The sequence below is a fragment of the Balaenoptera physalus genome (assembly GCF_965194825.1).
Source record: "Balaenoptera physalus genome assembly, chromosome: 16".
NCBI lineage: Eukaryota > Metazoa > Chordata > Mammalia > Artiodactyla > Balaenopteridae > Balaenoptera > Balaenoptera physalus.
In genome coordinates, this window is record NC_138898.1 from 15,324,698 (window position 1) to 15,393,504 (window position 68,807).

At 50.2% G+C, this 68,807-nt stretch overlaps 4 protein-coding genes across 6 annotated transcripts in view; 3 read left to right on the forward strand and 1 right to left on the reverse strand.

Annotated features, from left to right (window-relative positions):
• Positions 1-1,046: 1,046 nt before the first annotated feature.
• On the forward strand, positions 1,047-20,406 carry SDC4 (syndecan 4). The gene is made up of 5 exons (XM_082430382.1): positions 1,047-1,149; positions 13,684-13,822; positions 14,952-14,998; positions 15,826-16,024; positions 18,326-20,406. Exons 1-5 carry the CDS (start codon positions 1,081-1,083, stop codon positions 18,475-18,477), a joined length of 606 nt encoding a protein of 201 aa, XP_082286508.1. The 5' UTR covers positions 1,047-1,080; the 3' UTR covers positions 18,478-20,406.
• Positions 20,407-24,957: 4,551 nt separating this feature from the next.
• RBPJL (recombination signal binding protein for immunoglobulin kappa J region like) lies at positions 24,958-35,641 on the reverse strand. Its single transcript, XM_082430276.1, has 11 exons — positions 35,459-35,641; positions 34,504-34,629; positions 33,234-33,304; positions 32,952-33,067; positions 32,508-32,682; positions 30,048-30,185; positions 29,521-29,630; positions 29,089-29,241; positions 28,183-28,338; positions 27,937-28,040; positions 24,958-27,824 (listed from the first exon to the last, which is right to left on the reverse strand). The coding sequence occupies exons 1-11, from the start codon at positions 35,629-35,631 to the stop codon at positions 27,551-27,553; spliced, it is 1,596 nt and encodes a 531-aa protein (XP_082286402.1). The 5' UTR covers positions 35,632-35,641; the 3' UTR covers positions 24,958-27,550.
• On the forward strand, positions 33,060-47,773 carry MATN4 (matrilin 4). 3 transcript variants are annotated; one of them, XM_082430180.1, is made up of 11 exons: positions 33,060-33,316; positions 38,398-38,480; positions 39,207-39,776; positions 40,509-40,631; positions 42,453-42,575; positions 42,665-42,787; positions 42,881-43,003; positions 44,602-45,015; positions 45,116-45,268; positions 47,224-47,330; positions 47,411-47,773. In XM_082430180.1, coding segments are annotated over exons 1-11 (1,881 nt in total). In that variant the 5' UTR covers positions 33,060-33,314; the 3' UTR covers positions 47,471-47,773. The 3 variants fall into 3 exon arrangements, with proteins under 3 accessions (XP_082286306.1, XP_082286305.1, XP_082286307.1); XM_082430179.1 differs by lacking the exon at positions 33,060-33,316 and adding an exon at positions 35,650-35,984; XM_082430181.1 differs by lacking the exon at positions 33,060-33,316 and adding an exon at positions 35,857-35,984 and having other exon boundaries at positions 38,367-38,480.
• Positions 47,774-52,546: 4,773 nt separating this feature from the next.
• SLPI (secretory leukocyte peptidase inhibitor) overlaps positions 52,547-68,807 on the forward strand; it is a 16,264-nt gene continuing 3 nt past the window's right edge. The window contains exons 1-4 of the mRNA XM_082430407.1: positions 52,547-66,771; positions 67,452-67,610; positions 67,861-68,010; positions 68,597-68,807. The exon at positions 68,597-68,807 is cut by the window's right edge and continues 3 nt beyond it. Of these exons, the coding sequence (XP_082286533.1) occupies positions 66,690-66,771; positions 67,452-67,610; positions 67,861-68,010; positions 68,597-68,601 (396 nt within the window). The 5' untranslated portion in view covers positions 52,547-66,689 and the 3' untranslated portion in view covers positions 68,602-68,807. The remainder of the gene's footprint in view (positions 66,772-67,451; positions 67,611-67,860; positions 68,011-68,596) is intronic.

Consider the following 68,807-nt stretch of genomic DNA (forward strand, 5'->3'; position numbering starts at 1 on the left):
AGGGATGGAAGAGGGCTTTGGGCACTTTGATTGATTGTCATAGGATACTCCCCCCTAATAGTTCCAACAGTACTTGTACTTGGGGCCTCAGAGAATTTTACCAAACCTCTCCCCCACCCACAAACACATACACGCTGTAAGGAGGATATTCAGGGGATAAGGAGAACATGAAACTATCTTTTACAAAGGGTGGGAGCAGATCTCAGAATTAAGATAAATTTGTCCACCAGTTCTCAAAGAGATCAAACTTTTTAAGAAGTTCAAAATCTGGAAAACAAATCCCTTAAAACAGAGGTCGGCCACCCTAAGACCAAAAAGTCTGCTCTGCGGCTTGTTTGTGTTCAGCCCACTAAGAATAGTTTTACATCTTTAAATGGTTGGGGAAAAAAAAAAATCAAAAGAAGAATGCTATCTCGTGACACGTGAAAATTATATGAAATTCAAATTTCAGAGTCCATAATAGTGTTTTATCAGGACACAGCCACTGTCCTTCTTTTAAGTATTAATATTTAAGGCTGCCTTTGAGCTGCAGCGCTAGAGTTTGAATAATCGTGACAGAGACCATCTGGCTCGCAAAGCCTAAAATATTTCACTCTTTACAGAAAATGATTGCTGACCCCTGTCTTAAAACAACCCGCAGTCACTGCCGATTTGGGAAGTCTTCTGTCCCTCAGAGGGCAGCGTACCCGGTTGGAAGGGCGCTGATCTAAATTCACGACCCTGGACAAGTCCTTCCTGTCCGTGGGCCTCAGTTTCCCCAGCTGCCCAGCTGTAAAATGGGGTTAGGCACAGTGATCTCCGGTCACCTGCCTAGCAGGGGATCGGGGATCCGGGTTGCTGGAGGCCAGGGATTCGGGTGGACTGCGCGGCCCGGTCCACGGGGCGGGTCCCTCGGGTTTCCAGCTGGGCCGGCAGGCGTAGCGCCCCGGAGGCCCAGCTTTCGCTGGGGAATTCCGGGCGGGGTGCCGGCGACGGGGGCGGGCCGGGGCGGGGCCGGGGCGGGACCGATCACCGCCTATAAGAGGGAACGCGCGCCAGCCCTGGCCACCAGCCTTCGCGCTCTCTCCGGACAGTGGTACGATGGCCCCCGCCCGCCTGCTCGCGCTACTGTGGCCCCTCGTGGGCGCCCTTGCCGTCGCCGCCGAGTCGGTGGGTCCTGGGAGATCCCCGGGGGGGCGGACTGGTGCCTCCTTTGTTCCTGGGATCCTGCGATGCGGGGGCAATGGGGAGGGGGATGCGCCGCCCCCAGCTAGACGCAGAGGCCAGGGACACTTTGTTGGAAACTTGGCTCCAGGGTCCCAGGGAGGCTCCGGGGAGAGGGGGGTGGGTGGCCCCCCCGCGCGCCGTGCGCCCCCAGCCTGTTGCGCTTCCCGCCTCCCTCTGGCCTCAGCCCCGCCGCGGGCTCAAGGCTCGGACGTGACTAAGCTGGTGTCACCTCGTTTCCCCTCACCCTCTCGCCCCTTCCCTGGTGATCCTGGGGCAGGCTCGGAGCCCTGACGCCCCTTCTCGCCCTCTAGAATCCGAGATGGCCTGGGAGTGAAGGGGGCTGCCTGTACTAGGAAGGCGGAGGGGTTTAGGGTTCTGCAGGGCCTTGTTTCACACACCGGGGCAAGGAGTGAGCCCTGACCTCAGTTCTGGCCGCAGTCCTGCCGCTGGCCTGTGGCTCCGGGCAAGGCCCTGCCCCTTCTGAGTCTCGATTTTCCCATCGGCACAAAGCGTGTGGGAGACCGGGACAGGAGGTGACCAGTGCTTCTTTAGGGTCGCTACAAAGTTGGGACTCTGATTTTTCAAGGGCGGACTGGAGGGGACGGTTTAGGCTCAGCACTTCGCCAGGAGTCAAGCCTCTGCTCTCCGCCAGAAGAGCGTTTAGCGCTGGGGAAACCTAAAGCTCCCACTTTGGGGTGGGGTGAAGGGGGGCTGGGGGAAGAGAAGGTCTCAGGGAGCCCCCAGGAGCCTCCTTCTCACCGCTTACTGGTCCCTGCTGTAGTTTACAAAGCCTGGGGCCCACCAGAAGCTCCATTCGTCCCAGCAGCCAGCTGGGAAGGAGTGAGCCAATCACATCTGGGAAGTTGGGGTGCAGGAATTGCTGAGACGCAATCTGACCCCCGCCCGCCAAAAAAGCCTGAGCTTTGTGCTTCCTTGGTGCGCTTAAACCTCGGTTTTGGAGAGAGTAAGTCCAGTGGCGTTTAATCATTAATGTCAATTCTTTATGGGGCTCCTATTCCTCTGGGATTACTTAGGGGAGCTCGTTTCTGCCTGGCAGGCTTCATCTGAGGTATGGGTGAGACCCTGAGCTATACCCCACCCCCGACCCCAGCCCCGCTTCCTCCCCGCCCCCACGTACAACTGCAGCCCTGAGTGATGACAGCAAACATTTAGTGCTTATGGTACTGTTCTAATAGCTTTCTAATAGCTATTGTAATGGCTCTATCGACTAGTTTAATTTAGCCCTTCTGTTTACTGTTTTAAACTGGTCCTGAGGCTACAGAGGTCGACTAACCTGCCCAAGGTCAGACCGCTGATAAGAGGCTGAGTCAGATGCAAATGAAGCAGACAGGCTTCCAGGTCCCTTTTTTTTCCTCTTTCGCATGTATCTTGACGTGTAGTCTGATGCTACTCTGAGGGGCTGCTGTGATGTCTCATCCCTGGGTCACTCTTTAGAATCCATAAAAGATTTGGGGTGGGCCGGCCACAAGGAATTCTGGAGTAGAAGGAAACCGAGGCCCAGAGTGAGGTGATGGCTTCCCCAAACTAAGAAGGGCAACCTTGCCAAAAGGTGAGTGGCTGAGTTAGGACTCGAACCCAAGCCTGCTGCTCCCCGTGCAGTGCTCTAAACTAGGTCCCTGAAGGATGTGTTGGCGTCACAGTTGTGGAGGCATCCGAAGGAATGGCATGGCATTGTCCCATCGGCCTGGGTGGTGTGGGGAAAAGGGGAAAGAGCCCGGTGGTTGAGAGGTAACATGCCAGTCTTGGTTCAGGGGCTGCCAAGACTGCAGGTGCTTGGGGGGGGGGCGGGGGAGGAGCAGGCAGCTGTGCCTGGGGGCAGTCAGAAGGATGTGGTTTGGGGGAGGGTAGGTGGTGACCCATCAGCTGGAGAAGTGAGCCCTAGGCAGCTGCTTCCTGAGAAGAGGTGTCCGTCTCTCTCATCCTGACCTCAGTGCTCCCTTCCTGGCTAATGTTACGAGATCTTCCACCTTGAACTGGGTCACAGGGCTTCCCCCCTTTCCCCCGCACCCTGCTCCCAGCACTTTCCCTCCCAAGGTTGTGGCCGGAAAAATCAGACCTAGTCACAGTTGGATTAGACCACAGAGATGATCTGGTCGACCCTTTTCTTTTTGCAGGTGGAGAAAATTGAGGCCCAGAGAGAAGGGTTTTGGTAATAACAGTTGTCGTTTATGAAGTGCTTTCCATATACCAGGTCTGGTGCATTTTATTCTCATAAAAACCCTAGCATGTGGGGATTATATTATGCCCACTTTACAGATGAGGTAAAATGGTACCATCTTGGGGTAGCAGAGAGCTCCCAGGCCATCAGAATCTCTGTCCTGTAGTCCCCCTCCAATAATGAATGCTATTGGGGCCACTCCCCAGATTTTAGGTTTAAGCCAAAGGCCTGTCCTCCCCGTGGGTAGTGCCCTCCTTTCTGCCCCCTCAGTGCCACAGGTTTTGGGAAGGGAACCCAGGCTGAGCCAGACTCTTCTCTGTTTGGTGGGGCTTGCCGTCCCAAACCAGTTCTTCCTGCCCAGCTGGAAGCATTCCCCTGATCTGCCTTCCTGCCACTCCCTCCCTGGCCTATTAAAGGCAGCCTTGTTTTGGGAGCTGGACCCCCGCCCCGTGGTATTGCTGCCCAGGGGCACAGACGTGGCACCAGGCCCAGTCAGTTCTGGGGAAGTGTCCCCCACGCACCCCGTATACTTTAGCTAAGAGATGTTTCTGGTCTTCTTGAGAATTCTCTCCTTGATTGCACAGAAGTAGCGGTGGGGACGGAAGCCCAGGGGGTCTAGGACCCTTGAGTGGCCAGAGAGAGCTCTTTGGAATTCTTAGAAGCCCAGAGAGCTACCAAAGGAAAACATTTGAGCCATGCTTTGGAGGGCTCTGTGAGGTTGGGTCCCTTTCTCTCTCTGGGTTGACATCCCCCATCTGTAAAATGGAGTTTGAACTCAATAGAGAGCCCCTTCCAGCTCGGATATTCTATTAATAATTAAGTAACTACTCTTTGAAAGGGTTGTGGAAACCATAAAGACACCTAAGGCATTCCCTCCCTTGAAGAAACTTATGGTTCATGAGGGCATTAACATACCCCATCAAATTCTGAGCCCTTCCTCCTCCACCCCTCTTCCACCCCGACACACCCAGGCCCGGAACTCTGCTCTATTCACTTTCAGTGAAATACCTGGCCTGTAGTTAGTACTCAGGAAATGTTTGTATGAATGAACAAATAAATGTATGCATGTAACTTCATTCTAAAAGGTGCACTGAGGTTATTTATTACTAACATGATTGCCTCCTGGTGATACTGTGAGGTAGGTATTATTATCTCCATTTTTACAGGAAAGTGACACTCAGAGGACTGTAAGGGCTTGCCAAGGTCAGAACCAGGTCTGTCAGGTAACACAAGGTGTCTGATTTGCAGGTCCTCGGAGAACATTCCAGATGAGGAAGTTGGCTGGGTTTGATAGTAGATGCCTTGGGTCCTCCTTCTGAATCGCTGGGTGACCTTGAGCAAACATGCCCTCTGGGTCTCAGTGTCCCCAACTCTGAAATGAGAAGGTTGGACCAAAGCCCTCTAAAGGGTCCTTTCTGGCGGGGGGAGAGGAGCTTTCTTGGCATCCTTGGTTAAGAGCCTACGCAAGAAGCAACACTGGGGAGGCGGGTGGTGGAGACATTCAGATCCTGCCATCCCCAGCTCCTGGAAACAGGGCTTTTCCAAGTACTTGGAGTGCTGAGCTGGCCTGAATGAGGGGGCGGGAAGCCTGGCCTGGCTCTCCTGCCCCAGGTCCCTCTTGGGAGGAATTGGCTCCTAGCTGTCCTCAGCCTCCTAGACTGGTGGGTGTGATTTCCAAGTGATGACCTAAAATTGGGGGAAGGGGCTGGACAGGGCTCTGTGAGTCACTGGAGGAGAGTGGTAGCTGGCCTGCCTGAGTCACCCATTTCCTTTCAACCTCTTGGCTAATAGGATGGCTCTGCAGTGGGCACGTTGGCATGGGCTCCAGAGTTTTATCTTGTCCTTTGGGGGCCTATTAGGGATAGTCAACTAGTGTCCAGGGCCTTGAAGGGACATACAGGAAATACTAGTACTAGGCCCCAGACCTTCCCAGTGCCTTGCCTGTGTGTGGCCTTTGACGGAATAGAGTTCAGCCAGTCCTCAAAACTGACCTCTGCAACTGACTTGTGGTTGCCAAGGGGGAAAGGGGGTGGGGAAGGGATGGAGTGGGAGTTTGGGGTTAGCAGATGCAAACTATTACACATAGAATGGATAAACAACAAGGTCCTACTCTATAGCACAGGGAACTATAGTCAATATCCTCTGATAAACCATAATGGAAAAGAGTATAAAAAAGATTGTATATATATGTATAACTGAATCACTTTGCTGTACAGCAGAAATTAACATTGTAAATCAACTGTACTTCAATTAAAAAAAAAGATTACTTAGAGCAAAAGAGAAAAAAATAACTGACCTCTGCAGTGCAGGTAGCGCTTTTCCCCCCCCCCTCCCTTAAAGCAAAACTGAGGCTGCAATTGGTCTGAGTTTACAGAGCAAAGCTGGTACAGTCCAGATTTGATCCCAGGATTCTGATTTTTCTGACGCTCTCTCTTGCTTCTTGGGATTGGAACATTGATTTGGATTTAGGCAGACCTGACTCCAGAGGTGCGAAGCCCCCCTCTTACTAGCTCCATGGCTTGGGACAGGCCACTGGACCGCTCCAAGCCTCTGCTTTCTGGTCTATAAGAAGATGGGGATTGTGGGGAGGCTTGTAGGAGATGACAAGGCCTCAAGTGAAGCTCTTAAGATCCCGCCTGGTAGGGAGGAGGCCTTCTTAGTGAAGGTTCCCAGCTTTGCCCAGGCTGCCTTGATGCCAGGTGGTCCTTTCCTTTTGAGGATACCACCCTCAGCGGCCCCAGGAGAGCTCTCTCCCCTCCCCCCAACAGCTGCAAGGTGGGAAGGGAGGAGTCTAGGGTAGGGCTGACAGAGCCCAAATCTTCTATTTGTTTGTCTTAGAAGTTTGTTAATTATCGGATGGGTTGATATTTAAACAAGAACCAGTTCCTGGCAGCCCCACCCCTCCTGCGGGGGATTGGTAGGAATCCCCCTGCTGAGCAATTTTCAGCCTGGAGAGAGACAGGGCAGGGGAATCGGACAGCCAGGACACTGCCCAGGCCTCAGGGGTTGGCCTCCCATGCTGGAGGAGCCTTGTGCAGTAGGGGGAGGGCCGGTGTTTCCAGTCCAGAGGCCGAGGGAATTGCAAAAAAAACGCCCTGGGCTCTGGGGGAGGGAGTGTGATGGTGGACAGAAAAGGTACAGTGTTCTGGAATGCCAGTTTTCAGATGTTTTCATCGTGTGATGCCTGGGGAGAGAGGAGAAGGCTTGTGTCAACAGTTGGGGCCTGATTTAACCCTAAGAGTTCAAGCAACCTGACTTGGGCGGGTTTGTTATTAACTCACTGGTGATCTCTGGGCGTGGTCCCCTCTGGCCCTGTCCCCGGGAGGCTGGGTGACTGGAAAATGGGTACGTTTCACAGTCAGAAAAACCTGAGTTCTGCTGCTCAGCCAGGGACGCGCAGTTAGTTCATAAGTCATTTGGCCGGTGTGAGCCCCAGCGTCCTCTATAAAACACCTGTGTCACTCCGGGGTCGTCATCAGTGTTTGGCAAACTTGTGAAGTTCTGGTTTAAGTTTAGTTTATTATTAGTGGCTAGACAAGGGTTCTTAACCTGGCCAGAGGTTGGCGTGGGGAGGTTGCTGTCTGTGCGCGCTGAGAAACGTAAACCAGCAGTTATGGTTCTTGGGGTTCAGAACTTTTTATCCCTCTCACAGGGCTCCAGGAGTCCCCAAAAAGCTCACTGTGATCTTAACAGCTCTTTCCAGCTTCAGCCTTCTGTGGTCCCCCCTACGCACCCCTGTGACTCCCTAACTCCCACCCCACCCCCAGGCCCTCCTACTCAGCCCCCTCCCCCCTGCTTTACTCTGCATCCCCCCTCCCCCTCCTTCAGGCTTGGAGCTCGGCTGCCCCAGTTTTCTCTGGCACAGTAGCAGAGGCTGCTAGTCAGGTGACACCTGGGGTAATGGAAAGGGGAGGCAGGGAGAGGCTGGTATGTGTGGAAACAGTGACTTGGTGGGGCCCGGCCGGTCGTGGCCAGGCCTGCGGGGACTGGCTGTACTGTCCAACCTCAGGGCATGGGGGCAGTGGTGACCAATGGCTGGGACACTCCTTGCCCTGGGGAAGCCCGGCCAAGAGACGTCTGTGGGACAGACTGACCCGATCTGGAGCTGTGGCTTCCCCGAGCGGCGGGGGAGGCTGGGAAGGGGCAGGAAGCCAGCACCCAGGGCTGATCTAATCGGCCGAGACAAGGCTATATCAACTCTGCTCTAGAGAACACGGGAGGCTTGTTTATACCCCGCCCTCAGATCCAGCAGGGACCTCGGATCCGCTGCCTAGATTACCAGCCCAGCTTCAATGCACCTCTGTCTCTGCGGCCCTGAGGGAACCAGCCCCCTCCCGGCTGTCTCCACCGTTAATCGGTAATCGGAGCAGTCCCCAGCTTTGTTACCAGGCCTCCAGACAGAGGAAGGCTTGTCTCTTTGAGAATCGCCTTTCAGAGGTGGGGAAACCGAGGCCCAGAGAGAGAATCTCCCACCATCATCCGGGGTGTTAGTGACAACGATGCCGCATCAGCTTCGGCCAGGGGGATGTCCAGAGGCTCCAGAAGCTCCCCCGACCCTTCCCCTTCCAGCCTCTATTACTAGCTGGCACCCCTGGGTCCTGGAGCTGCCCTGGATGGGCAGGGGGGAATTGGTGAAAAGCTGCTGGCAATGCCAGGCCTGGCTTCTCTCCTGAGCGATTGTGTTCCTAGTAACCCGACCTTGGAGTGGGCAGGGCTGACATTCGAACCCCCATCCCCAGACCTGGCTTAACCCTTCCCATACCAGCACACCAGGTCCTGGATTGGTGTGGGATTTCTTCTGGCCTTCTAGATATTGTTTTCATCCCCAAGGCAGGTCAGGAAATACTCTGGGGATACAGGTCCCCAAGTAGAGTTTCAAGTGTCTCCGGTCACTGCCGTTTGCTCTTTTTGGAAAAATGCAGTTGGTCTCTCCTCTGCCTCTATCTGCTTAGGACATGTGCTCCAAGCTGTGTGACCTTGCGCAGATCTCTGTCCATCTCTGGGCCTTTCTCTCTTCTATCAGGGGGCCTGATTGGTTGTTGAAGAGTCTCTGGTCTCGGAAGCAAAATAAATACAAGTTATAGGGTATGTCCCTGCGCAGTTTGCAAAGCACCTCCCCACCCACCAACCACTTTTCTAGCAATGCAACTGCTTCTACAACTTTTCTCAGGTCTCTCTGACCCTTTGAGCACTAAAATCCCCTTAGCCAGAAGGAAGGCAGATGGGGATTAATAATAGCTGCTACTCATTGAGCACCTGCTGTGTACCAGGCTACGTGCTGGGTCCCTTGCACACCCCAATGCGTTTCACTTAATTCTCATCCTTCAGCAAGGTGCTACTAGCCCTGGTTACAAAAAGAGGAAACTGAGGCTTTAAGATGTGAAATCAATGCCCAGGCTCGTATAGGTAGGGAGTGATGGGACTGTGGTTTGCTGGTGAAACTGCCTTTACAGGTCACCACTCTGGTGGTGGATCCTTCCATTTCTGCCAACATGTAGAGTCCTGATTGTGGTACCCAGGTTTTGCTCATTCTAGGGGGTATCTGACCCTTCAGAAGGAGGATGGGGGAGGACCATGCCTGTATCAATGGCCGCTTCTGGGGATCTCCTGCCAGGACCACTGTGCTGGGTTCAGCCGTTAGGGCCCAGGGCACTCAGCGTCCCCGCTTCCCCCCAAATTTGGCTTGCCTAATTGACCTTCTGGTCTCACCCCCGAAAGAAGGGTCGAGTGTGTCCCTGACCCCTGGGGGTGGCTTCCTCCCCTGTGGAAGGGCCAGGTGGGGGAAGACTCGCCTCTCTTTTCCTCCCACCAGTTCACAGTTAAGCAAGCTCTGACCCTGAACTTCTCCCCGGTGTCCCAGCCAAGTTTCTGTTCTTTTGTTTAAGCAATATCACTTTTACCTTTGTTTACTCCCTGACCAGTGGAAGGGGTGCCCTGGAGCCCTGGCCTGGAAGTTGTATGCTCTGCGCTGTGGCACTGGGGTGGAGAGGTAAATTGTGGGTGGCAGTGAGAAGTCTGGTTGTGGCTAAGATATGGTCTTGAGAAAGATCTAGGTTTGAATCCCAGCTCTGTCGCTTTCTAGCTCTGTGACTTTACATGAATGACTGAACTGAAGCTCTCTTTCCGACAACATGGGTAGAGCACCTTACAAGGCTGTTGTGCGAATAAAAAGAGCTCATACGGAGAAGAACCCAGCGTGGTGCCCAGCATATCGTGGATACTAGTGCCTGGCCCCATGATTTTCCTGGGTGACTGAAGCTGTAGGACTTTGCAGTAGGGTTGGTGACTTTTCCTAGCTTCATGCCAATCGCCTAAGGACTGGATGTGGGTTATATCTGGAGTGACAGCTGCTGCCCGTGGATTTGCTGAGACCTTTAGGGGCAGCCCAGACCCTAGAAGTGGGAAAGGAAGACAAGTCCAGCCCAGAGACCTAGGTTCTTTTTTTTTTTTTTTGAATTTTTGAATTTTTATTTATTTTTTATACAGCAGGTTCTTACTAGTTATCCGTTTTATACATATTAGTGTATATATGTCAGTCCCAATCTCCCAATTCATCCCACCACCACCACCCCCCGCCACTTTCCCCCCTTGGTGTCCATACGTTTGTTCTCTACATCCGTGTCTCTATTTCTGCCCTAGGTTCTTTTTTTTCTTTTAGGGACCTAGGTTCTAAGTCCAGTTCTGCTTGGGCGACCTTGGCAAAGGCCCTTATCTTTTAATCTGGGTAATAAAATGAGATGGTTGGGCCTCAGACACCTTCTGTAGGTAGGCATTAGTCTTTACAGCACAAAATAGCGCCTACCCCTCTTCTCTTCTATGGAGAGTCTGGGGAAGCATCCAGAATCTCTAAACCTCCAGGCAGCAACCCCAGGTGCCCACCAGGGTCTGCTTATTCAGCTGCTGGTTTCTGTTGTGTGTCTATGAGTAGGACAAAGATATAGAGAGACCTGAGGGCCCAGAGAGGGTGCCTGTGCGTGCACACACGTGTGAACACACGCTCCCCGGGCAGGGATGGGGTGAGCCAGAAGCAGGGTGGAGCCCCTCTCTGGTCAGGGCTCGGCCTGGCTGCTGGGTGGCCTGGTTCTTCAAAGCCACCTCAGACTGAATGGGCCTTGTCTGAAAAGAAGGTGGGGGAAGGGAGGGCTGTTGGCATCCCCCCATCCACACACACACACAAAGGGATACTTGCCCACGATCCCAGGGAGCCTGGTTGAGTCTTGCTGGCCTAGTCTTAGGGATTCTGCCCACTTAGGAATTTCCCTCTTGTCAGGGGTCTTGGGCAGAGAAGGGGCCACTTCTGGAGTTGGAGAGGATTTAATTTCCTTTGTCCTCCATCAGTACGCCTCACAGAACTCCTCCTAAGCCCTTTAACTTGCTGTAGGAGGGCACCTGGGCTCATCTAATGCAGCCTTTAGGGATCCCTGCCCATTTATTTGTTTGTTTGTTTGTTTGTTTATGGTGCACCACTCGCCATGCAGGTTCCTTTAGGGATCCCTGTCCGCTTATTAATTAATTAATTTATTTATTTATGGCGCACCACACGGCATGCAGGTTCTTACTTCCCCTACCAGGGATCGAACCTGTGCCCCCTGCAGTGGAAGGTCGGAGTCCTAACCACTGGACCGCCAGGGAATTCCCAATCCCTGTCCTTTTAGAGCCGAGATAGGTATCTGATGGGATCTAATCCTGGCTAATTCTGGCCATTCCTGACCTTAAGAAAAGTCATTTATGCTCTCAAGGAACCTGGTATAAAAATGAAGGGTTAGGGATGACCCGGTGACCCCCAAGATGGCTGAACTGGGAATCAATCTAGTTTTCAGCCTGGGTTTTGCTGCAGACTTGGTCTTCGTTTCCTGATGTGAAACAGAGCTGCTACCAACCAATGAGTGTGCTGATCCCGTGCGCTGTTTTGAAACACTCCTCAGCACTTTCACCCACTAAAAGAAAGGCAGGATTCATAAATAACCAGTCGTGGCTCCTGGGAATGAGAAGGTAGGGGAAGGTCTCAGCCTGAAACAGCACAGTGTTGGGACCCCAGCCCCCATCTTGAGGACTTTGAGCTCTGACTGGTCTCCAGGCCAGATAAGCAAGTGGCCAAAGTACCTTCTTTCCCTCCTGGGCTGGGTTTGACCTCCGCTTGACAGGGCTCCCTCCTAACCGAGGTAGGTAGGCATTCTGTGTACACATGTGTTCATGCACGTGTTTATCCGTATGTGGCTAAAGGCTCAGGTGACCCATGCCTGGGTTCTGGTCCAGTGTGGGCACTTTCTTGCCTGGGTGATCTTGGGCAAGTGACTAATTTTCTGAGCATCTCCCCGCCCCCTGCCTCTTAATACTTCTGCGAATAAGGGCTATGAGGAGGAGCTCATTCATGCTAAGTGCTTAGTCTGGTAAGCCGCCGGGGTCCTGCTGTTTCTGATTCTGGGCCCCAGGGGAATTTGCAGCAGGCGATGGGGGTAGAGCACAGGGACCCCACCCTAGGTACAGGCAGCTTGCACAACCACGGAGGAGCCTTCCTCCAGTACTGCCAAACTGAAGCCACAGGCATGGGGCTGTGCGGGGGCTGGAATTCCAGCGCCGGCAACCCCACAGCTCCTGATTCCGGAGTCATGAAGTCATCCCTCACCAGGGCTTAACCCCTTCTGGCTCCCCACCCCCATGTGTACCAAGCGTTCAGCAGAGATTCTCGCCTTGGCGGTGGGAGGGGGTTGCCTGCCCACTGCCTTCCTCCCGACCTGACCCTGCTCCCTTCCGGGAATCCAGCTGTCCTTGACAGGGTGGAAGGGGACCTGATATGATAGTCCCGTTCCGCCCACCTCTCCCCGGAAGCCTGGGCCTCTCCCACAGATGGTAACCTTGTCTTAGGAACGGACGTTCCTTCTCAGGCTCCCCCCTGTGTCACTGGCAAGTCTCCGCTGGGTGAAGGACAGCTTGGGGCAGTCAGAAGCAGAGCCCTGGCCTCTTTCCTCTCTGAGCTATGTAGCTAACTCACTGTGTGACCTTGGGCAAGTCACTGCTGTGTCGGGGCTCATCTTGCAAATTCTGTGAAATGGGAGGACAGGACCTCCCTGGGCTCCAGCTGGTGTTCCCCAGTTCTGAGGACACCTTCCACCTCCTGCAGTTAGGGGGCTGGGGAAAGGAGAATGTCTTGGGCAGGGGTGTGTACTGAACGTATTCGAAACCCTGACTCTTCTGGGAAATAGTAGGCACTTTAATATTTGAATTCATTAGTGAAAGAATGAACTTTGCCCAGGGCTGCTGTTCTGTGGGCAGAGGAAGGCTTAGCCCAGAAGCTAGGGGGAAGGGCGGTGCGCATCCCAAATACTTCCAGACTCTCTTGAAGGAGCTTTGTTTTCCACTCAGCTGAACTTGAGGGGATGGGAGCAGGGTAGCTGATATTCTGTAGGATCTGGGGAAAGTTCTTCGCCTTTCTGGGTCTTTCATACTTTCCTTTTGAAAGCTTCCCGGTGGGGATGGACCTAAGATTCTGCTGTGAACAGCTAGGGCCCCAATAGGTGGCAGCTGAGTGATACATATGGGTCCTGGAGTGGATGGTCCGTGAGCGCAGCGGCAGGGCTTACTTAGCACACCGCAGAATGACTCTGTGGGAGATGTTTGGAAGGCTGAATACACGAGTGTGCTCATGTACTCTTGAGTCTCTAGCTCCGGGCAGAGCCCTGACCCGAAGCTGTCCGGGGGTGTGGGTGAGCCAGCCCTGCCTGTCCCAGCCCAGTCCGACTCATCTGGGAAAGTTGTCCTGGACAGGGCGAGACCAGCACCAGTGGCCCTCTCCCTGCCGTGGGGAATCAGCTGTGATAGCCTCATAGCGCCCTGGAGTGTGGATGGGGAACACTGGCCCTGAAGGCAGGCAGCCTTATGTGGAGTCCTCACTTCTCCATCTGCTACTCCAGTCACCAAGAGAAAATGATTTAATGTCTTTGATACCCAGCTTCCTCAGTTATGAAATGGAGTTAAAGACTGGCCTTTAGAGTTATTAAGAACAGAGCCTGGCATATAGCAAGTGCTCAGTACAGGGCACCTCAGATATTTATATTCTGATTATGACCATCTTTATTATTTTTATTAGCCCAGAATGGGAATGGGATTTGTCTAAGGTCACACAGCAAGTTAGGGGCCAGGAGGGGGCCAGGACCCAGGTCTCCAGGCTCTGGCCTGATCCTCTTCCAGCACCCCAGCTCACCTTCCTGAACGCCCACTTCACTGCCTCTCCGGGGTTCAGGGGCTGCTAGAGAGCACTGGGGGGCGACTGGCTGATGTGTCTCCTGTTTTCCCCCTAGATCCGAGAAACTGAGGTCATCGACCCTCGAGACCTCCTAGAAGGCCGACACTTTTCCGGAGACTTACCGGACGACGAGGATGTTGGGGTACCTGAGCAGGAGCCCCATGACTTTGAGCTGTCTGGCTCTGGAGATCTGGGTACGGAGGGTGTGGTGGGCAGGCCGGGGCCCAGGGCTGGAGGGACCCCATCCTCTTCCTCCCACAAGGGTGACCCCTCCTTGAAGCTTGGATTTTCCTATCGTGCCCCTCCCCCTAAAAAGGGGGGAAACAAAAGTTGCCGGATCAACCCATCCCTGAGACCCTCTCTGGGCAAATTGTTTGTTGCTTTGAGTTCAATTTTAGTTCTAAGTTTTCTTTGCGCCAGCCCGAAGCTGTCCACCTTCGGACAGGGTTGGGTGGGGTGGGCGTGGGGAGGAGGACTGTTGAGTGTTTTTCTTCCTTTGAAAAGGAAAGGGAGCAGCTCAGAAGCCTGGGGGCAAGGTGACGAGAGGTGTGGGTGGGAACCGAGAACAAACCCCCTGCTTCAGAGGGGGTGGGAGTAGTGAAGGGGCCCAGGCTGCTTGGGGCTGGACCCAGGGACCAGTATCTCTCCTGGTCTTCTGTGACTTCCTGGCTCTGCCTGCCGGGCTAGACAGAACTGCAAGAAGCATCCCTCCTATGTGTGAGGTGCTACAATAATTTGAAGTTTGAGCTTTGGAGACACGTAGTCCCGAGTTCAAACTGCCACTCGGTGACCTCTAAGCCTTGGTTTCCTCATCTGTAAGATGGGAGTAGAAATGACAGTGCATTGGTGTCTGTGTCGTGGAGTTGGGACTGAGTGAAAGCCCTCGGCATTTACCACACACTCAGGAAATACATGGATATTGCAATTTCTAATATTTACTATTGCAATCTAGATTCTTCTCAAATGAATCCCCTGGAGATCTTGTTAAAATACAGATTTTGATTTAGTGGACCCTGAAATTCTGCATTTCTAACCAGCTACCGGTTGATGCTGTTGGTCCTGGGATCCATATGGAGCAGGAGTCTGGAGCTGACAAAAAAATCTGCCCAGCTACCAGCTCAACATTCCTGTGAAAGAGCCAGGGAGGCAGGTCTCAGGAGCCCCATTTTACAGATGAGATGACTGCGGCTGGGGTGGGAATGATCACTTGCTGGACACTGAACATTTGGGGGGGCCGATTGTGAATTCGAACTCCCACCAGCCGTGGGTCATTGACCTGGGGGTAACCAACCTCACACTCACACGGCCTTTCTGTCCTTACAGATGACTCGGAGGACACCCCGATCTTCCCGGAAGTGATCCATCCCTTGGTAAGCAGCTACACACTTTTGCTTTTCCTGCTCTTAGTACCTCTTGAGGGGAGCAGACAGAGTAAGTGGGGGTCTGACCTCACTCTGCAAGAAGGCTGCTATCTGTGGCCCTGGACTCTTGGGACAGGCACAACTGTGGGTCATGGGCAGGCCATCCTCTCCGCAGGAGTAATCACTAAGTGATAAACACTTAGATGTGTTTCCAGCCTCTTTTTTGGTGTGCGTTTCTAGGTATTTCCCAACATTAATATCGAATTATACATACAGTTCTACGTACTTCGTTTTTCACTTAAAGTGATCACGAGTATTTCCCCACGTAATTAAATGTTTTTCCTATTCATTTTTATGGCCTGCATAATCAGATTTCACCCAGTTTCCCTTATTGATGGAAAAGAGGTTTATGATTTTTTGATATCCTTCGATGACAACACTACAGCAAGCGTCTTTTACACAAATCTCTGATTAGCCCCTTAGGACAGAGTCCCAGAGGCAAAATTGCTGCCTTAATGGAGAAGCTATTTCTGCAGTTTTGCCAAACCACCCTCCAGAATAGAATAGTAATATTCTATTACTCTAGAATATTCTAGAACACCTGCTTCCCTGTGCCCTTGGTCACATTATTCATTCCCCTTTTGGGATAGATTTACTAGAAAAGTTGACAGCATAATTGTTGAGAGGTTGTTGCTGATTTCTGCTCTAGGACCACGTGGTTTGGCCAGCGAGATGCAGAAGCAGATTCCTCACCTGGCTGAATGTCCCTGTCCCCTGCCCTGGGTCCCTCCCCAAACCACGCTGAGTGTTGGTCTCTTTTCCTTTCTTCTATCCAGGTGCCTCTAGATAACCACATCCCTGAGAAGACAGGGCTTGGGAGTTGGGTCCCCACCGAACCCAAGGAACTGGAGGAGAATGAGGTCATCCCCAAGAGGATGTCACCCTTTGATGGGGACGAGGATGTGTCCAACAAGGTGTCCATGTCCAGCACAGCCCAGGGCAGCAACATCTTTGAGAGGACAGAGGTTCTGGCAGGTAAGGTCCCATGCGTCCCACAAGATACCCCGAAGTGGGAGGAGGGCTTCAGGTGGGGGCGGAATAGAGCTGCAGGCAAGGAATGCCTCTAGCCCATTAGGCAACTTGGTACCCCTTCCTCACAACCCCTGGGTGCCCTGGGGCCTTGAAGGATGACACTTCCCCTCGGACTCTGTGTGCAGCCTGTGGAGTGAGGGCTGCTGTCGAAACTAGAGGGGCCCTTAGAGACCTTTTAGTCTTTGTAAGTTTCAAACTATTTGGTGGAAGTTCAGAGGTAAAGCCTGCCGCATCTTTCTTCACCCACAGAGTTTCACTTTTAGCTGGTGGATGTGGGATAAGCATAAGGTTCTGGCTTTTACCGACTAAGCGTTCTACTGCTTTTAAAGAAAAACGTAAAAACCACTGATCTAGTCCAAACAACTGTTTCTTATACATAGAGAGACTCAGACCCAGAGAAAGCAAACCGCTGGCTTTGGGTCACATAGCAAGAGAGAACCGGGTCATCTCTTAATACTTCCAGTGGAGAATTACACAAGTGTGAGATCTTCACTTGAAAAGTTACATTGTTGAGCTAGCTGAGGTGGGACCCTCCATTCCAGTAGCTTTTAAACAGCACCTGGGAGTTTATCAAGTGCTTGTCATGTGCCATGTGACTCATGCACCTGCCTCACTGTGTCCTCGTATCCGACGTGTGGTTATCCAGATAACGGATATAACATATCCGTATAATCCATATAACAACCATATCCGACAGGTATGGTTTTCTATACTCTTACAGATAAGGAAACTGAAGCCTAGTCACTTGTCCAAAGGCACGAGACCAGACGGTGGTAGACCTGGCATTGGAACCTAGGACCAAAGGCACTTCTGAGACTGTCCTTGAGCCTTGACCTTGTGGGGAATCCCAGCACAGACCAAGGGTCTAACAGAGGAGTCATCAGAGGGAAAGGCGATAGAAACGGGAAGGGGGTTGATACCTGATAGTCCACGTCCTTTTTCTGGTATTTCCTGGGGGTACTTTGCTGCTGCTTTTTCATCATTTTAGTCAAGAAAGAGCCTGATTTGGTTCTCTGCCACTCTGTCCCCATTCTGTGCATGGATTTGGAGTGTGTGCAGGGGCAGAAAACTAATCTTCTTAGGTTAAGACTGAATTAGGGGACTCAATCTGCTACAGAAAGGATTCTGGGAGATATCCCAGCCCGCTCAACAAACAGGAGTGAGCCCTCCGGGAAGCCTGGTGTCATACAGAGAACATAACGTTCCCCTGAAAAGCCCACATCTGCCTGACACTAACCAGGTGCCCTCGGCCAATGCTCCTCTCTGAGCCAAACTGTGTCATTTATTAAGCACCTACTGTTGTGCCAGAATGATTCGGGGTGCTAGGGACACAGATATAAACCATGAAGGTTCATCATTAATGAGTATTGAGCATATGCACTGTTCTGAGCTCTCTAAGTGGATTAATTTATTTAATCCTGGGGACAAACCTATGAGGAAGGTACTATTGTGTCCATTTTGCAATGAGAGAGATGAAGGAATTTTATTATTTAGATCCTGCAGCCAGTAAGTGGCAGAGATGGGAATGGAACGTAGGCCTTAAGCACTGAGTTCGCACGTAGGGACATAAACCACATGTATAATTTTTTTTTGGCCACACCGCGCAGCATGTGGGATCTTAGTTCCCATACCAGGGATCAAACTCGTGCCCCCTGCAGTGGAAGCACGAAGTCTTAACCATTGGACCGCCAGGGAAGTCCCAAACCACATATATAATTATCTATAACGTAGGAGTGTGGACACATTCGCATGTGGTAACTGTGTATGGTAGCGTATACCTGCGTGTGTACAGAATGTATATACCAGTCTATAGAAATGTAGACCTGCACAGGGATGCATGCACACGGGGTCAGCTAGAGAGCTCGCTGTGCTAAGGACTGTGGGGTAAGTAGGTTTAAGGGGGATTTCCACAGCCTGCAGTTTCTCTTCTTCCTGGCTCAGGGCTGAGCTGGGAGTTGGCCTGGTGTTGAGAAAGAACCTGGCTTTGGACTCAAGCAGATGTGGGTTGGAATGGTGCCTTTGTCACTCTGGTTCTATGGTTTCTTCGGTGACTTACAGTGACCCCCTTCTCATTAATGAGGTTGTGAGAATCAAATTCAGTAAGGCATCAGCAGAGCACACCCAGGGGAGTGATGGCGAGGATGTGTAGTGGTAGGAGAACCGACCAGGCGGAAGTGGCCAGTGTACCTGAGGTCGCGATGGGCAGCCAGCTCTCACCTCGCCGCTCCCCTCTCTCCTCTCCAGCTCTGATTGTGGGCGGTGGCGTGGGCATCCTCTTTGCCATTTTCCTGGTCCTGCTGCTGGTGTACCGCATGAAGAAGAAGGATGAGGGCAGCTATGATCTGGGCAAGAAACCTATCTACAAAAAAGCCCCCACCAACGAGTTCTACGCCTGAAGCTTCCTCCCGAGCACCTGCTTGGACTTTACGGGGGAGGGCCGCTGAAGGATTTTGAAGGGTGGACATTAGGGGAGGGGGAGGGCAACCCAGTCCTGATCTATCAGCATCTCCAGCTCCGATTAGGGTTTTAGTGTCAGAAGAGACATCATCTTCTACTGTTCCTGCCCGCCTCTTCTTGATTCTCTGGGCCTCCATTGTCCCAGCAGAAAAACAGGGTTAAACTTGGCCTTTCTCAAGGCCAAGTCTGGGATTGGATCGTTTCTTCATCTTCTGGTTTAGAATCGAGGCCCAGCTGAGAGCCTGTACTGAACAGGCCTCATCCAGAGCCTTTCTAAGCTATTGTGTGAATCCTGCTGGAGGTCGGCCCCCACCCCCGGCCTTCTTCCCTCCCTCCCTTCCTTCCACAGCCTGACCCCTCTGCCAGGAGCTGGGAGAAGGAACCAGAACCATCTATCTGCACCTGGAGATGTGTCCCTCAAAGGGCACCTGCAACCACACTATGGGAGTCTGTGGTACACCTTGGGCCATTCTAGGCTCTTCCAAGTGACTTTTGGAAATCAACCTTTTTTATTTGGGGAGGGTGGGGAGAAGAACTGAAAGTTCATTGTGAAATGGACTTGTAGAATATTCATAAGTCTATTTTTAGTGGGATTTTTTTTTTTAATGGTTCATTCCTTTGTACAGAGCCTCTCTACCTGGGCAAGAGTACACAGAAGCCGAGGCATTCTCCTCCCTCTTGCACCTTTCCACAGTACCTGCTAAGTTTGTATTTAATGTTTTTTTGTTTTTGTTACTCGAAAATGAGAGAAGAGTCGGAGATATAATTTTTATTAATTTTTTTTTTTTTTTTTTTTTTTTTTACTATTTATAGCTTCAGACAGGGCCTCTCCTTTCCTCTTGCCTCTCTTTTTCTTTATATCCCCTCCCCATGTTTTTTGTTTTTTTAATTCTTCATACTTCCCTGCTCATGACCTTGGCCCTTTCTAAAGCTGCTTCCTCTAAGAAGCTTTTGCTGAAATATAGTTTTCTAGCAGATCCCAAAACATAACTTAGGGGATGGTGGGATATTTGTGTCTCTTTTTCATGTAATATATTATTCTTCTTCCTTGGTTCTAGCAAAATAGATAAATATATTTTTTCAGGAAATAGCGTGATATGATATTCCCATGTGAAGTTGGCTGGGTGGTTGAGTGTGTGAATTTTTGTGTGGCTGAGTGAATTTTTGCCTCTTTCTCTGGTCCTGTTCCTCGGTGTCTTCTCCTGATTGGGCTGGAAACCTTCTCTCTAGCTTTTACTTTGAGCCTAGCTAGGGCTCCTTCATTTGCTGTCTCCTAATTTAAGAGAAAATTGGAGAGCAGTGCTATCCAATATGGCAGCCACTAACCACATAGAAATCAATTAAAACTGCACCAAGTTAAACGTTCGTTCCTCAGTTATAGTAACCACATTTCAAGTGCTCAGCAGCCACATGTGGCTGGTGGCTGGTGTACCAAACATGTAGGCAGAGCCCACTGGCATCTGTTGGACAGCACAGCTTGAGAACTAAACTGGTTTAACAAGTCACGGCCCCAGTTTTGCTGGGATGACCTTTGTCTCCCTAGGCAAAGGGGGATGGGGGAGGGCTGATCAGGCTCTGGCTCTGGGCCCTGTTATCTGTGACCCTTCCTCTCCAGAGAGGAGAGGCCTAGTGGCTTAGCCAGGGCAGGCCACATCTCCTGACCCCATTGGCTGGGGTTGGGCGGGGGGGCGGGGCGGATTACCCTTGCTTCCCTCGCCTTTCATCACCATAACCCCAGGGTCCCAGCTGGCTGGGTCCTCTTCCTCCCCTGGTGTCCTTTTCCTCTGGCCATGTTGGGAGTGAGCACCTCACACTGTTGTCTGTTACTGAGTTTTTGATAAAAAGATAATAAAACCTGGTACTTTCTAGATCGCCTGCCTCTATCATTTTTAAGTTCATCAGTCGTCATCCTTTCCCTTGATCTCAGTGGAGCCTGAGATAATTGCTGCCAGACACCAGAGGCAGAGATGTAAGACGCCGGAAAGGAGGGAGGAAAGTCAGAACGTGCACACTGGCCTGTGGGCCATGTCTTGCCTACCTCGGACTTTTGTTTAGGAGGCACCGTGTTTAAAAAACAAACACAGAAATCCTTGAATTAGTTGCCAACTATGGAAGTGAGGATGTTTCCCATAAAAATCCAGACTGATTCCCTACTTCTCTTCGGGGGAAAAAAATCAAGATTTGGCAACTCTGAGGCTGCATGGCCACCACTGGGAGTTGCTGATGGGCAGGTGCCCATTTAGATGCAGGTTCTCTGCTTTGCCACGGTCTGTCCACCTGCTTGGCCTCCGGGCATCGAAGCTGGTGGGCTCTGGTCAGGTACCATTGATGCCTCTCGATCCTCATAACAACCCTCTGAGGTGGGTAAGATCCTTTTTTTTAAAAAGTTTAATTTATCTACTTATTTATTTTGGCTGTGCTGGGTCTTGGTTGTGTCATGCGGGATCTTCGTTGTGGCATGCGGACTTCTTAGCTGTGGCATGCAGACTCTTAGTTGCGGCATGCATGCAGGATCTAGTTCCCCGACTAGGGATGGAACCCGGGTCCCCTGCATTGAGAGTGCAGAGTCTTACCCGCTGGACCACCAGGGAAGTCCCAGTCCCTCCCATCTGTTCGATCTGCATTATCCAATCCAGTGGCCACTAGTTACATGTGAGTATTTAAATTAAAATTAATTAAAATTCAGTTCCTTAGTGGCACTAGCCACATTTCAAGTACTCAATAGCCACATGTGGCTGATGGCTACTCTGTTGGATAGAACAGATATAGAACATATTGACTGTGGTAGGGCTAGGTTGGATGGTGTGAGATTAGGTCAGGATCCCAGGATTTGGATTTCAGCTTCATTAGCTGTTACTTTGGGCTCCAATGGGCTCCGGGGAGGTAGGTCAGAACTTGGTCCATAGGAAGTGTTCCATAAGTGGCACTTTAGTCTCATCATAAACACATCTTTTGGGTGAGGTATTAGTTCCAGAAGGCCCTGTATCTTTTATTGCCGTGTAAAATTACCCCCAAACTTAGGGATTTATCGCAATGTAAATATCTCACATAGTTTCCATGGGTCAGGAGTTAGCTAGGTGGTTCTGGAGTCTCATGGGATTGTAGTCAAAATGTTGGCCAGAGCTGCAGTCATCTGAAAGCTTGACTGGGCTGGAGGATCCACTTCCAAGATGGCGCACGTACATGGCAAGTTGGTGCTGGCTGTTGGCAGGAGTCAACAGTTCCTTGCCATGCGGACCCCCATGGGGCTGATTTGAGCGTCCTCGTGACACAGCAGCTGGCTCTTCCCAAAGAGTGATCTAAGAGAGACAGGTGGAAGCTATAATACCTTTTATGGCCGAACCTCAGAAGTCACACACTGTCTTTTCTACTAAATCCCATTGATCAAAGGGGTCAGCCCTATTCATTGTGAGAGGGGACTACAGAAGGGCAGGAACACCAGGAGGCGAGACTCACCAGAAGCCATCTTAAAGGCTGGTTCTTATAGCACCACTGCTGGTCAACTCTGGACAGGGGTTAATTTATGTGGAATGCTAACTCTGAGTGGAGCTTGGTCTAATATTATTTCTGAGAATTGGGCAGGGGATGCAAAGTGGTTTTGGACAATATTGGGCTAGTTTTGTTCATGACCCTGCCAATCTTCTGAAGCAGCAGAAGCACTGACCCCTGTATGGGGCAGTTCCGTCCTGGGGCAGAGGGAGGCCTACAGGCCAAATAGATTCCCCCTTGCCAATAATTTGCTATGTGGTTTTGGGGAGTGGGATGGTCAGAATTCCAAGATGGCGCCCAAGATTTCTGCCCCCTGGAGTACACAACCTGTCTATTCCCTCCCCTTGAGTATGGGCAGGACCTCTAAATATGATGGATGTCACCCCCATGGTAAGGGCACATTGGGTAGCACAGGTGAAAGGATTTTGCAGATGTCATTAAGGTCCTGAATTAGTTGGTTTTTGAGTTAGTAAAAGGGGAGAGTATCCTGGGTGGGCCAGGCTTAATCAGTTGAAGATATGTATAAGAGGGTCTGGGACCTTCCTGATGAGAGTGATGCCCTCCTGTTGGCCCTGAGGAAGCAAGCTGCCGTTGAGTTCTGCACCTACAAGGACGTGGATTTTGCCAACAACCATGTGAGCTTGGAAGAGGGCCCTGTGCCTCGGAGAGACTGCAGCCCTGGCTGACACCTTGATGACAGCCTTGGGACCCCCTCATCAGAAGACCCAGCCAAGCTGTGTGTGGACTCCTGACCCATGGAAACTGTGGGACAGTAAGCCATGTTGTTTCAATCTGCTATGTTTGTGGTAATTAGTTATGGAACATGGAACATGAATGCAGGAAGGTCACTTGCCTCCTCTGGACCATCAAATTCCTCATCTGTACGTTGGAGGAAAATTGCAGTGTTTGGATCGTCTCTAAAAGTGCCTCTGGAGTAACAATGGCAGCAACTAGCCCATATAAAGTGGTTAACTCTGGGCCACTTTGAACGTACTTTCCATGTATTATCTTATTCTTCATGACATCTTACGAAACCAATCCTATTTTCCCCATTTACAGACACGGAAGCTGAGGCACAGAGAGGTTAAGTGCCTTGAACTAGACAAACTCACCCACCTAGTACATACAGCTTGGCTGTCGTCTGAAATGTCACTGTTAGCTCTGCATTCCTTCATTTTAAGGTGACTTCTCTGAAAATACAGATGAGTCACTAGTGTGAGGAGAAGGCAATGTATGTATATACATATAGTGTACGTATATACAGATCTTTCTCGACTTACAATGGGGCTATGTCCCGATAAACCCATCGTAAGTTGAAAATATTTTAAGTTGAAAATATCATAAGTTGAAAATGCATTTAATCCACCTAACCTACCAAACATCCTAGCTTAGCCTAGCCCAACTTAAATGCACTCAGAACACTTCTATTAGCCTACAGTTGGGCAAAATCATCTAACACGAAGTCTATTTTATAATAAAGTGTTGAATCTCTCATGTAATTTATTGATACTGTACTGAAAGTGAGAAACAGAATGGTTGTCAGTGTATCAGCTGTTCACCCTCACGATCACGTGGCTGACTGGGAACGGAGGTTCATTGCCGCTGCCCAGCATCAGGAGAGAAAATCTGACTGCATCTCGCCAGCCCGGAAAAAGATCCAAATTCAAAGTACGGTTTCTACTGAATGCGTATTGCTTTTGCACCGTCGCAAAGTGAAAAGATCGTAATTTGAACCATGGTAAGTTGGGGACCATCTGTATACGTCTATACCAGGACACAACCAGCCGAGCCCAGGATACTCCCACCCTGGATGAGAGGCTCTTGGTGTACTTCCGGACCCCAGCCAGGGTCGGGAGGAGGGTGCTTAGAACCAGATGGGGGCTTGGGGATGAGCTTGGCAGAGTGGGGCCCACTTCAGTGCCCTATAACCAGAGGGAGTCCATAGAGAACTTGGTCACAAGGCTCTGCCTTACCCCCCGCCCCCATCCCTGAACTTTACCTGCCCCTCCCGTCCCCCCAGGAGGCGAACAGCCAGCCGAAACAGGTGTTTACCACTTAACCACAGAAATCATTATTGTAGAACCGCTGCCCGGCCTGCCTTTGTCCCTTGGAGTCTGGAACAGAGCCAGGTCTGCCGGGGGGGCCTTTTTGGGTGAATATGGTCAGGGCTGACGTTGCAAAACTTAGTATATATCATCTGACTGGTTTCGTTCCCCTTAAAGCTAATTCCTCTCTCCCTTGCCATCTTCACGGTCTGTGCCCACAGCTGTCAGAATTCTCCTCAGGGAGTAGGGGTCTGAGAATTGTACCCACACTGGTTATAATGACTTTCTACTTGAGGAAACAACTGAAAAGAAACAGAACAGAGAGAGAAACCCAAAGGTCAAAGCTTAAACCGGAAGATTAGCTTTTTCCCAGTGGGGTCTCAGGCAGCATGAGAGCTGGTAAATTGGGAGATTTTTGGAATGGAGATTTTGACCTTATTCATAGTGAGAGTACGCTATGTGCCCTACCCCATCCCCCCACCCCCCCGCCCCTTGTAACACACACATTCTACCTACACGTCGCAGGGAATTAAGAGTATTAAAGAGTATTAAGTAGAAAGCTAAAAGAATCTCAGAGCCCCAGACTTAGCATTAAAAGTATAGGATTCAAATCAGGTGCTGCCATCAAGCTGCTCTCAGTTTCATGGACTTTCTCTCTCAGAGCCTCAGTTTCCCCAGGTGTAAAATGAGGAGGAAATATGGACCACAGCAATGACTCTCAACCCTGTGGGGTTCTAATCCTGAGAGCATGGAAGAGTTAAGATTATCTTTAAGGACCCTAACAGTTCTTCAAACTATAAATGAAAACTCAATTCTTGAGAGGAGAACAGTGCCATCTGCTGGTTTCACTTTGCACGTGCAAAATCCAAATACCTGCCAATGCAATGCCATGCAATTTGGTATTTATTGAGCGACGACTCAGTGTTCAAGGCGTTGTAATGCACCTCCTAAGACACACCAGAATGAGCTCCTTTCCACATGAAGGTCACAGTCTAGAGGGGACAATTGACGCATATATAAAGCCCTTTGATCCAAGGTGGGCAGTACATGGTCCCAGTGGGATTCTATGGGAAAAAGGTGGAAAGCCTGGGGCCAGGGCCAGCTTCGTGGGCTTGTGACCTTGGCAGTCACACAAGGCCCTGTGCTTAGCAGGGCCCTGCCTTGATTTCATGCTGTGCTATCGCTGTCTTGAAATTCTTAATAATTTTTGAAAAAGGGGCCATATATTTTCATTTTGCCCTGGGCCCTACAAATTATGTAGCGAGTCTTGCCTTGTGGAAATCTTGAAGAAGTTACTCTGTAGGCTGAGTTTGGAGAACAGGGCAGCAGTGGAGTAGAGGAAGAAACCTATTCTAGCAAAGGGAGGGGGAGAGGGAGGGGAGTTTGATGTTAGATGGATTCAGGCTCACGGCAGGGAAGACCTCCAAGGACAGTCCAGCAGCTGGAACTCAGAAGACAGGCCAGGGTTGGAGCTCTGAGGCCACAGACTTTCAGGTGGGTGCGTAGGTGGAACAAGGGTCCTGGGGTGCCCTAAGGGGAGTGCAAAAAAAGACAGAGCTGCATGGCTGGGCCTGGGCTTTCAGGCCAACTAGGTCCTTGGCTTCTGGGACTCCTGCCTTGTGGAGTGGTAGAGGAAGTTCTTGAGGGCAGGGCTGGAAAGGCCCTTGAGCCCTAACTCCCCGTGTGATGTGCTATGAAACTCCTCTTAGCCTCTTTACAAGTGGCTTCCTGCTTCAACATCATCACGGGGCAGTGAGCTCAAACTCTCCTAGGGCAGGCACTCAGGTCGAGGACATTTCCTATCAATTTGCTCTCTGCGTTCCTCAGCCAGGATCCACTCTCAGGGGCCATGACAGGCTTTGAACAAGCTTCTCTTTTCCCATCATCATGGGTTTCAGCTTGCTGATGACAGAGGACAGAACTTAGCCAAGACTTTGGGGAGCCTGAGAGCAAAGCCCATTTCGCCCCCTTGGGAAATGTCAGCTTCTCCTTTTTCACGGGGGTTTCCATGTTCTAGGGGAAGAGTGTCACAGGAAATGAACTTAGAGCTCAAAGGAAGACCCAGAGGGGTGAGAGCTCTCAACCCACATTTCAGACCAGTTCTCCCCATTCAGCACCCCCAGGGGCTGGTACAAGTAGCTGGCACCTCTGAGATCTGCCTCATTGTTCCAAAAGCCTGAGCCAGGACCCTCCCTGTAGAGTGTGGACTTGGCAGAGGGTGGGAAGGCTGGGCAGGGATGAATTTTGATTCGGTCCCTGGGCTCCAAGCAAAGAAGCTACTTTCTTGGCTGGCTTATCGCCCAGTCGATCCCGGGAGTTCTGCCTGGAGTGGTCCTCGGAAAGTTTTGTTTTGTGTCCTGTGGTTGCCCCTGGGCCTGGGGTGCAACTTTGCTTGAGGTGGAGGGATAGTTAGTAGGGTAACTTATCCCCAGAGGCAACAGGTGGTCCCCAGGGCAGGGACAGGGACTCAGGGATGCTGGCTGCTTCTGAATCCCCATTCCTCCTCCAGAAAGCGTCACAAATCTATCTGCTCCATCGCACGTGTGGTCCTTTCCTCTGTGTGTATGGGGGGCGAAGTACACTGGGGCACCTCCCTCTGTGTGGAGGTGGGTCATACAGATCAGACTCTGCCTTGGATAGGAGTTGATGCTGGCACAGCAGAGCAATCTCTGACCCTCAGGACTGCATTTTACTGGGCCTGTGAGAGAAATGCCTGGGTAGACAGTTAAGATGGCAAGACCTGACCACCACACCAGGGACCTAACCAGCCACCAAAGTTGTGGACCAGAGACCAAACAGCCCGCATGGGTACTGTGCCTGGCTCCAGCCATAGGAAGAATACGGAGGGTTAGGGCTTTGTATTGCAGGGTGAAACCCAGTACTCCAGGGCAGGGCCCTCGTGCTCCAGAAGGGACTCAGTGCTATGAGTGGGATCCAGGGTTCCACATTAAGACCTGGTGCATCAGGGCAAGCAGGCCATGCCTCAGGAGCCCATTGCCCCTTGCCCGGATGTGTGAAACTATGGATTTCCTCTTCTAGGGGAGACACAGCTGCCAGGAGGGGAAATGCTCTAGGCTTGGAATTTCACACACTTTTCAGAGTGTGTGAAACTGTATGCAAGACACATAGAGAGATGGAGAAAGACAAAGATGGAGGGCTAGGGATGCACAAATAAGAGAGATTTACAAAGTTACTGAGGGAGAGAGAGTGTGTGATTGATTTGGAGAGTGAACCAGAAACAAAGACAGGGAAAGCCACACTCCTGACTGGACACAAAGGGAGCGTCACTCAGGTCGTGTCTTCCTAGCTGGAAAAGGACGAGCGAGTGACCCGTGTTAGACCCACAGGGCCGGGTTTCTAGGCAAGAGGCTTCTGCTGCTCGGGCTGCAGCCTTCACTTCCGCAGCACAGGGCAGAGGGCAGGGCCCAGGACCCAGAAAACGGGCCGGGGGTCAGGCCCAGCGTCCAGGCCGCGCCTACTACGTCTGGATGAAGAGGTGGAAGTTGGTGCGTGTAAACTCGTGATGGATGCTCTCCAGGAGCGCATCGGCGTCAGCGGCGGGCGCGGAGGCGCCCGGGGGCCCGGACCGCACGCTGTACTCGGGGGTGTAGGTGAAGGAGAAGGCGCTGGGGTAGAAGAGGCCGTCGGCGCGCACGAGGCTCACGGGCACCGTGATGGGTGTGCGCAGCCAGCGCCAGTCGCTGCCGAAGGCGGCTACGTCTGGTACCACGCACACTAGGGACCGCGGGCTCCTGGGGGTGGGGCATCGAGGTCAGGGCTGCAGTGATACTGATGGCACGCATCCCCCCACCCCTAACCTGCTCCGTTCCCTGGGACCCATGGGATTCCCCCCCCTCCTCATACCTGTACATGGTTTCGGCCTCCACTTCCCCGAACCAAACCTTGAGCCCCGCGTGGAGGTTTTCACCGTGGAGCTCCAGGGTTGCCACATCGCCCCCGCCACTCAGCTGGGGGAGCGTGAGACCAGGGGGTGTGGGAGAAGCGGTGGCCGAGAGCCCGCAGCCCTCCCTCACCTGCACTCCCACCCTCCAGCGCAGGCGGTATCCACGCCCGCCAGCGCCCGCCAGCGCCCCCCAGCGGCCGATTCACCTCGAGGGTGCTGATGAGGGGCACCGGAGTGACAGGCTCCCGGGTACACGCCAGGCTGGTGCTGAAGGAGAATTCCACTGACTCGGTGCCGATGATGGTCCAGCAAGAGCTGTCGTTGAGCAGCGCCTTGTTCGCCTCCTTGGGGCAGGGGGAGGCCTGGGGGGAGATCCGAGGGGATGGGGCAGAAGCCGCGGCTGGCGGCTGGCAGCGCGTCCATCCAGCTCAGTGCAGAGGCTTCCGCGTTCCTAGCGTTCCGGTCCTCGGCTCTGCGGTTTACCTGCCGTGCGAGCTTGGACAAAACCCTTAAGTTCTCTCTTTGGAGTTAAATCAGCTCGCTGGACTAGCTGGTTTCTAAAGGTGTATTTGCTTAGAATTCTAGAATATTCCATTTTTTTAAACATTGTGCAATTCTGTGCCCTAACATTCCAAAATTTTAAGATTCTTTGGGAGGGATTATTGCTCAATAATAATGTTATTTTCTACATGTTATGGTTTTCTCTCTTATGATAATATAATAGTTTATTTATATTTATAGTAATATATTATTACTATAATAATAATAGTAATTTTCCACAATTCTGTCTTAACATTCTACGATTCTAATAGTCTTTGCTCAATAATACTCAATACTATTACTTATTATTATTTTAATTTACATTCTACAATTTTATATCACAACATTCTATGACTTTAATATCCTTTGGGAAGGAGTATTGCTCAATACCATTATCACTATTTTTTCTATATTCTCTGAGTCTGTGCTGATAGTCTACGATTCTAACATTCCACGGGAGGCAGTATTGCTCAGTAAGTAGCAGCCATGATGATAATGGTGACCTTACATTCTACGTTCTCCGCACTCTGACTTTCTGGGACGCCTTGGTGCTGATATTCTCTGCTTCTCACCTGAAACTGCACCACCTTCTCTGTGGCGAGACATAAGTAGGTGCCACCCCCTCCTGGAGGACCACCTGGAAACTGGAATGCACACTTGTGCAGCTGGGAGATGGGCTCATCCACGTCGAGGAGTGCACACTGCTTAGCTACTTTGCGGATGATCTACAGCAAAAGGGTGGGAGGAAGCGTGGCAGCAAGTTGCCTGGGTGCCCACAGGCTTCCCTTCCCTCTTTCTGCTACTTTGATAGCCAGGCAGGACACTGGCATATTCCCCCCACGCCAGCGCTTGACCTCCATCCAGCCCCACAAAGCACTGAGTATCCCAAGTGAGGATAGGTGTCATCATGCTTTGGGCTCTCACTCTCCAGTGCTGCACTTGTGGGTCACACCTTCTGTGTGGATCTGGGGGGACCCCTGCAGCTGTGCCCTCCCTTCCCATACCATCGGAGGCAGTGTGACGCCCGTGACCGTGCAGGTCAGCTGCACCAGGGAGCCGTAGTGGACGTAGCCCTCTCGAGGCGGGAAGTCTCCCTGGGAACAGTGTTCATCAGCTGGGAGTAAAAAGAAGGAGCGAAGGAAGGAGGGATTCAGGGGTCCCAAGCTTCTGCCCCAAATTCCACCCTTCTTGCCTCTGGCTCCACCTCACATTGCACATGGGTCTTATGGGCAAGGTTGGCACACAGGAAGGCAGCTAAGGCTGAAGATTCTCAGCCTGGAGATGTCATTTGTGGCCATCCTTGCGAATGTCTGCCCCCTGGGGTGGGGGCTGAGTTGAGGGAAGGGGTTGGACACTGGAGTCTGAATAGCTTGGATCAGTCACCAACTCACTGGGACCTTTGGCAAGTCTTTTTGTGTTTCTGAGCCTCGGTTCCATGGGGCAAATTTTACTTTCCTTGAGGAGTTGTGATGAAGATTTAAAAAGGGAATGCATGTGAAGTGCCCAGCCCCAGGCCTGCTGGTGGGATTACCCAAGTGGAGAGTGAAGGCAGCCCACTGGCGTGCACTGGCCACGAAGTCCCCATCCTCCACAGAGAGGTAGCGCGTGGAGACCGTCTGGGAGCGCAGGCGGTTGAAGAGGGAGACCTTTGAGCCCGAGGATATGCACACTGTGAGGGGAGGTGGAATCAGTGCCCCTGCCTGGCTTGGTCCCTTGGACTTGCCAGGTAAGTTCCCATCCTCTGTCCCCTGAGCCAGTCTGGCTCAAATTCCCAGACACATTGGGCATTCATATGTCACCGCTATTTATCTAGCACCTGCTGTAATCCTGCTTCTGTACCTTTGTCTGGTTCTTTTTGCTGCCTGGGCATCCTTCAGTTCAATAAACAGAATTTTATCAAGTAGTTACTAAGTGCCTACTTGGTGGCTGGCACTGTGCTGGGTACTGGGTGCCAAAGGGTGAATTAGACCCAGTTTTGCTCTAGAGGAGTTCACAGTCTCAGAGGGGAGACAGGGAATAAATATAAATTTTCAATATGATATAGTGAGGGCTGGCTGGGTTAAGGAGGGCTTCCTGGAGGAGGTTATACTCTCAGCTGGGAAGCATGAAGTAGGTAGGAGTTGCTCAGGGGGCTGCATAAGCAAAGGCTGCGTGGTGTGAAACAGCAGTATATTTCTAGGGCTTGACATTGATCTCTTCCAGCCTTTTAACACAGACTCAGAGCAGCCACTTTGTTTTCTAATTGGATTTTGACCACCTGGGGAGAAAGCACTGGGTCATTGCCCTCTCTCCCCTGACAGTGCTAGGCATACTGTTGGTGCTCAATGTATACTTAACCCAAGTTCCTATCCATTGCATAATGATGATAGCTAAAGCTTATTGTGTTTCAGGTACTGTTTTAAATGCTTAAAATGTGTTAGCCCTTTTGCTTCTCTTAACAACCCTCTGAGGTAGAAAATATTATCTCTATTCAAGAGAACAACTCCCTCTAGATCACACAGCTAGCCAGTGGCAGAGCCAGGATTGAAACCCAGGCCTCCTGGCTCCAGAATCTGCACTCAAACCCATCACACTGGGGCTTCCCTGGTGGCGCAGTGGTTGAGAATCTGCCTGCTAATGCAGGGGACACGGGTTCGAGTCTTGGTCTGGGAAGATCCCACATGCCGCGGAGCAACTGGGCCCGTGAGCCACAATTACTGAGCCTGCGCGTCTGGAGCTTGTGCTCCGCAGCAAGAGAGGCCGCGACAGTGAGAGGCCCACGCACTGCGATGAAGAGTGGCCCCCTCTCGCCGCAACTAGAGAAAGCCCTCACACAGAAACGAAGACCCAGCACAGCCCTAGATAAATAAATAAATAATGCATTCAAGCTTTTAAAAAAAAACACAAACCATCACACTATACCACTTTACCCCTCCCTGGCCCTTTCCTGACACCAAGGGCCAGCCAGAGCACTGCCTGGATCTGAGACATTCTTCAAGGTTTTTAACAGACAGTAAGTAAGGTGTAGGGGTGGGAGCTGGGCTTCACAGTCACATTGATTCAAGTTCAAACCCTGGGTGGGCCACTTTCTATCTGGGCAAACTTAGGCAAGTCACCTGAAAGGTGACAGGCCCAAATATTTATTTTCCTCCTTCCTTCCTTCCTTCCTCCCTCTCTCCCTCTCTCTCTTTCTTTCTTTCTTTCTTCCTTTCTTTTCTGGCCACGCTGCATGGCATGTGGGATCTTAGTTCCCTGATCAGAGATTGTACCCGCGTGCCCTGCAGTGGAAGTGCCGAGTTTTAACCACTGGACCGTCAGGGAAGTCCCAGGCCCAGATATTTTTTAAATGAATGGATTAATGTTCCAAACCTCATTTTCGTCATCTATGACTCACCTTACAAGGATGAGCATCAAACAGGGTGTTGTATGTATATACCTGCCAAGAAAGTCCCCCATCCCCTACTTCTCCCTTCCATCTTCCAGCGAGGGTAGCAGTGATGTTGTCATTGTCATTCAGGCTTTGTTTCCTCATATTTTCAAAGCCATCAGCCCTGGGACTTGTCACTTGGCAGCCAGGGCAGTACTTATCTCAAACTGTCTCTTTGATCAGCTATGTGTGTCTCCTCTGCTAGGCCGTCCGTTCCTCCAGAACACATTTGCATATACATCAGGCACTGAATAAATATTTTTAACTGAATTTCCCCTGCCCTTTCATTATCACTTTTAATCTGTCTTTAGCTCAGCACCTGCCGGCCATTTTGGGGAACCCCAAACTCAAGTCGGCCTCTGTCCTCTTTCCTCTGCTCTTGCCTCTCCAACTTTTCCCATTCCCCGACCTAAGCCACACCTACTCACCCAGACCCCGCCCCCTTCCGGCTCAGACTCCACCTCTCCCACCCTGACCCCACCCCTACAATCCAGGCATCTCCCCCTCCCCCCTCCCAAACCTAGCAGCTTCCAGACCTGGGGCACCTCCCCGTCCCGCCCAGCGGCCAGGCTCCACCCCGCTCACGGTCGGTGTTTTTCAGCGACTGCTTCTTCTGCGAGGGCTTGGAGATGACCTTGATGAGGCGGCTGTGGAAAGTGCCCAGCTCCCGCCCCCCTCGGAGCACTAGCCGCAGCACCAGCCGGAAGTGCTTCCTCTTGTCTGCGTCCGAGATGTACAGGGTCTTGGCGCAACCGAATTCCTACAGGGTTGGCGGAGGTGGGATCGTCTCACCCCAGCCCTAAGTCCCTGGATGAACTGACTTTCCCCAGTTATCTGACGTCCGCCCCGTCGGACGTGACATGAAGCTGCACGTCCAAGCTCTTGGGCTCACGCTCAAGGCAGAATCCCGTTCTCTCGGCATCCCCACCTATCTTTTGGCTTCTGCAGGGGAGTAAAGGAGCCCCCCCGCACCAAAGAGAGAGGCAAGGATGGGAGCAAGAATCGAACCCCCTTCCCATGCGCTCTCACCCTGGAGTCCGGCTGCTCTTCGAAATTCAGCTTCTGCGTCTCGGCGGCGCTGCCGGACGCGCCGTCCAGTCCCATGTAACCGCAGACGACGGGCCCGGTCTCCCCTGCCTGGTGGGCTGGAAAGGGACGCGAGCGGGCTCTGGGACGCAAGTGTCAGGCAAGCTTAGTTCTCGCCGCCAGAGGGCGCTTTGAGACTGCGACTGAGAACCGCCCCGCTCCCGAGCCCTACTGAGGGTCGCCTTACAGAGGGAGGCGCCCGGCATCCCTGGAGTCCGCCCTCACCTTGGCCCTGCACTGGCTTCACCCTCCATCCGGGACCTGCGAGGTAGACACAGGGCGGGGGGCAGAAGAACCTGCGGAGACATGTAAGCGCTGGACTCGTGTATCCATCTCCACTTGACTGTCCTGTAGGCGTCTCAAAGGTAGCAAAGACCCGACAGAATCCTTGATTTCCCCCCCCCCCCACCACACCTTTCTCACCGCTCTCCCCAGGCTTCTCCATGACTGTGAACCCCATTAACACCCGAATCTTTCTTTCTTTCACATTCCTCATTCAATCCATCAGTAAGTCCTATCCACTCCCTTTAAAACATATCCAGAATCCACTGACTTCTCACCACCTCCACCTTAGTCCCTACTGCCATCACTTTTTGCCTGGACCTCTGCATCAGCCTTCCAACTGGTCTCTCTGCTTCCACTCCTACCCCCTTCAACGTGTTTTTCACACAGCAGCCAGAATGTGTTTGTTTTAAAATTTTTTTAGAGTATGTTACTCATCTTCTTAAAATCCTCCAGTGGTTTAAATTCAAAGTCCTCACATGATCTGGCCCCTGCTTACCTCTCCAACTTTACTTCCTGCAATGCCCACCTCTTTCTCTAATCCCAGCCACTCTGACTTCTTTTGTCCTGGAACAGGCCAAGCTAGTGCTGTGTCAAGGTCTTTGTGTTTTCTGTTCCTTCTAATTGGAACACGCTTCCCCGCGATCTTCTCATGTCTGGCTCCATTTTCACATTCAAGTCTTAGTTCAGATGTCACCTTCTTAAAAGGCCTTTCTACCACCTTGACCTTGCTAGCTAAAGTACATCCCCGCTCCTCAGTTTCTATCACCTTACCTTGTTCTATTTCCCTTCTAGCTCTCATCACAATCTGGAAGCCTCTTGTTTACTGATTTGTGAGGAGTTTATTGTCTGTCTCTCCCACACTAGAGTGAAGATGCCAGGAGGGCAGGGACCATAGCTGTCTTGTTCAACTGTATGCCCGGTGCCCAGCAGTGCCAGAGAGCCTGACACATGATAAGCACTCAGTAGGTCGTTGTGGAATGAAAGAATGAACGAATGGGTGAATGAGTGAGTGAATGGGGACTAGAGATTCACAGGGAGGTTCTGCTATAAACCAAAGTCAGGGCTGATGGTGGCTGAAGGAAAAGGCCCCTGATTGGCCAATAGCTGAGCCCTGAGTCCTCTCCAGGTTCTAAAAGACACTAAAAAGGGAGGGGCACATAGAGCAGAATGTCGGGTCGCAGGGACCTTGGAGGGCCACTGAGGGACCTACCGCTTCTCATTTCCGTATGATTTCTGGGCCACCTTGGCGTGCAGGATCCTCACTGTCTGCTCGCACTGTTGCTGTAGGCACTGGCGCACACCTTCCCTCAGGACCGCAGCGGGCTCTGGGGATGACCTGGGAGTGGGGACAGGCCGGCCGCCCGCAGCAGGGAGCGTCAAGGGGCGAGGTGGCATAGTGCCCAAAGGGGACAGGTGGAATGCAATGAATGGGAGGAAGGGACCGTTCTAGGTCTGCCCCCTCGGGGTCAAAGAGAAGAAGCCTTAGGCAAGGGAGGGGACTTGGGTGCAAGCTGTGGGCTAAATATTTGGGTTGCGTGGTGCTCACTGAGGTCTGCCTGGAGCCCACCCGGGACCACCCAGGCGCCATTCCGCGGGTCTGGCTCCACGCCCACTGCAGCCTGGCGCACTGGGGAGAGGCCTCAGAGGCACAAAGGCCCCGCTTGTGCCCGTCTTGTGACGGAGGCAGAGTTTGGGAGGGCGCCTGGCTTCCCTGCACCCTGGGGGGACCCACCCCGGTGCAGTCTTGATGGGGGGGAGCTTTTGCTGGACCCCTGGACCAGAGTGCTCTCTTGCCTACCTGCAGATGCCTGGAAAAATGGACGGCCCCCCAAACTGTGTGCCCAGGATCCTGGGGGAATATTTTCGTCTTTTCCGGGTTAAAGCAACACTCTCAACCCCCTTTCTCCCAAGAGAAGGCGCCTGTTGCTGTCTTAGCTTTCCTTCTCCTGATTTCAGGGCCTCCATCGGCCCTGTGGAGTGGGCCAGTAAGAGCCTAGGGGTCTGGTGGCGTCTCCGCCTGGGAGTTTTGATGAGGGTGATGGGCCCAAGACCTAAGTAATTGCAGAGACCGTGGAAAGGCGTCGGTGATGGCAGAATTTGAGGGACCACCAGGTGGGGCCTGGGAAGAGCAATGAACCCTGAGGCTGCCCTTCTGAACCCTTTACCCTCTTCGCAGGATCAGAGTGCGGGGCCTCTCCCCACCTCTGGAGGGGGCGGCGGGGGACAAGAGCCTGGCCGCGCCCTCGGAAGCGGAGCCAAGCAGCCGGCGGCCGAGCCAGGCCCCGCTCCGCCCCTTGGGGCTCTCCCCGGGGAAGGGCCTCGGCGGCTTCCAACGCATTCCAGCTGCGGAGAGCGTAGCCGCCCAGCCTCCAACCGTAGCCCGATTCCGGCCCCGCAGCAGGCGTCTGCAGCTCAGGGGTGGCGGAGCAGGGGGCGCCGCGCTGGCCCCGCCCCAGCCCTCGGAGGAAGGGGGGTCGCTCCCTACCAGTGGGAGGGGTCGCGGCCCGCGTTCCCCCTCCCCACCTGCCAGCCCCCGGGTTAAATGCGGCCGCCGCCTCCGCTCGCTCCAGCTGCCTTGCCGTCCGCACCTTGGGCACGCTGCCCGCGCCGTTACCTGGTCCAACTGCCCGGGAGGCTCCGCCCGTCGGCTCCGCTCTGCGGCCGCGCCTCCGAGCTGTCCGGCAGGCTCAGGTGAGTCAGAGGGCCTGGGTGCGCGGAGGGGTCTGCGGGGAGCAGGCATCCAGCCAGACCTGGCGACCGTATTTAAGCGCGGCTGCACCGCCTACGATGCCCCCGTCCGACCTGCCGTGCCCTTTCCCACCTATGTAGGGTCCTTTCCAAATTGAGGCCCCACCAGCACGGCCGCCAAAATGCAGAGGGGGGACTTTTTCCCTGACCTCCTCCCTCCAGGAACCTCCGCCCCGGGTCCCCCCGCCCCCACCTTCGCTCTCCGGAACGTCCTCAAAGTGTTTATTCTTCAGCCAACTCTTGAGGAATTATTCGCAGACCTCTCCTCCCTCAAGAGTCCACTTTTCCCACCCTAAGGGCATTTCTTCTTAAAGCAATGATTAACCGCCTCAGAAGCGCTCCGGGTTCTAGTGTCAGCCTTATCACCTTGCCACGTTGCTGTGTGACCTGGGCAAGACATTACCCTCTCTGGTCCTGGTTCCTTCCTCTGTAGAATGAGGGGTTGGAAAGGTGATGAACTTTGAGGCAAGCGCTATTTCGACTTTCTAGGGTTGCGTGGAGGTGGGGTGCAAGGCGAGATGTTGGCTCAGGCCAAGAGCAGGATAAGGGGAAACTTAATTAAGGTTTTGGGGCTCAGAGGCTTCTGCAGGTAGGAACGGATGGGAGGCAGCGAAGGCCCCTTGTGCCTTTACCCTCATACTCCCCAGGGGTGCTCGCCTGCCTAGACTGTGGCCCAAGCTGGAGAAGGCATTCCACACCCTCCCACCTCCAGCTGGCACATCTGGCTTAGTCACCCTCCCACGACGAGTCCTGTCAGAGGGATTTTTGTTCCTCTACCAGGCCTGAAAGGCGAAGACGGTGAGGATCCAGGACGGGAAGGGCGCCTGTCGCTCTCTCCAGGCACCCGACCTTGCTCAGAATAGGACCATTCACGGAATTGGGGAGGGGGGCGGGGCTGCGGTTGGATTAGGGGCAGCTGGCCACCTCTGCCAAGAAACAGAAACAGAAAAATGGCTAACACAGCTTCAGCAGGGGGTGCGGGGGTGGGGGGGGATAGGGACCCCAGGGAGCGAATGGAAGGAAAAGAGGTGACGCCTAGGGGCCAGGTTGCCAGACAGCTCAGAAGGGAGAAGGGGAGCCAGGAGTCCTAGGTTCCTTTGCAGCTCGGCGGGCCACCTTCTTGGGCCTCACTTTTTCCACCTGTACAATGGGAGTCCTTCATGATTCTCAAGGGGCGTCGCCAAGGGCCGCGGGAGAGTGAGCGCTCACCTGCCCCCACAGGGTCCATGGCTGCGCTCCGAGGCCCGGGCCGGCTCGCGTCCCGGGCGCATCCAATGCCACTCTCCCCGGAACCCTGCGCACTTCTGCTCTTTGGCCCTAGCGCCGGATATATTCTGCCCGGGCCTTATCTCCAAGGCCCTGGGGCTCCCAGCCCCCTATTTGCTTTGGGCAGGGGCACCTGCTGGGCAGATGTGGGCTTCCCACGGCCACCTAGCCAACACAGACAGACGCGCGAAGGCGCCCCCTGGCGGTCTCTCCTGAGAGCTGGCGGGAAGGGGCGGCGCCAAGTCGCGACTTCATTTGCGTGGAGGGTTTAGGCCAACGCGATGCAGGCCTGCATTGGGGCGGTGCCTGTTTGGCTGTGGGGTGGGTGGGGGGACAGTCACACAGAGGCGCCTTGTGTGCAGAGAGGAGGGGGCGCGGTGGGGAATGGTTTCCCTCTGAAAAGGTTCACGCGGGCTGGTTCTCGGAACCCCCCAGGCGTAGGATTACATCCTGGTACAGCCACTTTCTTGCCGCGCGACTTTGGGTACTAGCGCTGAAGTTTTCTGAGCCTGTTTCCTCATCTTTGCAATGGGAACAACAACAGCCTTAGACCCACAGAATTGTCGAGAGGGTTCAAAGAATGCCACGATGCGTGAAAAACGTTTAACATCGTGGCTGGCATTAAGGAAAGGCTTTTCCTTTTTATTTTATTTTATTTTTAATATTTATTTATATGTTTAGCTGTACTGGGTCTTAGTTGTGGCATTCAGGATCTAGTTCCCTGACCAGGGATCAGACCCGGGCTCCCTGAATTGGGAGCACGGAGTCTTACCCAGTGGACCACCAGGGAAGTCCCAAGGCTTTTCCTTTTTAAATTCTGTATCTTTTTAATCTACTTTCTATTTATTTACTATTCTGCAGTTCTGCAAAGCGGAATTCCTTGTGTTTCCAGCAATCTCACCGTGATGAAATTTTTTTATTACGAAAAATTTCAACATACACAAAACTAGAGAGATTAGTAAAATAAACCCATGACCCTCCTCCCCCTCAAAATGCCCATCACCTAGAATAAGAGCTCTGTAAATTCTATTGCTTTGCTATTTTCCTTCCTCCCTTCAGGCTCTGATACCTCTGTTCTCTGTTCCCCGAGGGCAATGAGGGGGCTTCTATGTTCGCTGCTGCCCATGTTGCTACTCCTTCTCCAGCCCTGGGAAACCCAGCTCCAGTTCGCAGGTGAGCCAGAGCCCAGCCCTCAGAAGCAGGGGGAGGGGAGCAAAAGCAGGTTCTCCATCTGCAGCCAACTGCCTGCTGGGGAGAGAAAAACAAGAGCTTTGGAACCATAGGGGTTGGGTTCGAGTTCACAGCTTCAACTCTCTGGGCCTCAGTTTTCCCATCTGTAGGATGTGGCTTGGAGGTACCCAAGCTGGGCTCATGCAGAACTGTCCAGTTGGCGTTTAATTTTTAAAAGTTAATTGAAAAAAACCAGGAGATTTCACATAAAAACCCCACTTTCGGACTTCTCTTGAAAAGACCAAAGATCTGCCAACATGGGGTCCTCACGGCTGCAAGGCAACGTTTGTCTGGAGCTGCCCACTTTATGAGCTATACGGGCTCTCTGGGTCCTCCGTCCTAACCCAACACATTCACTCATTTATTTGTGTTGCCTGCCTAGCTCCTGTAGGCATTTGAATTTGCGACGTCCCCTCGCCCTCCTCCCAAATGGATAACACCTCCTCAGGATAGCCCTCAGAGCTGTAGGATAGAGATTTGGTGCAATCCCCGCCCAGGCCCTCCTCAAATGCTGGGTGAGTGGATGGAGCTAACCTGCATTTGCTAGGTTAAGACTGTGCTGGGCGCTGTTACACCGGGAGAGCACCATTCCGCCCTGGGTTTCTGTGGGGTTCTCCCAGGAGGTGAGGCTTGGCTAACCTAGGAAAGTCCTCCCTGATCTCCTCGCAGGTCCCAGGTGCCGTACTGGGCCCCTGGATTTGGTGTTCGTGATTGACAGCTCGCGCAGTGTGCGCCCCTTCGAGTTCCAGACGATGCGGCAGTTCCTGGTGGGCCTCCTCCGCAGCTTGGACGTGGGGCCCAACGCCACGCGCGTCGGCGTGATCCAGTATTCGAGTCAAGTGCAGAGCGTCTTCCCGCTCGGAACCTTCTCACGCCGCGAGGATATGGAGCGCGCCATCCGCGCTCTAGTGCCACTGGCGCAGGGCACCATGACCGGGCTGGCAATCCAGTACACCATGAACGTGGCCTTCAGTGTGGCCGAGGGCGCGCGCCCGCCGGAGGCGCGCGTGCCTCGCGTCGCTGTCATCGTGACCGACGGGCGGCCCCAGGATCGCGTGGCCGAAGTGGCGGCGCAGGCGCGCGCCCGCGGCATCGAGATCTACGCCGTGGGGGTTCAGCGCGCAGACGTGGCCTCCCTGCGCGCCATGGCGTCTCCCCCGCTGGACGAGCACGTCTTCCTCGTCGAGTCCTTCGACCGTATCCAGGAGTTTGGCCTTCAGTTCCAGCGCCGGCTGTGTCGTGAGTGAGGGGAACGCTGGAGCGAGACTCGAACTCTCCAACCGCTCCGATTCCCATTCCCACCACAGTGAATCCCATCCCCCTCCCGGCTGGCCCCGCCCACTCCGTCTTTAGCCCCGCCCAACAGGCCGTGGAGTTGCCCTGGCCTACCGCGGGTTGTGTGGAATTCCAGCTCTGCCCATTTTTGCTCAAGGCTTCGCCCACAAGGAGCAACGTTTCGCGTGCCCGCGTACCTTGATGGGCTGTTGTGGTTTACCACAGGCTTAACGTCTAACTCCAAAACCGCCTCTCTACACAAGAAGCACCACCCCTCAAGGCTGAGAGCCGTAGCCCACTCCGGAGTCAAGCCCCGCCCACTGGGGGATGACCCCTCCCACTCTCGTTTTAGCTCCTCCCACAATGCTGCAAGATCTGTTCTCGTCACACCTTGAGTTATGCCGCTTACCTTGATTTAGCATCTCTCTTCTTCCTCTACTTTACACCTTGTAGTCCTCCCTTATCCCACTGACACCTCTGGCCCGGTGCTCCGGTCTTCCGAGCCTATTCGCAGGGGCCACTGAGGCCCTATACTTTCCCTAAGGCCTTCCACCTGGATTGGCCCCTCTCAAACGAGCCATATTCCATCTAAAGACATCCTTGAGCATGGGGTCTGCTCTGACCGCACTCAGCTCTCTCCTGTTGGAGGGTTCTCCCCATCTGTCCCCTGCTGATTCTACTCTTGTATGTCCTCAGGAAAGGACCTGTGTGCTGAGGGGGGACACGGCTGCCAGCACCAATGTGTCAGCTCCCCCGGCACGTTCCACTGTGCCTGCAACCCCGGCTACCGGCTAGCAGCAGATGACAAGAGCTGTTTGGGTGAGAGCTACCCCCACCCTTCAGTCTCACGGCTCCTGAGCCTTCTGTGGCTCCGCATTGGCCTAGCATCAGTACAGTGAGTCTGGAAGGGCCTTTGGAGGTCAAAGTCCAGCTCCCTCACTTTACAGGTCTAGGAAAGGGAAGGTGTCGCTTGGGGTCACACAAGTCCTTGGTGGGACCAGGGCTAGAAATCTTGACCTCACAGAGGTCATACAGTTAATACAGTTAAGTGTATTTTCTGTAGCCTTCTCTCCCCCCTCTTTCAGGCTCATCTCCCACCTGGCTCCAAAACAGCTCCCAAACTTGTGTGATTTCACAGGCATATCCTTACTGTTTCTGTTACTTGACAGAGTTGGGGTCTCCATACATCCCCTTCATTCCCCACCCCCATATACGCTGCTCATTCCTGCTTCTGCATCTCAGTTCTTTCCGGGCTGCTCACCTGGGCTGCTCTTGCCACTCCTCTTTGCACCTGCAGATCTCTCAAGGCCTGGTTCTTCATTTTTGCTTTCTGAAAAGCTATGACACACACTGCCTTGCTTATACAGCTGGGGTTTTCCCCCCTGTGTATATATGTCCAATCCTTTGATCGTAACGGCAGCTGCCATTTACTGTATGCCAGGTTAGCATCAGACATTAAGCTAGGAGTGTTACATGCATCATCTCTCAACCTCACAACATTCTGGAAAAAGAGGTCCTGTGTTTCCAATAACCCAGATGTCAGCTGGGGTCTTCTTGTTTCTGGGGCTTAGAAAAGGCTGGCGTGAAGCCCCATTTGATGACCTGTGAACATTCAAAACCCTTCCCAAGATCTCTGGGAATTCCCCAAGTGCTTACATTCTGTGGTCACCTCTAGCTCTGAGCTTCTGCTGAATTCAATTTATGGGTCCTCGTGCAGTTTCTCAATCCACGCATGCTGTTCTTGTCCTGTGCATGTAAATCAGCCTCTTCCTTGGTTGACACACTTGTGCACACAAGGGCATGTGTGTGTATATGTTAAGTCGTGCATACATGTATTTTACTAAAGATGGGGGGTGGGCAGAGGTGTGACTTACATCTAAGTGAAGTCAAACATACACACAGAAAAAGAAACACCCATTATGTATAATTGAACATTAGGCACCCTTGATCCTGAAAATCCTCAGTCACCCCACTATAGGGGATTTTCCATTGGCAAACTCAACCCACAGTAACTCATCTCCACACCATCTCTCTTGTTCTTTTTTTCCTCTCTCCACTCCCCATCTCTTTTCTAGGAACCCCACATTCTCACACTTTTATGCAGGGCATCTCATCTCTCTCCAGCCCCTATTCCCCAGCTCAGCTCTAGGCCATATTTGCACATCGAAACCATGAAGATACTCAGCGGGGCAATAGTTCACCCTCCTCAGAAGGCAGTTGTAAATAGCAATTGTTCTCTTCCATTATATCCCCATTTTGCAGATGGGGAAATAGAGGCTCAGACAGGTAAAGTGGCAGAGCCTCACTAACTCTGGTCCTCCTCTGTGAGTTAGTGAACATCTTGAGGGTAGGGGTCCTGTCTTCTACAACTGTGGATTCCCATTCTTATGCGTGGCTCAGTCATGGGCCCACTGGGATACATCTGGGGCTTGAATTGGGAGGGCCGCTTGGCTCAGTAGGAAGGGGGCCTTTGCTTGGAGAAATCGCAGATGCCTGGGTACCACCCCAGACTAATTAAGTCAGGATTTTGGGGGGTTGGGCTCCAGGCATAGGTATTTTTAGAAAGCTCCCCAGGTGGTTGTGCTGTCAGGGCTGAGAAGGGCAGCCCCAGGGCATAGCCTGACCTCACCTCTTCCTCAGCCCTCGACCTGTGCACTGAAGGGACCCATGGCTGTGAGCATCACTGCGTCAGCTCCCCGGGCTTCTATTTCTGTCGCTGCCGAGCTGGCTTTGTACTCCAGCAGGACCAGAGGAGCTGCAGGGGTGAGAGAACCCCCCGATTAGCACCTGGACCAAGGTCTCTGATGGCTCCAGTCAGAAGTGACATCTTGCTGTCTCTTCCTTCCCACCAGCCATTGACCACTGCAGCTTTGGGAACCACAGCTGCCAGCATGAGTGTGTTAGCACCTTTGGTGGGCCACGGTGCCGCTGCAGAGGGGGCTACAACTTGCTGCCCGACGGCAGGAGCTGTCAGGGTGAGGAGGGGTCTCCTGCATTTGTGCAGAGGGATGAGGGATCTTAGCTGGTGGAGTCCACCCTGACTCGTCCTGTCTTGTCTCTCCTTTAAGCCCAGGACCTTTGCAATGGCGTAGACCATGGGTGCGAGTTCCAGTGCGTGAGTGAGGGCTTCTCCTACCGCTGCCTGTGCCCTGAGCGGTGGCAGCTCCAGGCAGATGGCAAGAGCTGCAGCCGTGAGTTATGGGTGGGAGGGGGTTCTGTCTGCCTCTGACCCACTGCCCACATTCTGAGTATCCTTGACTCTGTCCTGTCCTTGCTGTGGCCCAAGAATGTGGTATGAGTGTGTGTGTGTGTGTGTGCTGGTGGTGGTGGAGTTGGAGGGTGTGCCATGCCCTGCCTCCATGTCTTTCTCCTCAATCTTCTACCCTGCTGCCAAGGTTAATTTCAAAAATACATATTTGATCACATTTCTCCCTTGCTCGAAAGCCTTCTGTGGCTCACCAGTGCTTACAAAATAAAGATCAAATGCCTTACCCCTGTGTTTTTCAAATGGCGGGTGTAACCACAGTGGATACACAAATAGCGGGTGTAACCACAGTGGATAACAAAATCAAATTAGTGGTTAAAAACTAGAATTTTTTTTAAAAAAGAGAGAGAAAATAGAGTTTACTGCATGGATGTAGAAAGAGTAAGTTTCACGAAACTTAATTTTAATTATATCTGAGTGTAAGTGCATCATGACGTATTGTTATATTATTATTATTATTTATTATTATTATTTTGTACTGTGGGTTGTGGTCAAATTTTTGAAACCACCGCCTTAGGTCATTATAATCTAGCTTGAGCCAACCCCATCAGCCTGTCTCCTGCCAAACTTGAACATTTGAGCCATACTGGCCTGCCCATTCCCAAACGTGTCCAGGGCTCCCGGCTTCCATGCCCCTACACACATTGCCCCCAACATCTAGAATGTCCCTTCCTGCCTTGGAGAACTCCTACTCATCCCTGAAGATCAAATCACATGTCACCACCTCCATGCAGCCTTCCTCACTAACTCCAGGAAGAATGAGTTACTCCTACCTTGCTCCCTGCAAGCCCCTCTATTCAAGCACTTTCCTTGATGGTAGCAAATGGCATGTCTCACTGCTCTGCTCTATCCTGATATCCTATGGATCAGGATTATGTTTCATTTATTGGCAAACCTCCTTCAGGGCCTAGCAAGGTCCCTGTCTCAGAACAGGGGAGGCGATCTTGTAGAGTGATTAGGAGCTTGGGTTTTGGGGTCAGACAGACCTGGCTTCAAATCCTGGCTCAGCCACTACTAGTGGTGGAATCCAGAGCAAATAAATGACTTTATCCTTCAGAATCTCAGATTCTTAGAAAATGGGGCTAATAACCAAGGTTATTGGGAGAATTGAGAAAAAATATATAAAGCACCTAGCCCAGTGCCTGGTACATGGTAAGCTGTCAAATAGTAATGTTTTTGTTTTTATTTATTATTGTTAGTAGTGGTAAAGTGTTTAGAATTCTGTCCGATACATAGTAGATGATCAATAAATGGTAGCTATTGTGGTGATGATGATGATTAAAAAGATGCTTTTAGCAGATTGCCTGGCTTGTGCTAAGCACTTAATAAATGGCAAAGATTATAATGATGCCGCTGATGATAATAATAATTATTATTTTTTAGCACAGTGCCTGGCATAGGAAGGACTTCACACATAGTATCTGTTATATAATAAATGTTTGCGAGTGAATGAGTGAGCAGGTGGCCGCTGCCAGCCAAGGATCTGATGCCTTAACCCCAGCTCTTCTCCTCGGGTGGGTGTAGGGTGCCGGGAAGGCCACGTGGACCTGGTTCTGCTCGTCGATGGCTCCAAGAGCGTGCGTCCGCAGAACTTCGAGCTGGTGAAGCGCTTCGTGAACCAGATCGTGGACTTCCTGGACGTGTCCCCAGAAGGCACGCGCGTGGGGCTGGTGCAGTTCTCCAGCCGCGTGCGCACCGAGTTCCCACTGGGCCGCTACGGCACGGCGGCCGAGGTGAAGCAGGCGGTCCTGGCTGTGGAGTATATGGAGCGCGGCACCATGACCGGGCTTGCGCTGCGCCACATGGTGGAGCACAGCTTTTCAGAGGCGCAGGGCGCGCGGCCTCGGGCGCTCAACGTGCCCCGCGTGGGCCTGGTCTTCACCGACGGCCGCTCCCAGGATGACGTCTCAGTGTGGGCGGCTCGCGCCAAGGAGGAAGGTGGGCTTGGCGCGGGCCGCGCTGGATTGAGGTTGGGTTGGATGCGGGGAGGCGGCTTTCCTGAGGCCGAGGGTGCCCCCTGAGTCCCTCGACCCTGCAGGCATCGTCATGTACGCCGTGGGCGTAGGCAAAGCGGTGGAGGAGGAGCTGCGAGAGATCGCCTCGGAGCCCGCCGAGCTGCACGTGTCCTACTCCCCCGACTTCAGCACCATGACGCACCTGTTGGAGAACCTCAAAGGCAGCATCTGCCCGGGTGAGCACATCGGTCTCCGGACCCCTCCCTTTCCCTCACTGCCCACCCTTCGAGATCTCCCGGTCCTATTCATTCCCTCCCCCCTTCGTTGAGTGACAGCCAGGGGATGCGCTCGCTGCACAGAGCCTCGTTACTCAAAGTGTTGTCCGTGGACCAGCGGCAGGGCTGTCACCTAGTGGTTTGTTAAAACTACAGCATTTCCAGCGCTCTCCAGACCTACCGAATACGGTTTTGCACTTTGACGAGACCCTCAGGGGATTAGTATTATGTTAAAGTGCAAGAAGCACTGGACTAAACTACCTGTTCCCCAAATTAGTGGGCGTTCAGAATAATTTGGGGGGAATTTTTTCAAAGGCACACCCAACTCAGCACTCGTAAGGGGAGCCACATCATAAGCCCTTTACCTGGTTGGAATTCAACTTTACAGACCTGGCAAAGTGGCAGGACTGGGTGTGTTTCAGGTACACAAAGATGTGTATTAAGTATATATATTTAATATATATTTATTTCCTTGATTTCCCCATCTGCAAAGTTAGGAGCCTTTCTGGAACTGTTGTCAATATCATTGATAAACATGACATACAGACTGAGATATAACTTTTAAATCATAACAGCAACTCTGTACTGAAGGCCAAGTGCCAGGCATTGTACTGTAATATTAAAAATGGCACACATTTACAGAATTCAGTGAATCTAAGATACCACCCGTTGTAAGATTCATTATTTTCTATACTGCTAAGAAAAAAAGGATGCCAAATTTAATTGTAAGGCAACTATTTTGATTTCAGAGATGTTGAAATGTATGAGGAAATAGACTTGGATCAGTGGGTCTTTTTAAAAAATATTTATTTATTTTATTTTTTATTTTTGGCTGCATGGGGCTCATGGGATCTTTTGTTGCAGCACACAGGCTCTGTAGTTGTGGCACATGGGCTTAGTTCCCCCGCTGCCCTGCGACATGTGGGATCTTAGTTCCCCCACCAGGGATCTAACCCCGTGTCCCCTGCATTGGGAGGGGGATTCTTAACCACTGGACCACCAGGGAAGTCCCCTGGATCAGTGGTTCTTAAACATTAGTGTGCATCAGACTCACCTGGAGGGTTCGTTAAAACACAAATTGTTGGCTCCAACCCCAGAGTTTCTGATTCAGTAGGTCTGGGGTGGAATCTGATCATTTGCATTTCTAATAACTTCCTATGCGATGCTGCTGGTCCAGGGACCACACTTGGAGAAACATTGGCCTAGTTGAAATACCCTATAAAGTGTTTCCTTGCGTCAGGAAATGCTCTAGATCTGCACCCTCCAATAAGGTAGCCACTAGCTACATACGCCCATTTAAATTAAGTTACATTAAATTAAATAATTTAGTTCCTCAGGTGCACTAGCCACAATTTCAAGTGTTAAATAACCACCTGTGTCTTGTGGCTACCACACTGGACAAGGCAGATGCAGAACATTTCCATCACTACATAAAGTTTCATTTGGACAGTGCTGCTGTGGACTCTTGCTACTCAAAGTGTGGTCCACAGACCAGCAGCATCAACATCACCTGGGAGTTTATTAGAAATGCAGTGTCTCAGCTCCTTCCCTGTTAAGAACAAGAATCTATATTTTAACAAGATCTGGTGATTCCAATGAGCATCAAGGTTTGAGAAACCTTCTAAGATGTGTACACACATACACACACGAAAATCACTGAATTCTGAGCACCGCCGGACGAATAGGTGTTCTCATTGTATCCATTTTTACAGATAAGGAAACTAAGGCTTAGAAAGGTTGAGGGGGTTTTCCAATATCTCACAGCTACCTAGCTGGTACTCATCCCAGGTCTGTCTGAATCCCAAACCCGAACACTCAGCCGTAGGCCGGGTGGAGGGATATCGGAGAGCCTCAGCCAGGGCTGGTTGGTCCTCCTCCAGCTTCTCACTCCCCCACTCTCTGTGCCCGGCTGCCAGAGGAGGGCATCAGCGCGGGGACAGAGCTTCGGAGCCCCTGCGAGTGCGAAAGTCTTGTGGAGTTCCAGGGCCGCACGCTGGAGGCGCTCGAGAGTCTGTCGCAGAATCATATCCTTTGGGTCCCGGGGCACGGGCTGGAGGGGAGAAGGGACCCCCCGCGACCCCCGGCGGCTTCCTTAACCGCTCACTGGCCCAGCTGACGGCGCGCCTGGAGGATCTGGAGAACCAACTGGCCACCCAGAAGTGAGGGCCGCGGGTGGCCTGGACCCAGGCAAAAGGGGCGGCCCCGCGGACTGGGCCCCCCTCGTGTGCCGTCCGGGCGCTGGGGCCGGGCAGAACCTGGGTGTCCCAGGCTTGGGCTGTTGGGGAGGAGGCGCTGGCGGGCTCCCAGCGCTGCGCTCGAGCTGGCCTCGCCTGGACCAGAAGCCGGACTGCGGGGGATCGTGGGAGGGAATGTGGGGGACACGTGCTGCGCTCAGTTCTTTGTAGGATTTCTTTTTTTGTTTTCTTTTTCTTACAAAAAAAAAGAAAAGAAAAAATCTGGTTTCCACGGGGTCGGTGTGCGTGTCTTGCTGTGCCGCCAGGCGGAGGGGAGGCCAGACGGAGCGCGCTCTGGCGGCGCCCGGGCGGCGTCTCCTCGGAGAAAGGCGCATTGTGCGGGGGTCGGGCCGGGGGGCAGGGGACCTGGAGCTGCTTCTCCCCGCTTGTTTATTCAGCTGAGAACAGATGGCTCCTTATGCAGGCTGCGGGAAGGGAGGGGGCTCCACGGGTACCCTTGGGGTCTGGGCAAGTCTGCGCCCCTCCATCCCCCAGCGGATCGGACACCTCGCTTTCTGGCCGTGCCCATCTCCTGGTGTCCCCGAGTCTGGCTCAAAAACTGTTCGAACTGGGCGGGGCGGGGGCGGGGGTGTTGGTGAGGAGCGGGAGGCAGTAATCGAATCCCCTAAAGGGACGGGAGCGGGGAGGATAGGTGAGTTTCGCCTGGATTTTATCTCCCTGCTCTAGATAGGAAAAGGAGGGGGTGTCAGCCAGGACCTCTGGCCCAGAGTAGCCTTCCCAGCCTGTGCTTTACCTCCAAAAAAACAAAATAAAAACGAACCCTCTTTAGGTAAAGAGCACAAACCGGTACAATTTCCCAAGTGCAAAGATGAAAATGCTTCCAGTCCTAGAGTGATTATGGGCAAATTACTCTGGGTTTGTTTCCTTATGTGTAAAATGGGGATTGAAATCGTTATGCCCAAGGGTGATGGTGAGAATGGAGGAAATTATTCTAAGGCATCTGACCTTGTGCCTGGTACTACGTATTAGGCTCTCAGTTAATGGTAGCTTTTAACTATTAATAGCTAACATGTTTAGTCTTGGGCATTATTCAAAGTGATTTGCAGGTATTTTCATTTTATCCTCACAACCTTGTGAGGTAGGAATTATTGCCTTTATCATTCCCTTTTACAGACAAGGAAACTGAGTCAAAGAGAGGTTAAGTTTCCCAGAGTCACATGACAAGTAAGAAGCTGAACCAGGGCTTCCCTGGTGGCGCAGTGGTTAGGAATCCGCCTGCCAATGCAGGGGACACGGGTTCGAGCCCTGGTCCGGGAAGATCCCACGTGCCGCGGAGCACCTAAGCCCGTGCACCAGAACTACTGAGCCTGTGCTCTAGAGCCATGAGCCACAACTGATGAGCCTGTGTGCCACAACTACTGAAGCCCGTGCACCTAGAGCCTGTGCTCCACAACAAGAGAAGCCACCACAATGAGAAGCCTGCACACCACAATGAAGAGTAGCCCCCGCTCGCCGCAGCTAGAGAAAGCCCGCGCGGAGCAACAAAGACCCAACGCAGCCATAAATAAATAAAACAAATAAAAATGATTAAGAAAAAAGAAGCTGAACCAGTGTGTTTTCATTTCCTGTGGCTGCTGTAACATCACCACAAATTTAGTGGCTTAAAAAACACACAAATAGTTTTTGAGGTTAGCAGTCTAAAGGGGGTTGGCAAGGCTGCTTTCCTTCTGGAGACAATTGTTTCCTTGCCCTTTCCAGCTTCTAGAGACTACCCGAATTCCTCTCATCACCTCAACCTCTGCTTCTGGCATCATACCGCCTTCTCTGACTCTGACCTTCCTGTCTCTGTAAGGACCCTTGTGATTATACTGGGCTGACCCAGATAATCCATGATAATCTCCCCATCTCAAGCTCTTCATCACATCTGCAAACGCTCTTTGCCATGTAAAGTAACATATTCACAGGTTCCAGAGGTTAGGATGTGGACATCTTTGGGGGGGGGTGTGCATTATTCTGCTTACCACACAGGGCTTGAAGCCAGGAGGACAGAGCTCAGATGATTGAGAAAAGCCCCCGAGCTGGGGGAGCCCAGGGCTGGAGGGGGTGAAGTCCACCTGACTATAACGGTAGCGGAAAGAGGACCCTTCAGGTGAAGGGATGGAGCAAAGGGTGGGTAAGGAGGGAGAAATCACAGAGGAGGTGACTTCCAGCCAAGCCTTAACCTACAGGGTGACAGGATGATTGAGGTCTCACCTGGACCTGAGGGTCAGATGAGCAAAAGTGCCCGTCCAACCCCTTTGTTTTACGGCTGGGAAACCAGGCCTAGAGGGCAGAGTTGTCTGCGCAAGATCACAGTGAGAGAACCGTAGCTGGATCAGGCAGTAGCCTGAGGGGAGGGGGTCTGATTGTAACAGGGACCTCAACGATGGGGGTGGCACAGGTGAGGCCTCCTGCTTCCCTCCTCCCTGGCGCTGGCCAGGACTGTCTTCTGTGGGGTTTCTTTCCTCGCCTGCTCTTCTCCTGCAATCTCCACAGTAGCCACTGGATGGCGCCTGGAGCTCTGATTTGGAGTTGGGTCCCAGAGCCCTTACAGGCCTTGGCGGCTGGCACTTGTGCTGAGCCAGGCCTGCCCTTCTCCGAAAGACCTTCCTCCCCCTTCACACCCCTCCCCCGACTCTGGCGGACCCGACCACCCCAGCCTAGAAGCTGCTTCATTTCCTAGGCAATAACCACACACTCCTGGATTTGAAGACCAGCCCTGCTATTTACTAACTGTGTGTAGGTGTTGATAAGGGCTGGTTCCCTTGTCCATTTCCTGATTCTCTTTTGGGGAGGCTGCAGGAGCCAGAACTCCTTTATCCACTCTTTGGAAGCTAGAATGTGGGCATGATGGCACAGTGCAGCTGTTAAGAGCACAGACATGGGAGCCAGACTGCTTATCCGAATCCCAGCTCTGCCATGAGCTGTGTGACCTTAGGCAAGTTTCTGAATTTCTCTGTGCTTCTGTCAAAGGAGACCCAGTTTTCTCATCTGTATATAATGGAGATGACAATATTCCCTATGCCACTCGGTTTTTGTGAGGATTGAATGAGATAATCCATTTTATATTCTTAGAACTCTGCTTGGTACATAGTATGTACAAAATGTAAAAAACAAAAAAGCACAGCTGAGGTTTAATAAATTCTATGCTTTCTCCTTGGGCTATGAATCTTGAAGGAACAAGGCAAAGGTTCAGGGACAGTTGGGAAGTCATTCAAGACAGTGCAGTGATAGTACAGTAAGTCCCCTACATATAAACCTTCAAGTTGTGAACTTTCAAAGAGGCGAGCGTGTGTTCGCATGTCCAATCACGTAAGTTAGTTCACGTCTGGCGTACATTGTCACATGCATGCATCCCGTACAAGTGGTTGTGCTTTTGTGTACTTTATTGTACAGTACTGTACAGTAGCCCAGGATGTCCGGAAGCAAGTGTAAAAGCAGCAGTGTTGTAGCTGGTACTGCTAAGAAGTGCCAAGTGATAATGATGGAAACAAAAGTGAAAATAATTGAGAGAGTGGAGCGACAAGAGGAAGAAGAAGTAACGAAGAACCCCAGAGATTCACAACACAGGAAGCGGCAAGGGAATTTTCTTTATTTGAGGAGGCACTGTTAGTTTTTGAGTCACAGGACCCAAACGTAGAATGGTGCACGAAAGTTACAGCAGCCGTTCAGAATGTCTTCCAGTGCTACCGTGTCATCTATGAAGAGAAAAAAAGAGCTACCACCCAGACATCACTGGATCATTTTTTCAAGACGGTAGATAGAATTGAATCCAACAAGGAAGCAGAACCTCTGCCATCAGCGTCAGGCATGAGTGAAATTGCAGCTTGCCCTCCGTCTCCTATTGCTGACGATCCTTCACCTCTACCATCTCCCACCTCTCCTCCCTCCTCCAGTCAGTAACTTTTCTTGCCTGTTCACTCGATGCCAGCCCCTGTATGCCAGCTGTTGTACTGTACTACTGTACTTTTCAAGGTACTGTACTGTAAGATTAAAAATGTTTTCTTTATTTTTGTGTTTGTTTTTTATGTATTATTTGTGTGAAAAGTATTATAAACCTATTACAGTACAGTACTATACAACCGATCGTGTTAGTTGGGTACCTAGGCTAACTTTGTCGGACTTACGAACAAATTGGACTTAGGAACGCACTCTCAGAACGGAACTTGTTCGTATGTATGGACTTACTGTATTGAGAGTCCGTTGATGGAACCCTAACCAGATGATTCTTGCTGGTGACCTTGGCTGATTTTCTTGGTTTCTGACTTTTATTTCCACGAACTACCTGATATCCTGGCAAGGCTTCCAAGTTGCACAATTTCAAAAGTCTTGGTGGGAGAGAGGCATATACTCAGAACACAATGTGAATGGTGCCCCCTAGCGTGGTGAAATGGTCCTCTTGTTAGCCTTCCAATAGAGCCCTTTCTGCTTAGTGAGCCAGGCTTGGTGTGTCTGTTGCTTGCACCCAAGACCTCTGGCCATGCCCTGCTTCATTCTTTGTAAGGGCTGCATAGTATTCCATTCTATGTATGTGTCATATTTCATTTCAGCACCCCTTATTGGAGGATATCTGGGTAATTTACAGCTCTTTGACATTCCACAGACAGACACAATGACATGCTTCTTAGAGCCTATTTTCCAGCCTTTATAACCTCATCTCTGACTCTCCCTACCCCCACAGGCACACAGTTGGGTGGGGAGTGGCCTCATCTACAGGCTCACATGGTGGCTGTGATCCTCTGCCTGTTTGATCAAGGCAGGATTGGCCAAACGTTTAGAACAGCAGGGAGCTCAGTGGGCCAGGAAGTGAGTGGCAGATGATTCTGGGAAGGCAGGTGTGTTTGGGCAGCCAGCCTGGGCCCCTCATGCCCAGACCCCTCCCCTCCCCGTGTTGGTCTTCATCATCTCAGTTCAGCATGGGAGGAAACATCTGCACAGCCTCTGATGCCTTGAGGGACCAGTGACTTCTGTGTGCCCCTCCCAGGGGCATCTGCACTTTAAAAGAAGCCTGGAAGGAAGGGAGTAAAGCTCACCCAAAGGGCACACTGTTCACGGTGGGATTTCAGGCAGCCAGGGTCACATACCTGAACAGAGACCATCCTATGTTCCAAGGATGGTGATGGGCTCTTTATCCTATACGATCCCATGTAATTCTTATGGCAACACTGTGAGGTTGGTATCACCAGTTCCATTTCACTGAAAAGGCAACTGAGGCCAGAGAGGGGAAGAGATGTTCCCAAAGCCATTCTGGGAGCAGACCTATGTCCAGGGCTCTTTCCACTTTATCAGTAATGGGGAGAATGTTTGGAGTGAAATTGGGAAGCTTTCCCTTGACTTAGTACCATCAGCCAAAAGGCAGAGGTCTGGGAGGAGAGAGGAGACTGGGGGAAGGGCTGGGGTGAGTGCTTTCAATCAAGTCAGCTGCTTTCCAGAAGCTTGCAAGTTCATGGCATTGATTGGAAACCAACAGGCCAGAAGCTGACTAAGTTACAGGTTGTACTGGCAGGGCAAGTCCAACGTTGGCCAACAGTTGGGTTTCCCATGCCTGAAAGTAATCCTCAGGCTCTACTGTACCTACAGGAGTAGCTGGTTAGAAGCATAGTGATGGAGATAACCTGTGGCCTTGTGCTCCCCTGTTGTGATGCAAGCCTAGATGTATCCAGAGGCCAGTATGTGATGCTCAAACCCCCACACAACTGCAAGGGTGTGTATTTCCCATGTATCCCCATTGTGAAAGATCAAAGGAGGCTGACCTCACACAAAACCCATTTGTGAGCACAACCTCTGTTGCCCTGGGCCATGGATAAGAGATCACCTGCCCGTTCACCCTTAGGGAGAGCATCTACCTGGCATTTCTAACTTCAACACCTTCTTCCATCACTTTAACAATTTTGTGCGAGGGAGCTGTGGTGCAAGACTTCAAATTAGGATTCAATATGATGTGTTGCCTTGACATATGGTAAGATAGGAGGAGACCTAGAATGTCCTAACCTCAGGGTCCCCTCTCCACTCTGCTCCCATTGATAAGATCTTCTAGCTAAACAACCCCCTTATCAAGGGCAAGGCGCAGTTCCTGCTTACCCCTGAGTAACGCCTTTCAGTTCCCTGCTAGCTTGTGGAATTATTTCAACAAGCCAATCACATCCTCATATGGGAACCAGGGAACACCCCGCCCTCTTGATACTACTAACCCTGCCTCCCACGACCCTTGGTTGCTCACTCTGTTCCCAAGTGCAGCCTCACGTGGTCCTGTGTGGTGTGTGGTGTTCTCCCTCGAGCTGAGAACCGATAAACTGCTGTTGATCTCATCCAGTCAGTGCTGGGGATCATGTGTTTGGCTGTCCTTATACCCTAGGGTAGGAATCACTCCCTCACCAATGGGGTCTCCCTGAGAAGTGCTTTTACCCCAGTTACTTTTGATCAGGGTCCTGGAAGTGAGGGCTGCTTGAGGATGGAGAGCAGGAGGCCACATCCTAAAGAGTCTTGGGTTTGAACTTCAGCTCTGCCATCGACTGGCTGATTGACTACAGGCAAGCCCTGTATCTCTCTCATCCTCGATATTGGTTAATGGTCAGTTGCAAAACCAGGAGTCACTCTAGCTAGCTTAAGCAGAAAGCTATTTATTATCATGAATTTGTATCCTATAAAATCGCTTGAAGGGCTGGAGAAGGAGGCTGTAAATTGAGGTTCTGGGATAAATTCCTCCCCACCCCCCAACACATCCTGAGTCATGTTGCCTTGGCCACAGTTCAGGAATGCTGTTCTGCCATGGTCTGTGCCCTGCGTTTTGCTTCCTTCCAGACTAAGTTCTGGTTGGACACTTTAGAGAATGAACCTGATTGGTGAAACTCAAATCACATCCAGAACCACAGCTCTGGGAGTGGGGCGGAGTGTTGGTCTCAGAATTGTAGCTTTTAACTTTCCAGCCTCTGGTCTATATAGCGATACAGGAAAGAGGTTGAAATGGATGTTAGTAAGTCAGTCCATAGATTCTGCTACAGCCTCTGCTCTCCATCTCTGAAATGGTTTGCTGGGATCCTCCCTGTTTGCTGGGATCTCTGGGTGGGTTGGAAACGGATGAGGGGTTGCTGCCTAGAGTCAAACCCAAACTTGTACCATAGTCAGAGGCTCTCATATAAATGATTTCAACCCTATAGACCCTGATGCCTTTTTTTTAAGTCATATCCCCTTTACTAATCCGAAATGAAATTAATATCTAATATAACTTTGCTACACATGCAATATCAAAAACAAGTTAATATGGTGTCCTAACTGTAATTATAGGAATGAAGTAAAAGCAAAGGAAAAGTTATAGTAAAGTGATATGTACCCCAATATTTAAATGTTCCATCAGGGCTACTGTAATGATGTAATCAAGCTATTCATAAGGAATATACACTGAAGTCTTCATATATAAAGGAGTGTGATGTATACAACTTACTCTCAATGGTCAGAATAAACCATTATTTTCACACACACATGGAAGAAAGAGAAGGATAAATGTGGCAAAATATTAACATTTAGTGTATCTGGGTGAAAGGAATATGATGATAATTCTTTGTACTATTCTTCCAATTTTTTCTATACGCTTGACATTATTTCAAAGTGACAAGTATAATAACATGTTAGGATGTTGAATTTCTCAGTGTGCTAAAAAACCTTGTAAATAGATAGGGTACATCCCAGGAGTTTAAGGGTAGTTCAAGAACCAGAAATTATCAATGTGATTAAGTAAATTAAAAGCTTAAAGAAAAAAATTCAAATGAATCTTTAAATTGATTCATAAAAATCATTCCATATAGTTCTATGTTCATTCATGATAAAAATACACACTATACTAGGAACAAAAGAGAATATTCTTCACCTGATGAAGGGTATTTACAAATGCCTACAGGAAGTATTATACTCAGTGGTGAAACTCTAGAAGCAGCGTCCTTAAAGTCAGTACAAGGCCAGACTGCCCTCTATCACCATTCTGATTCAATATCAAATTAGTGATCGTAGGCCAATGCAATAAAACTGGACATAAAAATAAAGAGGAATAGGGGTGGGAAAAGAAGAGATAGAATGGTTAATGCTTACAGATAATATGAATGCCTTCAGATGAAATTCAAGAGAGTCATGGGTAAACTATTAAAATTCATGAGAAAATATATTGAGTTTGCAATTACAAAAGTCAATATACAGGGCTTTCCTGGTGGTGCAGTGGTTAAGAATCCACCTGCCAATGCAGGGGACACGGGTTCGATCCCTGGGCCTGGAAGATCCCACATCCCATGGAGCAACTAAGCCCGTGCGCCACAACTACTGAGCCTGCGCTCTAGAGTCGGGAGCCACAACTACTGAGCCCACGTGCCACAACTACTGAAGCCTGCACGCCTAGAGCCCATGCTCCGCAACAAGAGAAGCCACAGCAATGAGAAGCCCGCTCACCGCAACGAAGAGTAACCCCTGCTCGCCACAACTAGAGAAAGCCCACGCGCAGCAACAAAGACCCAAAGCAGGCAAAAATAAAATAAATAAATTTATTTTAAAAAGTCAATATACAAAAAACCAATTGCATGCTTACACACCAAAAACTATCAAATAAATTAAAGAGAGAAAAAGCTCCTATTCACAATAGTCATGAATTTTATTACTACCTAAAAATAAACCAAGAAAAAGTTTGCAAGAATTACATGAAAAAATTAAAATTTATTATATGACTTGAAGAGGACTTGAATAGAGTGATGCTCATTTTTTATATTTGTGAAGACTTAATATGGTAAATAATTTGGTTCCACTCAGTAATTTATAGCTTTGATGTAATTGTAATAAAAATCTCAGCAGATTTTTTTGAGGACCTTGAGAAATTGATTCTAAAATTTATGTAGTAGAGGAAAAGTGCAAGAATAGCCAAAACAATTCTGAATAAGTAAAACAGAAAAGACTTGTGCTGCAAAGCACCAAGGTATGTAAAACGTAGATGTTAATGAAAAGAGTACCAAGGAAGACTGGTTTGAGAATAAACAAATTGAGTAATAATAGAACACAGAAACACATCCATCTATATACAAAAACTTGGTATAAAATAGATGTGGTTTTATAAATTAATAAGGGATCAATGATACGGGGGAACAATTGGCATTCCATATTAGGAAAAAATGGAAACAAGATCCCTAATTCAAACCATTCACAATAAATAAATTCCAGATGGATTAATGACTTGAATGTGGAAGACAAAACTTGTAAAAATATTTAAACAAAATGGAAGGGATGTGTAAGGATAGTTTCACATAAAAAGTACAATCCATAGAGGGACAGATGGGTAAAACTGACTCCATCAAAATAAAAATATACATCCTTTTTTTTTTTTTTGGCCACGCCACGCGGCTTTCGGGATCTTAGTTCCCCCATCAAGGATTGAACCCAGGCCACGGCAGTGAAAGTGCCGAGTCCTAACCACTGGACCACCAGGGATTTCCCTATCCTTTTTAAAAGATGACACCAAAAACAAAGTTTATGCTAACTGATATTTCTCTCTGGAGCTCATTTATCATCTGCACATCTGGCACATGAATTGCACAAACTACAGATGTGACCCTCACAGGGGTTCTCACCTCTGACCCCAGCTTTGGACTCACGGTACCTCTTGGCTGCTTTCCATGTCTGGGCAAGTAACGTCAGTTCTTAGGCAGTCCCTGATCAACCTCACCCAAAGTATTCCCTCTTCCTCTCACCTTGTATGGCAGGCCAAATTGGGTGATTATAGTACCTACTTAATATATTGCTATGAGGTTTAAGGGTGATAAATCACGCAAAGTATTCAGCACTGTGCCTGGAACATAACAAATGCTCAGTAATTATTAGCTGTAATTATGTAAAGGAACACTTATTAAGTGGGAGAGTCAGGATTTGAAACCAGGTCAGTGTAATTCCAAAGTCTGTGATCTTTTAATGACATGTTTTCTCACTCAAAGAAATCATAGTCTTGTGTGGAAACAAATCAATAGGCAAAGAAGTAGGTAAAGCGAGGCCCAGAGAAGAGCATCTAACATAAAGGATGTCAGAGACCCCCTACTCTCCCTTCCCCCAGCACCAGTGGATGGCAAGGCAGATGGTATTTGTGAGTGAAAGAGAGAGAGCCAATCAGAGGCATGACCGTGAGTCTTACAGCCAAGAACCAGAGATGAGGTATGGTGGCCTTCCTTAAGAAGGAAGAGCCACCAGTCTTTCTCCTGGTGCCTCTTCCTACCCTCGATCTTAAGAGGCCATCTTGTGAGCGTAGCCAAGACGGGCCTTGAGAGTAGGAGAGGCTACCAGCAGTGCCCTCAGTCTGTGTTGGGCTGTTCAGTCATGGCAATACCAGTTCTAGATGAGACCTTCACCTCCTAGTTTAACCCTCTCATTGTACAGATGGGGAAATTGAGGTTCAGAGAGCTGCAGTGTTCTGACAAAGGTCACACAGCGAGTCAGTGACAGAGGCTCTAGAATACAGAAGTAGATTACATAGACAGTCAATTGGACTAAGATCTTTCGAGATATAATAAATAATCTGAGTTAGCAGAAGACTTGATAACTTTCTGTGAGCTCCGACGTATGTGCGTGTGTGTACATGCGTGTTCACACGCATGTGTGTGTGTATGAGAGAGAGACTATTTTGAAATAATAATAATAATAATAATAATAATACTTATAATGGCTACCATTTTTAAGTGTCTACTATATCCCAGGCCTTGGGCCAGATGTGCATTTACTCCCCATGACAATTATAAGAAGAAAAATGTTAATGGTGCCTGCTTTACAGAAACTGACACTAGAAGGTCTTCTGACTTGCCCAAGGCAACAGATAGTAAATTGTGGTACCAAGATTTGAATCCAGATTAGGTTAACACTAACATTCATACATTTATCTACTACACTGTGCTGCATCTACGTGTTCCATTAACTTTTGTATCCCCAGGGCCTAGCATAGTGCCTGGTTCGTAGTAGGCACTCAATACATTTCTTTTTGAGTAAGTGAATGAATAAATGTCCTTAAGACTATTGGATATAGGGCGAGATGATAGAGGCTGGATGGAGAAGATGCAGTCAGAATCCAGGATCCAGATCAAATCAAGAGGGGGATGGGGCTTCCCTGGTGGCTCAGTGGTTAAGAATCTGCCTGCCAATGCAGGGGACACAGGTTCGAGCCCTAGTCTGGGAAGATCCCACATGCCGCGGAGCAACTAAGCCCGTGTGCCACAACTACTGAAGCCCGTGCACCTAGAGCCTGTGCTCCGTAACAAGAGAAGCCACCGCAGTGAGAAGCCCGTGCACCACATCGAAGAGTAGTCCCCCACTCGCGACAACTTGAGAAAGCCCGCGCATAGCAACGAAGACTCAATGCAGCCAAAAAATAAGTAAATAAATAAATAAAATAAATTTATTAAAAAACAAAAAAAGAGGGGGATGGCCAAATAGAACAGGCTCCTGGGATAAGTTGGGAGTGACTAGATTCAGAGAAGTCACATCTCACATGTGGTAACTAATTTATTGTGTGACTTTGGATGGGTTCCCTCCCTTTGGAACTCTGTTTTCTCCTCTGTGAAACAGATTGGCCTAAATCTATTCTGAAGTACCTATCAGTGCAAACATTATATGATTTTAAGATGAGGACCAATGGTAATCAGGTTACAGATGATAGATATCTGGTACTGTCCCATCCTCTATGCTCGCTGATCACTGCTCAAGTACAGTGCTTTCCTGTGAGTTCTTCTCAAAGTCAGGATTCATTACCAATTTCTCAGTGACAGAGAACTCAGCTCTTTTAAGATTGTATCCATCGACAGAGCTATTATTCAGAAGCAGATACTTAGGTAATTCCAAACTCCAAACCTCATGGAGGTGTATGCATGAGTGTATCAGAGAAGGACCGGGGAAGGGTAGCTCAGCAGGAAAGGAATGAGAGTGCCTCTCACCCCACACTCCCAGGTGGTTATAGTGAGAAGAAGGAATTGAAGCCAAGTTCATAGACACCCCAGTCACCTCCAAAAAATGGCAGAAACCAGAATAGAGATATCAGTTTCCATTTCCTATGTGAAAATTATAAGGCACACACTAGGTTAGTAAATCATGCTAATTTCCTTCCTTTCCTTCCTCCGCCAATATATAACTTGTGTGTCTTCTTTTTGTAGGGATTGGCCCTTAGTGAGCTGTCTGATTGGAGAGTATCTTAAAAATAAATTAACATGAAAGCACCATGATTGATAATTTGATTCTCATTCACAGAAGGAAAAACAACACCAAACAAGACAGCTATTGTTAGGTGCTTGTTATTGGCTCAGACTAGCTCTCTTTTGATATCTTTAAAAATAAACAATGAGGCCAAATGCTCAGGACATGAAGATACCTAACAATCAATCAAAGGGTTGTTCTGCTTAATTTACTAAAAGGGTAGCAGAAAATACACATCATTTAGCTTTACCAGATATATATATAGAGATATATATATACATATATATAATAGAAATATATTATATATATATATACATATATATACACATATGTGTGTGTGTGTGTATATATATATATATATATATATATATATATATATATATATATATATATAATAGAAATAGAAATCCTGGAAATAAAAACTGATTGTTGAAATTAAAAAACTCGTTAAACAAAATGGAGTCCAGACTGGGTGCAGTTGAAAGAAAAATTAGTGAATTGGAAGATAGTACTGAGGGATTCACCCAGAACACAGCACAGAGAGATGAAGAGAAAAATACAGGAGAAAGGGAAGACAAGGGGACTATAAATAGAGGATCTAATAAGTAGCCAATGAAAGTTCTAGAAGGGGAATGGAGAGAATGGTGGAGAAGCAATATTCAAAGAGATAAAAAGAAGAAAGTGTTCAAAACTAAGACATACATATTCAGATTAAAGGTGTACATTTAAGGTTGAGCAGAGTAAATAAAAGACAAACATGACAAGATTTCCAACTATGGTTATTAGCTTATGCTTTTATTTGAAGCAAATGGATAAGAATTTAACTAAACAAGAAACCTAAGCCTCTCCAACAGTGGTCACTGATTGCTCACATCAATATGGATCTCCTGCTGCATTCTTATGAAGTGAATTCCTGAAAAGGGGTATATCCCCCTCCCCGCAAAGGGCATCCTCTGCAATATTTCTCTGAGATATGGCCATGGGAAACAATGGGCAAGGGTGAGCCTCCCAGAGAGCAGAATGGATCAGCCAGATTCACTGAACAAGGAAGTCACTCCATCACCAGGTAGGAAGTCCCCACATCCTTGTCTTATAGGATATACAAAATGTTCTGTAGACTAGTGACCGCCTGTATGTTGCTTTACATGTTTCTCTCTTGAAAATAGGAGGGTTTTTTTTTTATTGCAGTTATTCTGTTCTCATTCTACTATTTTATGTTGGGTGCATTAGCGGTTGTTAAACTTACTAAACTTACTTAATCCGTAGTATATAAAGAGCCTTATCTGGACTTAACTGAGAGAACTGCTTTCATTTAGATTCCAGAACTAGATGAATGTAGTACCAGAAGCAACATTTTGTTATCTTCCTTCATGAGAGAGGTGGAGTGCACTTTATCTAAGTGTTGGTGGTTTGGAAAGAGTTTGAATAAGTTTAAAAATTCAGCTTTTCTTTTTCCTGTTTTCTTCCACGGGGAGTATGACTCACAATTTCTCAATGTCCAACCCTCAATTTTCTTTTTGTTTTACCAGACGGTGAAGCATTTCCTCATGACCAACCACAGTCTCCGTTTCATTAACCTCATGGTAAATGGATGTCTTCTTTTAGGGGGACACTCAGCCTTTGAAGGAATAAATTGCATAACCCTGATCTATCCATGAACCACCTCTTAGATAAGTATCGATAGGAAGATATGAGATCTACCATGTTGGTTATTTCCTCCAGCTACTTCCTCAGTGGATGGATATTTTTCACGTTTGCCTAGATTCTGCTTTACCTGGTAGCTTCCCACTGGTTCACATTTGAGCCAAAAGAATAGTACACCTTTCCCAGTTTCACAGGAATATGATCAGTGGCTGGGGGAGAAATTCAAACTTTGAATTGTAAATTCAAACTTTCTTGGGTGGGGAAACACTAAGTAGGAAGTGGGTAGGCCATCTGTTTCTCTCTAAGGTGTGGGGACACCTGGCTGCCACACCTGTCACCCATGGGTCTCCAGACGTGAGTGAAATGCCCTGACCCTCCCTGGTTTCCTTCTCTTTCTGTCTACTCTTCCTGTCCCAGATCAGTGGCATTCTTCCCCGCTACCCTCACCACCACGTCTGGCTACTTCTCCAGGCCTCCTGGCTTTGGCATCTCCAATCCCCTTCTGTCATTATTGAATATTTTGTATGTTTCATGGGAGAGAATACTTCAAGTTAAGTTATAAAGACAACTGCAGAAATCAGAACATGGGCTGAGCTCCTGGGCTGTGTTTATGGCCTAAGAGGAAGCTGGGCGACATGGTACCTTAGAGTCACAATTATCATCGTGGGACAGATGGAGGAACTGAGGCACAGAGAAAGGCAGTGGCTGCCTCATACATATAGAGACGAGCCATGAGAACCTGGTCTCCTGACTTATAGATTCTGAAAGGGTTTTTTTTTTGTTTGGTTTTGGTTTTGATTTGTTTTTGTTTTTGTTTTTTTTGTATTGTTTTGTTTTGTTTTGTTTGAGACAGAGAAACAGTGAATTTTAGCCAAGGGCAAAGATGCCATCTACTATCAGTGTGGGGAGATGGAAACATATCTCCCTTAGATCTGGGCAACTGGGGCTCCTGCCCTGGGCCTTACACCTCAGGGCTCTGTGCTTTGGAGTCCCTTCCTCAAAATCATCTGTTTTCCCTCTGCTGCCTGGGGCCGGTCAGAGGCAACCGTGCCATCGGGGTGGAGCACCTCCAGCCTGGACTAGGACATGCCTGGGTCCTGGTCCTCCTTTCTCCCTTTTGGGGCTCTTTCCCACCCTCTACTTATCCTCTCATTTCTGGCATCCATGGCAGTCACCGTACTGGGCTGTAGCTCTGCAACACCAAGGGGCCCTTCCAATGGATTTTTTGGGGGGCGTGCCGTGCCACGTGGCATGCGATCTTAGTTCCCATTTAATCGCATCTAATAAATACCTTCACAGTAACATCTAGACTGGTGTTTGGCCAAACAACAGGGTACTAGAGCCTAGCCAGGTTGACATATAAAATTAATTATCACAAAGGTCTATATTGCTTTAATACAAACAAAATAGAGCCACGGCACTCAGAGTAGTAACAGAGCTGCCACCATTTCTTGGGCTGGGAGATGTGAAAAACTTATCACATCTCACAATAAAGAACATGAAGGGACTTCCCTGGCAGTCCAGTGGTTAAGACTCTGCACTTCCACTGCAGGGAGCACGGGTTCGATCCCTGGTCAGGGAACTAAGATCCCGCATGCTGTACAGTGCAGACAAACCACCACCACCCCCCTGCAAAACAAAAAACAAAAAACAAAAAATACAAAACATGAAGACTGGTTTCTGGACCAACAGAGGAAGACATGATGCCTGGATAGTAAGAATCTTCACATGCTCTGTTTGGATGGTAAGTAAATACGATGGCACCTCTTCTCTGCAATTATTTCAAATCTTCATAGGTAAATCATGATAACTCACACGGGCCTGTGAATTTTGTAATATATTTTAAAATCAAATTGTGTATATAGACAGAGGCCCCCCACACCCTAAGAGCAATTCTGTCCTGAAGGCTCAGTCAGACATTTAATGGGGCTGGGCAAGAAGGGTCCAGACCCAAGGACCCAAGGACCTGACAGTCCCCTGTGTGCCTAATGTCCAGTGTACCCAACTGTCATAAGAAAAATGTCCACCATGCTGAGTGGACCGGACACCGTGCTGAGTGTTTGCCAATTACTCTTCACAACAACCATGTGACATAGGAGAAACCAATACTCCCATCTTACAGCTGAGGAGACTGAGGCTCAGAGAAGGTCAGTGATTTTCTTCCAAGCCAGGTATCTCACACCTTAAATTTAGGTTCTTTTTTTTTTTTTTTAATTTATTTTATTGAAGTGTAGGTTTTTTACAATGATTTTTTAAAATTTATTTTATTGAAGTATAGTTGATTTACAGTGTTGTGAAGTTTAGGTTCTTACGACCACACGGTATTGACCTTGTGTATCTTCTTGATTGTAGCCTGAGGGCCTAGCACAACATCTGGCATGCAATAATAATTCATTAAATAATTTTTGTGTGAATGAACTGAATGAATGAATGAGCCTACAGTATTTGTAGAAGGCAACGGATGGTGTGTGAGGTGGGCTTAGTGAATCAATCTTGGGTTAAGATCGGGCTAGGAGAGGGGAGTATCCACCCATTACCATTATCAAGTGGGTTCTGGGGAGCAGCACGGAAGTAACCAGTTTTAGAAAAGCTTGATCTGGTGTTGTGTAATTCACTCATTATGCAGCTTTGGGCTTGTACCTTTTTCTGAGGGCCTCACTCTCCTGCTGCCAGCTGGAGTTTGGGTCTGGATCAGGAGTCAGTAAACATATTCTGCAAAGGACCAGAGAATAAATATTTTAGGCTTTGTCTAAAGCCTTGGGTCTCTGCCCCAACTATGCAGCTCTCCCACTGTAGTGAGAAAGTAGCCTCAGACAATACGTAAATAAATGAGCGGCTATGTTCCAGTAAAATGTCATTTAGAAAAATAGGCAGCTGTCTGGATTTGGTCGCCAGGCTGTAGTTTGCTGACACCTGGTCTAGATGACCTCTCAGATCCCTTTTAATCTTAACAGTCTATGATTTTTTTTTTTTTTTGGCCGCATCATGCAGCTTGTGGGTTCTTAGTTCCCTGAGCAGGGATTGAACCCAGGGCCCCGGTAGTGAGAGTGCTGGGTCCTAACCACTGTACCGCTAGGGAAGTCTCAACAGTCTATGATTTAAAGATTTAGAACCAAACATATAAAGGACAGAAATGATCATACAGTGTCATTACCCTCCTATGGTGTCCATGGCAGACATTGCTAATTGATCACAGGACTCTTCCGATGAGAAAGGAGTTGGCTTTTATAATCAATCACATGTAGAGAACTCTAGCTGGAGCATTCTCTCTCTCAATCTTTATGAAGCAAATATTTAGAAAACTGCAGATACTCTCTTGAATGTGGCATTGAGGAAAATAGGAAGAAACAGAGAGTGGGAAGTCTGGCCGATTCTTCCACTCTCATTCCTGAGTGAGAGGAATCAAATTGTCCCCAGCGTGGTGTAAGTGAGAACCAAACTCCTGAACCTAAGCCAAGCTGCTTGACCCAACAGTGATATTACCCAGTGTTGGAATTCAGACTTGCAGTCTCACTCTCACTTGCCCTACTAAGTGTGCCAGCCAGGAGTGAAAGCCCCTGGCATATAGTAGTTCTCCAGTGCATGCCGATTTTCTTCTTTTACTTTTCCCACCAAAATTTAAATCGTTGAATGACTTCTGCATAGAGGGATCAGCTGCCTGTCTAGTTGGAGGATACTTTACAAATTAGTTCATTTGGATCTTGACAATGCATGACTCTTTTGTGTCTATTTGAATTTCCACAAACCCCCTCCCTTTGAAGAGTGAATGGGGAAATTGTAAGCATCAGGAAGTTACATGTTATTGAGGAAAGAGTTTGGGCTTTGCAGTTAGACAAATTAGACTCGGCTTTTAGAGATAATGATCACTCTCTTGATAATTAGAAGCAATCTATATAGACTGGGTAGCACACAGAATAGGTTTACCAAATGGCAGCCATCATTTTTTATCACGTGAAATCTGTAGGGGATTTGGGGGTAGGAAACGTTCCTCTAACATCTCATATTACACACTATAACTAAATATTGATTACAGTGACTGGTGAGCTGTTTTGCTCCTTTATCTCAGATTTACTTCTCTTTAGTCGTAAGGGAAACAATTCATTTATTCTTTTCAGAGTCCTTTCACACCGATAACCTCACAGCCCTCTGAGAAGGCTGATTTGTTAGGATCATCCCATTTCACAGTTGGGAAAACTGAGCTCCAAAGAGATTTGTTGAGGGCAGAGCTCTTTCTTCTGCACCTTTTATGTGACAAGTCTTTATGAGCACTTTCCATGTAGCAGGCATGGAATATGCACTGGAGATACAACAGTGTTAATACTGGAGGGAGATCAATATCTGTTGGTTGAGGGATATGCTCTTGGACTCTTTAATCAACAGAAATTGATAAGAGGCCAGACGAGAAATTCAAGCAAGGCTTTATTGGGATAGGGAGCTGCAGCACCAGGGAGAGAAAACAAGTAACAGTTTCCCTTGCTCACTTGCTGGGGAGGTGGCGAGGTGGTCCCTTAAATTGGGTGAAGGTAGGGGCGGGTCCAGGGGGCTGGACTGGAGGTGTGGCTTGGGTGGTCTGCCCACCCCCTCGGTGGTGCTGTGTGCAGGGGTCATGCACAGTACCCTGCTTTTGCTCCTACACCTCAGAAGTGGCAGTTGGGTTTTTGGACCTTTTGTATCTTGTTGTTCATAATTTGCCCCAACTGCTCACGCAAGCAGTTATTTTTAGTCCCTTATAGATTCTTTGTATTCTGTTGCTTGAGGAGAGGAGGAGACTTTTCTCCAGGTGCAAGCACTGCAGCAAACGGTCCCAGTCTGTCTCAATGTCATCTGAAATTTGAGAAGGAAATTGCACTGAGCAATCAGTAGAGAGTTTCACAATTCCCTGGGAGTCCAGGAGTGGGAGAACTAGGGGTGCATTGCCCAACGTCTCAGCTCAGAATCCAGGTCTAAATAGCATTTTTGCCTTTGACCTTTTACCCCCCATCTCCACTAACAAGGCTAAGGAGCCTGGGGCCCCTACGATGCTCAGGGTTCAGACGGACACCTGAAATGGTTTCCTTATCAGCCTGGCGACATCTCCCAGGCCAGCCTCTCCTATTTCTTCCCTGGCCCTTACTCTGTTGGCCTAACAGTCTTGCTCGGGACAGGAATGAGCCACTGTCTCTCTGGTGTCAAGCTTCCTGGTCTCTGGCCGAGCTTCCTGCTTATGCCATTGAAGCTGGGAGGGGCCGAGGAAATGCTCGTGAGACCACACCCACTAGGGAAGGTATAAACAGGGAGGCTGGGCCAGCAGAGCTGCTCCTGCCCTCACCATGACCTTCAGTGGCCTCTTCCCCTTCGTGCTTCTTGCCCTGGGAACCCTGGCACCTTGGTCTGTGGAAGGTGCTGGAAATGGTGAGTTGGAGTCACCCGGGTATGATCTCGGCTGCAGGGTCAGAGACGGGGGCTCATAGTGGTGTGGGGATGGCCCCTTCTCTAGACTGTAATCTCTCAGCTTAGTTTCAGGAGACGTCCCTGGGGGTGTGTTCATGTCCATCTGGGCTCCAAGGTCTCTGTGCAAGCTTCTGAGCATCTGGAAATTCTTCGTTTACTCAGCCATCTGTCAGCCCAGGTCTCACTCCCTTTCTGTTCTATTCCTCTCTCTCTCTTTCTCTCTGCCTCATTTCCCGGTCAGTGGCTCTCCAATCATCAGTCTGACTCTTGCTGGTTCTTTCCGTTAATCTCTGTTTTCCTGTCTTTGGCTCTAGCTCTTCACCTGCTCTGTCGGTTCTATTTATCTCTGTTTATTTCCCTCCATCCCCATCATGCTCAGCCTGCCTCTCTGCCTGTGTGTAGCCTTGCTTCTCCCTGGGGAAAGAAACCGTGGCTGGGAACCCTATGCCTTTCTCCTGAGCACGTGTGTGATTTTATCAAGCCTGTCACTCTTCATGGAGGTCAGACAGGGACTTCACTTTGGACTTTGTGGATGGTCACCTGAGTGAGGGTCACTACTGGAAAGCGGCGCTTTGTCCAGGAGCCGTGATGGCTACTTAACGCCCAGCCTCCTCCCAAACTCTTGAACTTCTCTTCCAAAGCTTTGAAAGCTGGAACCTGCCCTCCTAGAAAACCTGCCCAGTGCCTTAGATATGAGAAACCCAAGTGCAAGAGTGACTGGCAGTGTCTAGAGAAGAAGAAATGTTGCCCTGATACCTGCGGAATCAAATGCCTGGATCCTGTCAACATCTTGAACACAGGTGAGGAGGTGGGAGAGCCACCCAGCCACGCAGCACTGCACAACTGGCCACCTGCATTGACTGGGGGCCCAATGTCAGAAGAGAGCCAGATCCTACCTTCAGGGGGTATCCCGGCCTCAGGAAGGATGTGGTGGTCATGGGGATGGGAGGCTCAGGCTGGGGCAGGGCCTGGGGCAGGGGCTGGGGTCCAGAAGCAGGGGGGTGGTGTGGAAGGTACAAGGTTTCTAACCCATGACTCTACTCTCACCAGTTGAGGAGAAGCCTGGGAAGTGTCCAGTGGTCTACGGCCAATGTCTGATGCTTAACCCCCACAATTACTGTGAGACAGACGGCCAGTGCGTGGGTAAATTAAAGTGCTGCAGGGGCATGTGTGGGAAAGTCTGCATTTCCCCTGTGAAAGGTAAGGAGGGGCTGGGGAAGGCTGACCTCCTTCCCTCCAGCTCTCTCAGTCTCAACCCTCTGGAGTTCCAGGCATATAAACAGGGAGACTCCTGATCCCAACCCCAAGCAAAGCCTCTGCCTGACTCCCTTGTCTTTCAAGAGCCCTGTTCCCCAGGCCTCAGGGCAAGGATTTCCATAGGATGACTCATGGCTCTGATTCTATCCCAGCCCTTCTGAATAAGGGCCCCAGGGCAAGTGACTCAGAGTCTCAGTTTCCTTATCTGTAAAATGGACATAATGAACTTGAAAGTGCATTGTCAAAAGCCCTGTGCACTAAGTATGTATTACTAAGGTTATTTCCAAGATGTTGTCTAGGGTCAAAGTCCAAAAGATCAGTGGATTTTGAGGATAATCTTGCTCAATGCTCCGACTTTAGAGTTTTCTAGTAAAATAGAGACTTGAAATCAGCCTCCTGATACCAAGACTCATACAACTATATCAGCACCTTGCTATTTTCTCTATCTCAAGGGGTTTCTTGGGGAAAGAATGTGGAGATGACTTGGCTGGTTCCTATATTGAAGCCCTGATCTCATTTTCTCTCACAGCCTGATTCCTGCCACTTGGAAGTGGCTCTGGATTCCTACTCTGTGTGGTCTGAGAATTCCCTTCTACTCCAACGCTTGGATCTCTGGGGCACTCCGTGGTGAAGCCTTGGTCCTATCACCAATATCTTCTTTGCAGAAAGGCTTGGCACCCAGTAGGCTGCCAGCAAATGCCTGTTGATTGGTCAATAAATAAATGAGCATATTTCTCCCT

What these genes read in the sequence shown, in the direction of transcription:
- SDC4 (XM_082430382.1), top strand. Translation starts at nt 1,081, where the DNA reads ATGGCCCCCGCCCGCCTGCTCGCGCTACTGTGGCCCCTCGTGGGCGCC. An exon ending in TTGCCGTCGCCGCCGAGTCG is followed by an intron (nt 1,150 to 13,683) that starts GTGGGTCCTGGG and finishes TTTTCCCCCTAG; the next exon opens with ATCCGAGAAACTGAGGTCAT. An exon ending in CGGAAGTGATCCATCCCTTG is followed by an intron (nt 14,999 to 15,825) that starts GTAAGCAGCTAC and finishes TCTTCTATCCAG; the next exon opens with GTGCCTCTAGATAACCACAT.
- RBPJL (XM_082430276.1), bottom strand. Translation starts at nt 35,631, where the DNA reads ATGCGTTGGAAGCCGCCGAGGCCCTTCCCCGGGGAGAGCCCCAAGGGG. An exon ending in ACTCTGATCCTGCGAAGAGG is followed by an intron (nt 34,630 to 35,458) that starts GTAAAGGGTTCA and finishes CCCCACTCCCAG; the next exon opens with GTCATCCCCAGAGCCCGCTG. An exon ending in GCGTCACACTGCCTCCGATG is followed by an intron (nt 29,242 to 29,520) that starts GTATGGGAAGGG and finishes CTTTTGCTGTAG; the next exon opens with ATCATCCGCAAAGTAGCTAA.
- MATN4 (XM_082430179.1), top strand. Translation starts at nt 35,836, where the DNA reads ATGCGGCCGCCGCCTCCGCTCGCTCCAGCTGCCTTGCCGTCCGCACCT. An exon ending in GAGCTGTCCGGCAGGCTCAG is followed by an intron (nt 35,985 to 38,397) that starts GTGAGTCAGAGG and finishes CTGTTCCCCGAG; the next exon opens with GGCAATGAGGGGGCTTCTAT. An exon ending in AACCCAGCTCCAGTTCGCAG is followed by an intron (nt 38,481 to 39,206) that starts GTGAGCCAGAGC and finishes ATCTCCTCGCAG; the next exon opens with GTCCCAGGTGCCGTACTGGG.